Source organism: Salvia hispanica, chromosome 4 (genome assembly GCF_023119035.1).
Source record: "Salvia hispanica cultivar TCC Black 2014 chromosome 4, UniMelb_Shisp_WGS_1.0, whole genome shotgun sequence".
Classification (NCBI taxonomy): domain Eukaryota; kingdom Viridiplantae; phylum Streptophyta; class Magnoliopsida; order Lamiales; family Lamiaceae; genus Salvia; species Salvia hispanica.
The window spans coordinates 22591391-22659966 of NC_062968.1; the positions used below are offsets into that span (position 1 = coordinate 22591391).

The 68576-nt window shown below is 36.9% G+C and overlaps 10 protein-coding genes across 14 annotated transcripts; 4 read left to right on the forward strand and 6 right to left on the reverse strand.

Annotated features, from left to right (window-relative positions):
• Positions 1–9865: 9865 nt before the first annotated feature.
• Positions 9866–11224, forward strand: LOC125185271. Its single transcript, XM_048081781.1, has 3 exons — positions 9866–9987; positions 10095–10540; positions 10663–11224. Exons 1-3 carry the CDS (start codon positions 9885–9887, stop codon positions 10684–10686), a joined length of 573 nt encoding a protein of 190 aa, XP_047937738.1. The 5' UTR covers positions 9866–9884; the 3' UTR covers positions 10687–11224.
• Positions 11225–11347: 123 nt separating this feature from the next.
• Positions 11348–12474, reverse strand: LOC125220673. The gene is made up of 3 exons (XM_048122825.1): positions 12435–12474; positions 12046–12398; positions 11348–11948 (listed from the first exon to the last, which is right to left on the reverse strand). Exons 1-3 carry the CDS (start codon positions 12472–12474, stop codon positions 11460–11462), a joined length of 882 nt encoding a protein of 293 aa, XP_047978782.1. The 3' UTR covers positions 11348–11459.
• A 1383-nt stretch (positions 12475–13857) lies between these two features.
• LOC125222916 (histone-lysine N-methyltransferase ATX2-like) lies at positions 13858–26220 on the forward strand. 3 transcript variants are annotated; one of them, XM_048125804.1, is made up of 26 exons: positions 13858–14679; positions 14771–14822; positions 14970–15044; positions 15146–15368; positions 15935–16058; positions 16166–16270; positions 17094–17206; positions 17273–17299; positions 17585–17677; positions 17759–17856; positions 18695–18850; positions 20551–20688; positions 20896–20943; positions 21754–21868; positions 22015–22080; positions 22162–22223; positions 22361–22417; positions 23158–23226; positions 23328–23526; positions 23819–24094; positions 24252–24313; positions 24391–24468; positions 24720–24815; positions 24889–24992; positions 25063–25209; positions 25935–26220. In XM_048125804.1, the coding sequence occupies exons 1-25, from the start codon at positions 14111–14113 to the stop codon at positions 25202–25204; spliced, it is 3147 nt and encodes a 1048-aa protein (XP_047981761.1). In that variant the 5' UTR covers positions 13858–14110; the 3' UTR covers positions 25205–25209; positions 25935–26220. The 3 variants fall into 3 exon arrangements, with proteins under 3 accessions (XP_047981761.1, XP_047981760.1, XP_047981759.1); XM_048125803.1 differs by having other exon boundaries at positions 17103–17299; XM_048125802.1 differs by having other exon boundaries at positions 13859–14679; positions 17094–17299.
• Positions 26221–26827: 607 nt separating this feature from the next.
• Positions 26828–30073, forward strand: LOC125222918 (eukaryotic translation initiation factor 3 subunit H). Its single transcript, XM_048125808.1, has 12 exons — positions 26828–26898; positions 26977–27056; positions 27256–27372; positions 27470–27573; positions 28079–28145; positions 28326–28459; positions 28566–28614; positions 29108–29179; positions 29257–29358; positions 29429–29496; positions 29605–29757; positions 29866–30073. The coding sequence occupies exons 1-12, from the start codon at positions 26889–26891 to the stop codon at positions 29921–29923; spliced, it is 1014 nt and encodes a 337-aa protein (XP_047981765.1). The 5' UTR covers positions 26828–26888; the 3' UTR covers positions 29924–30073.
• Positions 30074–30279: 206 nt separating this feature from the next.
• Positions 30280–35886, reverse strand: LOC125222917 (aspartic proteinase 36-like). Of its 2 annotated transcripts, none has more exons than XM_048125807.1 (10): positions 35601–35886; positions 34295–34424; positions 33927–34171; positions 33202–33362; positions 32592–32671; positions 32426–32499; positions 32108–32195; positions 31364–31439; positions 30764–30835; positions 30280–30687 (listed from the first exon to the last, which is right to left on the reverse strand). In XM_048125807.1, exons 1-10 carry the CDS (start codon positions 35840–35842, stop codon positions 30542–30544), a joined length of 1314 nt encoding a protein of 437 aa, XP_047981764.1. In that variant the 5' UTR covers positions 35843–35886; the 3' UTR covers positions 30280–30541. The 2 variants fall into 2 exon arrangements, with proteins under 2 accessions (XP_047981764.1, XP_047981763.1); XM_048125806.1 differs by having other exon boundaries at positions 32592–32751; positions 33138–33362.
• An 810-nt stretch (positions 35887–36696) lies between these two features.
• LOC125222535 (tetratricopeptide repeat protein 27 homolog) lies at positions 36697–44681 on the reverse strand. Its single transcript, XM_048125203.1, has 10 exons — positions 44225–44681; positions 42819–42972; positions 41900–42222; positions 41228–41309; positions 40866–41148; positions 40601–40659; positions 39883–39972; positions 38870–38967; positions 37286–38725; positions 36697–37011 (listed from the first exon to the last, which is right to left on the reverse strand). The coding sequence occupies exons 1-9, from the start codon at positions 44626–44628 to the stop codon at positions 37483–37485; spliced, it is 2736 nt and encodes a 911-aa protein (XP_047981160.1). The 5' UTR covers positions 44629–44681; the 3' UTR covers positions 36697–37011; positions 37286–37482.
• Positions 44682–46178: 1497 nt separating this feature from the next.
• LOC125223591 (amino acid transporter AVT1H) lies at positions 46179–49373 on the forward strand. Its single transcript, XM_048126797.1, has 3 exons — positions 46179–46373; positions 47972–48573; positions 48658–49373. Exons 1-3 carry the CDS (start codon positions 46244–46246, stop codon positions 49195–49197), a joined length of 1272 nt encoding a protein of 423 aa, XP_047982754.1. The 5' UTR covers positions 46179–46243; the 3' UTR covers positions 49198–49373.
• On the reverse strand, positions 49313–52005 carry LOC125223593 (15-cis-zeta-carotene isomerase, chloroplastic). The gene is made up of 4 exons (XM_048126798.1): positions 51436–52005; positions 50828–50974; positions 50527–50736; positions 49313–49823 (listed from the first exon to the last, which is right to left on the reverse strand). Exons 1-4 carry the CDS (start codon positions 51841–51843, stop codon positions 49488–49490), a joined length of 1101 nt encoding a protein of 366 aa, XP_047982755.1. The 5' UTR covers positions 51844–52005; the 3' UTR covers positions 49313–49487.
• A 720-nt stretch (positions 52006–52725) lies between these two features.
• On the reverse strand, positions 52726–55394 carry LOC125219414. Its single transcript, XM_048121388.1, has 9 exons — positions 55238–55394; positions 54694–55035; positions 54520–54607; positions 54183–54268; positions 53716–53794; positions 53565–53624; positions 53211–53332; positions 53043–53114; positions 52726–52939 (listed from the first exon to the last, which is right to left on the reverse strand). The coding sequence occupies exons 2-9, from the start codon at positions 55014–55016 to the stop codon at positions 52837–52839; spliced, it is 933 nt and encodes a 310-aa protein (XP_047977345.1). The 5' UTR covers positions 55017–55035; positions 55238–55394; the 3' UTR covers positions 52726–52836.
• Positions 55395–58070: 2676 nt separating this feature from the next.
• On the reverse strand, positions 58071–66950 carry LOC125223842 (histone-lysine N-methyltransferase ATX2-like). Of its 2 annotated transcripts, XM_048127138.1 has the most exons (26): positions 66124–66950; positions 65980–66031; positions 65752–65826; positions 65428–65650; positions 64791–64914; positions 64583–64687; positions 63900–64105; positions 63571–63663; positions 63374–63471; positions 62890–63045; positions 62537–62668; positions 62259–62306; positions 61877–61991; positions 61696–61761; positions 61548–61609; positions 61264–61320; positions 61015–61083; positions 60715–60919; positions 60230–60376; positions 60101–60154; positions 59881–59942; positions 59727–59804; positions 59316–59411; positions 59137–59240; positions 58921–59067; positions 58071–58351 (listed from the first exon to the last, which is right to left on the reverse strand). In XM_048127138.1, exons 1-25 carry the CDS (start codon positions 66708–66710, stop codon positions 58926–58928), a joined length of 3156 nt encoding a protein of 1051 aa, XP_047983095.1. In that variant the 5' UTR covers positions 66711–66950; the 3' UTR covers positions 58071–58351; positions 58921–58925. The 2 variants fall into 2 exon arrangements, with proteins under 2 accessions (XP_047983095.1, XP_047983094.1); XM_048127137.1 differs by having other exon boundaries at positions 60101–60376.
• Between the last annotated feature and the right edge of the window lie 1626 nt (positions 66951–68576).

Here is a 68576-nt window from a genome sequence, read left to right on the forward strand (position 1 = left end):
ACCATGAAATACTTCACTCTATGCACGTTTTACTTCACTGAAATGAAAAAACAGTGCTCTATAAGCATGGATCACAAACACTTCACTCTAAGCACGTGTTTACTTCACTGAGATGAAAAAACAGTGCACTATAAGCATGCATCACAAACACTTCACTCTAATCATGAAATACTTCACTCTAAGCACGTTGTACTTCACTAAAATGAAAAAGCAGAGCACTATAAGCATGCATCACAAACACTTCACTCTAACCATGAAATACTTCACTCTAAGTACGTTTTACTTCTCTGAAATGAAAACAGAGCAATATAAGCATGGATCATAAACATAGCAATATATGTGTTTGTTTCACTGCTTACAAGTCTTTAGTTCACTTATTACATGTTTTGGTTCATTTATAGTGAATACATACTTACCGTGAAGTTGAAATACTATACATTGTAGTAACTCTAATGTAGAGTGATGTAAAACTGTCTTATAGTTGCAAACACGATCCTTAAAATTTTTTTGATAAACATTTGAATATGCTCTATAGGAAAGTAAATATGCTTTATAGTGAAGTAAATATTGATTATAGTGAATTGTTTTCCATATCATTGAAGTATATTGAGCGTGCAATGATGTATATTGTGGTATATAATGAAGTATATTATGCATATAGTAAAGTAAATATGTACAACAGTGAAGTAAATAGTGAACAAGATATTAAAAGTAAAATAAGAACTGGCTATTGAATTTAAATGAAGTTTTCTACAATAGTCCATGAACACTTGAAGTTTACAATCATTTTTTTCCACATCTATGTCCATGTTTTTCCCACATTCTTCATAATGCTTTGGTGTTGTTGCCAAGTTCTTCAATGACTCATGGTTTGTTTCCGACAACATTAATGCGCTGCAATACTTTGCTCTTAGACTTTGGAGTATTCCCTTGCTTCTTGTAGATAATCCACATTTCCAATCTTGTTCCCACCTACCATAATAACATTCCATATGTCTCATCAAAAAATTTCCATAAGCTTCTACATTTGATTTTGTTTTCCAAGACATTTTTAGCCTCTTTATGTTCACATCCTTTATTGATTTGCATTGCATGTGATAACCCATTTTTGACAAATAATGACAAAAATACATTTTCTGCAATACATTATCTTGAATATCTGAGGTAGTTCACTGTAAAGAGTACTCTAGTTCAATGTAAACCTAATAACATGCATAAACACTTCACTCCAACCATGAAATACTTTACTTTAAGCACATATTACTTCACTGAGATGAAAAAACAGATCACTAATAATATGCATCACAAACACTTCACTCTAACCATGATATACTTCACTCTAAGCACATTTTACTTCACTAAATTGATAAAACAGATCACTAATAACATGCATCACAAAAACTTCACTCGATACATAAAATACTTCACTCTAAGCATGTTTTACTTCACATAAATGAAAAAACAGTGTACTATAAGCATGGATCACAAACACTTCACTTTAACCATGGAATACTTCACTTTAAGCACATTTTACTTCACTGAGTTGAAAAAACAGATCACTAATAATATGCATCACAAACACTTCACTCTAACCATGAAATACTTCACTCTAAGCACATTTTACATCACTGAGATGAAAAAACAGATCACTCATAACATGGTTCAAATTGTTTACATCATTCCAACACTTCAACTTACGTCTTTCTTTTCCAAGTTAATTTCAGGCAAAATTGATGTGCCTTCAGCCACTAGTTTGCTCTTCTCATCATAGATTTCCATCATCTTTTTCCATTAGATCAATCCACTCTGGATTATCCTCTTGATCGACTTCCATAGCATGTGTCATATTATCAATTGGATTTGACACAGCTTGGTCGCCTTGAGCAACCTCGACACCCACCATCCTAAGGGCAGTTACAGCTACAACCTTGAAGCAATTGATGTCTTTGCCAGTTGCCGGAGCATTCTTTATAGAGTTCATCATTTTTTTAATAGAAGCTGCAGCCTCCCTTATTGAACTTTTTACTTCATCATTTGAAGGAGCTTCATCAGTTGAAGGAGCTTTGGTTGTTGGCAGAGTATTCCCAAGAGCTTCATTAGTTGGCAGAGTATTCCCAGGAGCTTCATCAGTTGGTGGAAGAGTATTCCCAGTGGTAGAAGGGACAGGGGCAGTGACAATGATTGAATCATTATTGACATATAAAGCTTCAATGGAGACCGGGTCAACAATGCTTTCTATGCTTCCTCGACCTATAACACCACCATTTTTGAATTCCAACTGACCTCTTTCCCTAAGAAGGGTGGTTGTCCAGTTCCGGACAGTGGGAAATCTTCGAACCACCATCCTCGTCCTGTAGACAACCCTATCAACATAGCAAGCCTGCAAAAAGGTTCAAACATGGATGATAAGCTGGGATGACAAACACTTCACTCTAACAGTAGAATACTTCACTCTAACCATGTTTTACTTCACTGAAATGGAAAAACAAAGCACTACAAACATAGATGACAGACACTTCACTCTAACACTGGAATACTTCACTCTAACCATGTTTTACTTCACTGAAATGGAATTACAAAGCACTACAAGCATAGATGATAGACACTTCACTCTAACACTGTAATACTTCACTCTAACCATGTTTTACTTCACTGAAAGGGAAAAACAAAGCACTACAAGCATAGATGGTAGACACTTCACTCTAACACTGTAATACTTCGCTCTAACCATGTTTTACTTCACTGAAAGGGAAAAACAAAGCACTACAAGCATAGATGATAGACACTTCACTCTAACATTGTAATACTTCACTCTAATTATGTTTTACTTCACTGAAATGGAAAAACAAAGCACTAAAAGCATAGATGATAGACACTTCACTCTAATACTGTAATACTTCACTCTAATCATGTTTTACTTCACTGAAATGAAAAAACAAAGCACTACAAGCATAGATGACAGACACTTCACTCTAACACTGGAATACTTCACTCTAACTATGTTTTACTTCACTGAAATGGAAAAACAGAGCACTACAAGCATCGATGACAAACACTTCACTCTAACACTGGAATACTTCACTCTAACCATGTTTTACTTCACTGAAATGGAAAAACAAAGCACTACAAGCATAGATGACAGACACTTCACTCTAACACGGTAATACTTCACTCTAACCATGTTTTACTTCACTGAAATGGAAAAACAAAGCACTACAAACATAGATGATAGACACTTCACTCTAACACTGGAATACTTCACTCTAACCATGTTTTACTTCACTGAAATGGAAAAACAAAACACTACAAGCATAGATGACAGACACTTCACTCTAACAATGGAATACTTCACTCTAACCATGTTTTACTTCACTGAAATGGAAAAACAAAGCAATACAAGCATGCTCAATACAAAGCACAATAAGCATAGATCACAAACACTTCACTCTAATAATGTAATACTTCACTAAATGAAAAACAGAGCAGGTAGTTGTTACTCACGATCGGAGTCTACGGTTGTTGTTTTTCTTTTTTTCTTTCGATCAAAACCTATACAAAAAACAGAAGTAGTTAACTGTAGTAATTAACTGTAAACTAACATCTGTTCTGTTCAATTTGGATTCCATAATAAACTACTGCATATCTCACTTATTAAAAACTCTCGTCGTTTGAATTTGCAGAATTCTCAAAACTAACTTTTATTCTAAAATTAAATCTAAATCAGAATGAGAAATCTAAATCAGAAACTAGTAGAACAACTTACATTTTGAAAAATCTTTCTCATTTGGATTCATTGTTTGACTATGGATGGAGGCGACGGCGATTGCAGCGACGATGGATGGAAGCGACGGCGACGATGGATGGAGGCGACGGGATGAGCAGGGATGGAGGCGACGGGATGAGCAGGGATGGCGGGAGATGAATTCTGCAAATGAGAAATTAATTCAATTGTTAACCCTAATTTTATTAGTGAAATATCCATTATACCCCCGCCTTGTATAGTGAAGTAAATCTGTGATAGAGTGAACTGATTTCTCCTTCAAATTCGAAAATCACATGTGTTAAAACTAGCCCTTGATTTTCTTGATTTTGTGGCTGTGATTTGTTCTCTAGTTATATACTTAATGAGCACTTTCCCAATATCACTACTCTAATAAAGTATGTACATAAATCATTAAATAACTAAAGTAGCGTGAATAATAAGATTTGGCAATTCCAAATTCCAAACCTCCACAAATTTCAATAAAAAAATCACATAAAAAAAACTAGACAAAAATAAAATACAACGTCACTTCTCCCAGCATCCAAAACATCCGACAACACGAGAACAAACTCCTTCTCAGCAAAATCATCCTCCTCCTTCGCCATCATCCTCCGGTGCTCCGCCGCCACCGCCTCCGGCACCACCTCCGCCCGGCAGAGCGGGCACGTCGAGTCGTGCCCCTCCAGCCACCTCTCCACGCACCCCCGGTGGAACTTGTGGCCGCACGCCGCCAGCTCGCAGCACTCCGCCGCCGCCAATTCCGACAAGCAAATAACGCACTCGTCGGAACCCGGCAGCGGCCGCGGCAGGCTCCTCCTGCTGCCCTTCACCGCGGCGGCATATCGACGCCGCGCCGTGAAAATTTGAAAGTGTTTGACAAGAATGCATATGGCTAATATGCCTAAATGGATTAATTTCACTATAATTATGAAGAAGAAACACGAAATACATATGCCACGATAAAAAGTAAAAGGTTTCGCTATAGCTTCCATAACTCGACGATCGATTAGAAATTTAGAACCGTGTGTGTAAAAATAATTTGTGGAATCTATATTTATTGAGGTTTTTAATCCAAGTTCTAATCTAGTTCGAATTAAAACGATTAATTAATTTAAACAACTCAAGTCTTGTGCTACTAAGTACTAACGGCCTCCGAAAAATACGTAGAAAAGGCGCTAATCACAATACATTTAAATAAAAAATAATTATGAATTAAAATAAATACTCCCACCGTCCACAAAAAACAAGGCACATTTATCATTTTTGACTGTCCAAAACAAATAGAGCACATTCATTTATGAAAAGTTTTCAACAAATAATAACCCTACACATCATTCCACTAACACTACTTCTCACTTACTTTTTCTCCTTTCATCTCTTACTCTTTTCCCTTCTCTTTTATTTTACCAATTCTACATTAAAACATGTGACATACACCAATTGCCCTATTTTCTGTGGACGGAGGGGGAGGGAGTAATAAGCTTTCTCAACAATATTGGCTTATCTCAATTCTCAAGTCCCAACTCCAAACTGGCCCCCAAAAAATTTATAGTGCAATTTAGATTAAAATAGAGTTATTTCCCTATAAATATACAAACTTTCAACTATTCTTGTTTTTCTCCAAACTTTTATTTTTGAATAAAAATACATGAATTATGAGTTTTTCTTATTTTTTCCTCCAAATTTATATTTCGTGTTTATAATAGAAATAAGTGGCAAGCATTAGAACGACGTTGTTTTAATAGAAATAATTTGCCTCAAACTACATCAACTTTTGGGGTTTTCTATAATCTCCCCCAAATTTTTAGAATTTTTTAATTTTTTTTCCTAGAATAGTTTTTGTCCTAAATAATTTAGTAATATCCAACACTTTTTTAAAAAAAATTCAGACATTAACTTATAAACTAGTACTAGTACTTTTTAAAGTTGTTAGAAACACATTATTTAAAAAAAAAAAAAAGAAGTTATATAATCAATATAAAACTTATGTGCAATGAGTTTCCATGAGTATCAATGGTAATGATGATTAAATTTGGTAACAATTTCAATTTCGTGAACAAAAATTCACCTTCAAAAATATGCGTTGTTACATCTCCCAACATTCAAAGCATTCAACAAAACGAGAGCAAACTCCTTCTCAACAAAATCATCCTCCTCTTTCGCCACCAGCCGCCGGTACTCCGCCGCCACCGCCTCTGGAACCACCTCCGCCCGGCAGAGCGGGCACGTCGAGACGTAGCCCTTCAGCCACATCTCCACGCACCCCCGGTGGAACATGTGGCCGCACGCCGCCAGCTCGCAGCACTCCTCGGTCGCCAATTCCGACAAGCAGACGCTGCACTCGTCGGAATCCGGCGGCCGGATGCTCTTCACCGCCGCGGCGTAGCTACGCCGCGTGGTGAAAATTTGATAGTATTTGACAAAAATGCATAGGCCTAATATGCCTAAATGGATTAATTCCGGCATAATTTCGAATAAAAAAATCGAAATTAATTTGTCGGGATATGAAACAAGTTTTGCTATAGCTCCCATTGTGTGTCTGTGTGAAAATGATACGGTGGAATCTATATATGTTTGTTGATGTTTATAAAGTAGTCATGATAAGCAGGTTTTTATTATTTAAAAAAGGCAAAACACATTCTTAGGTCCTTATACTTTAGTCAAAATGTTCATTAGGTCCTTGTACAATTTTTTCGTTTTAATAAGTCCTTATACTTTTCACAATATTTTTATCAAGTCCTCGTACAATTTTTCGTTTTAGTAGGTCCTTATACTTTTATCATTACTTTCATTAGGTCCTTGTACAATCTTTTATTTTATGGACTTTTTTACATTTATCTTGGATAATAATCTAAATTTAATTAAACTTAATGAACTTTTTAATATTCCATTATTTAACTTAGCATAGTCTATAAAGATAATATCATCTTGTTATCCAATAATCTCAATAATTGTAGAGAATAATAAAAAAATTAACCGTGATGATTGAAGATTAAAATCTAAGTTTTTTTTAGAATAACTATCTGAATTTTCAATTGATTATTTATATTTATATTGAAAGATACGTTTCCCTGAATATTTTTAATCATAAGATAAGTTAAATAATAAAATTAAAAGATTCATTAAATTTAATTAAATATAAATTATTATCTAAGATAAAAGTAAAAGATATTTTAAAATAAAAAATTGTATAAGGACCTAATAAAAGTTATAATCAAAGTATAAGGACTTACTAAAACGAAAAAATTGTACGAGGATGTGATGAAATTTATGAGAAAGGTATAAGGACCTATTAAAACCAAAAAATTGTACGAGGACCTAATGAACATTTTGATTAAAGTATAAGGACCTAAGAATGTGTTTTGCCTTTAAAAAATAATAATCACATACGTAAAGTGATTTATTAATTTACAGTGGTACTATAACTCAATTCTTACGTTATTAACCGCATTATATATATTAACGTTTCTCAATAATATTGTAGCTAGCATATCTCAAGTCGTCCCAACTTCAAATCGTCCCATATCTTTGAATATCTTTGCCACACATGTAATAATCATTACTACTATTATGTTCTTTAAAATAGAAAAATTGTGTTGTGAGTATTTTGATTTCGACTCGATTTGATTAATTAGGCTTCGTGCAGTTACATAAATTAAGATCATTAGGTCATGTTGCATAGGGTAGATAAAACTCATATATAGATTTTATCTTGATTCAAACATGTGTTTGGCAAGATGATTATGTTGTATAGCTAAAAAAAACATAACATGTGTTTGGTATCTCATAGTACTATTAAGTCAAAAGTCAGTGTTTGAGTCAATGTGTGTTAAAGTCAACATTTTACATAGAGAAGACCTCAGTGGAGGATAATGTGAATCAAGTATGCAATGTTTTCTTCAATTAAATGAGTGCATTCTATAATGTTTTGTGAGTCACGTGGAGATATTTTTCATAAATGGGTCAAGAGTTGGTACTCACACGAGAGTCGGAGAATAAGGATGAAGTCGCTTGTTCCACAGAGAAATATCCGATCGGGTGAGGCATAAAATTTTATTTAGAGAAAGGTCCCCGATCGAGTAATATTGTGTAGGAATTGGCACCCGGCCGGATGTTTCATGAAACTTTTATCCATTTGGGTTGTTTAATTGAGAACAAATATCAACTGACGAGGTGATTTGCATTGGTGAAGAAAAGTGAGTCATAAACTTTTATCCGACCGCCGATCGGATAATTTATCTCACTCAGACAATGTTACCCATCCGGATGATAATACAAGTCTCATCATATATATTGTCCTAACTTGTAAAGATCTTACACCGGAAGTTACAACATAGACCTAGTAACTAGTGTATTATAGATTTTTACTAAACTGGGTTTATAATATAACTTCATTAGAAATTAAAGAAGACAATATAGCTATACTAGTATACATGAGATTTGCAATTACTAGAAAGAATGAATCAAATATTTGTGGTTTAGATGTCGCATAGTCATATACTCTTTCGTCCGCCATTAAGAGTCTCATTCCTAGGCGGTACGGGTTTTAAGAAATGTTAAGAAAAGTGGATGGAAAAAGGTTAGTGAAATAGGGGTCTCACTTGTATATATTAGTTTTAAATGAAATGTGAGTGAAATGAGTTAGGTGAAGGCGAGACCCTATTATCATTTAGGAGTCGTTTGGTTAATAACTTATCTCAGGTTTATAATATTTATCTGAACAAATCATGTCATTTGGTTACTTTTGGTGGCCCGTTTTTATAATAGCGGCCCGCACGAGGCCCGCACTATTCATTAAGTTTTCGGCATTTTATTATCAGGACATCTTGGGCTGTTTATTATCTTGCATCGACTTGCGCTCCAGATAAGGCCATTGTTTCTCCCAAATACCCTTCCTCACTTCATCATTTTGAATTTCAGAATGAGATAAGGAAAGCCCCAAATCGCTGAGATAAGGAAAACTGCCCAAAGCCTTGAACTCCAATTTGCCGTTTGAGCACTCATTGTGTTTCACAAGGTGAGTTCTTGAATTTAAACTAAATTCTTCAAATTTTTGACCGTATTTAATGGATCTTGGTGGATTCATTTTCTAGATCTAGTTTCTGAATATGAAATTCTTATGTGGGTTTTTCTTTTGCAATTTCACAAATTAATACGATTTCAAACTAGAGGACTTGGCTTCATTTTGTGCCAAATTAATCTTGGGTTTATTTATTTTATTTGTCGTCGTGGGTCACTGCATTCACGTTTGCTTGTTGTCCGCTTGAATTTTAAACCGTGTACAAATTTCATTTCTTCACCCCCTTGAGACATTTGTTAAACATTTTGTTTGTGCAGTCAACTGATCACACTTATTCTAATCCCCTTTGCGGCGATGGCCCCTCAATTTCGCTTATCCCACGCCGTGTACCATATGATTGAAGAATTAGTGAATCTGTTAAAATTACAAGCGATTGTCATTACTTACTTACAATTGAAAAATAGAACGAGATTTAGACGTCGTCCGAGACAACGTCTAATTAGGTATTCATTGAAAGAGAGGATACCGCCGCAAGTGAATCATATGAATAGGCTCTTGAAAGTCAGTGATGTAGACTGTTTTGATAACCTACGTATGGATAAGAACGCATTTGGTCGTTTGTGTATTCTTTTAAGAGACGTTGGTGGGCTGCGAGATGGTAGGTATGTGTTACTAGAGGAACAAGTTGCTATTTTCCTAGGCATTCTAGCCCACCACAAGAAAATTCGTATATCTGGCTTTGAATTTAGGCGATCCGGAGAAACAATTTCCCATTATGTTCATCTTGTTTTGAGAGCGATCCTCCGGCTTCATGGCATTCTACTGCCTCAACTAGAGCCAGTGACTGACAATTGTGTTGATTCTCGTTGGAAACATTTTAAGGTAATCTATTACGTGTGTATTCCATTGTTTGACCTTGAACTAATTTTCACTGTGATGGTGTGTATTTTTTTACAAAATTTTTGTGATTCACATTAGGGGTGTATTGGCGCCTTGGACGGGACCTATATAAATGTCCTCGTTAGTAATGCGGATAAGCCGCATTATCGAACGCGGAAGGGCCAAATCTCGACCAACACTCTTGCAGCCTGTGACCGCAGAATGAGATTCATATATTTTCTTCCCGGCTGGGAGGGTTCAGCCGGTGATTCCCGGGTGCTTAGAGATGCTGTTAGTAGAGAAGGGGGATTGAGGGTTCCCAAAGGTTTAATAAAACCTTAATCCTTGCTACTTGCTGAATTTTAAAAAAAAATGATTCTGTTTGTTTAATACCTCATAACATCACTAAAAACTGCATTTGGTTTTTTTTAGGAAATTACTTTTTGTGCGATAATGGGTATGCAAACTCTGAAGGTTTCTTGACCCCATACAAGAATGTTCGTTATCATTTGAAAGAATGGGGTGATGGCAATCAAAGACCGCAAAATGCGCGGGAATTTTTCAATCTGCGTCATAGTAAAGCTCGTAATATTATCGAGCGAGCCTTTGCCGTTCTTAAGATGAGATGGGGCATTCTTCGCAGCGCGAGTTTTTATCCGATTAAGATCCAAATTCGGATGATTATGGCATGCTTCTTAATCCATAATTTCATACGTGGTGAGATGCTGAACGACCCAATCGAACAAGAACTTGATGGTGCACCCCATAATCTAGTCAATGAGGAGGCTGATGGTGATGTTGAATACGTTGATCAAGTCAAAACAAGTCTAGCGTGGACTCAAATGAGGGATGATCTGGCTAATTCTATGTGGACTAATGTGTGTATTTTCATATATATCAGATTGATCTTGATTTATTTGTATATGCATTTTGATTTAATGTTTGAACCTATCCTACTTACTGACCTTTCACACTATTTTTCTTTTGCCATGATTTACAGCAGCCACATGGCGACCTCCGCTGACGGAGGAGATATGATACCCGAGTGTCTTTGTGGCGGGGGCAAGATGTCGTTGTTCTGTGCTGGACCAGATGCAAAGCACAACGGCAGATGGTACTACAAATGCCCCATCAATTCAAAACATTCGGGCTATTTCTTATGGTGTGACGACTATCACAGTAGACATGGAGATGGGAAGATGCCAAATTACGTATTGAATCAAGTTTATCGTCCAGCTAAAGCAGAAGACATCAGTGTTTCTGAGGCCAAAATAAGCACGCCTGTAACTACAGAAGTCAGCAGTGCTTCTGATACCAAAAGAAGCGCGTCTGTAACTGCAGCTGTTTGTAGTGGTTTTGCCCGATGTGAAGCTGAACTCCGGATGAACTATGTGTTGTGTTTCATTGGTCTAATGTTGTTATTGCTAGGAATTGTGTTAGGAAAATTGTTCTAGGGTAACTGACTTGTTATTTTCATTTTCGACTATGTCTCGGCATTTTTGTCGCCTATGTATGGTTGTTGTTAGAAACTGTATTTTGTCAATGGTAGACACTTATGTGGATGAACTTGAATAGTGGCAGCAGGTTATATTCGCTTGTATTATCTATTTTGTCACCTCATTTTCAAGCTATGGAAATTTAATTTGAATTAATATTATCTCTTCTCTTATTGTTTGCCAACAGTAAATGAACTAACTCTGTATTTTCTTTTCAGCTATCATACACAGTGTTGTTGGTGATGAATCATCTAATCAAGTAATGACATCCTCTTTCACAGAAGTAGTGGCATCATAATGTCTACGAAGAGTTCATTACCTTTCCTAGGCACAAGTAACGAAAGATTTCTTTTCTTGCTTTCCCGAGATCCATTTTGTAGCCAATCCGCGCTGCCAGAGTGTCCAAACGCGCGTTCGTCTCAGTGTGCATATTTCCTAGCATGTCGATGAAGCCAGAATCATCATCGCTAACTTTGCGTTTGCGCTTCGGTTTTGGAGGAGCCTGTGAGGGACCGCTTGTGTTCTGTCCACTGTGAGCACTACTATCATCCACAACATTGTTCCCAAACATTTCTTGAACTTGCTCTTCACCTATGAAATCATCAAAACTTGGGAGGTAATCAGTACTCTCTCCGATCTCAGTCACAGGCTCATTTGGAGAGCTATTATTCGCAGCCTCGACTACTCCTTCAGCATTACGTCCATTTGCCCTATCTTTCCCGAAGATAAGCTTCCAGTCATCCCAGAATGGCCAAGACCTTGTGCGCATTCCACGGTATTCTTTGTCTTGCTATTAATCAGATTCAAAATATGCACATAGTTAGATGAATTGACAATGCACAAAGGCAATAGAATCAATTTTGAAGAGTCTGAGATGGACCACAAACCTTCACGATTTGATCCCATTGATCATCAGAGCAGTCAATCTTGAAATCTCCGTGCACATTGAAACCAACTCCACTCCGATCCAGGATGTTTGGCAACAGGTTGTAGTGCTTTTTCAACGCAGTTAACTTAGATTGAATATGTGGATTGGCCTTTATATCAGTTCTCGGAAATTCGGTCTGCATCCATTCTTCAATCTTGCTCAAGTAGCCACCTCGGAACCCATTGTCCGATTTCCACCCCTGCGCCACCAGATCCTTCAATGCAGAGATGAGGACCGCTTCTTCGCGGTCAGTCCAAGAACGACGCCCTCTGTCATTCCTCTGATAACTGTGCCTGCGGATTTGGCTACTCCCTGGGACACATTAGACAAACAGTAAATCAAAGTTACAACCCTTGTTGTGCCACAAGACGTTCTCGTATACAGACATGAGTATGGTCACTACTACCCTAACCTTGAGTTCCTCGAGTGCCTTGGTTGCAGTTAGCATTGGGGCCAACTCTTCGAGAATCGGCCATAGCTTCAAAGCATGGAAGAAATAGTAGGATTCACAGTCAAGATTTGGCATAGTCACAGTTTGTAAAACTCAAAATCCAGCAAAAACAAGTAGAGAACTTGCTAAACAAGTGATTAAATAGTTGCAGTACCAACAAATTAAGCCACCACCACCAAACAATCAAACTACAAATTGACGTTGAATTTCTATTAAACCACACAATGAATGACATTTGCATCTCTTAAACCATTACAAACCAAAGATGTTTTGGTCTTCACAAATTTAACAGATGAATAAAGTCACCATTACAGAAAATCAAAATTGAAATTTCAAGTCGAAAGAAACACAAAATTGAAATTTAACAGATGAATCGTGTCCTTCAACGTGCAAAAAAACGAAAGAAACACAAAAATATCGACAACCAGGTAATTTCTAACCTCGGAGAGACTTGCTAAGTCGCCGCTTTTGGAGAAAATCTTTACGGCCAAATAACTTTCCCGCTGCTGCTGCTGAAAAATAAGGAGGGAGCTGCGTTTATATTGCTCCAAATTTGAGTGAAGAATACAACCCTAGGGACATAAAAGTCATTTCAACATATGTGTCTCCTAAACAAATGAAACCAAACACCTGAATAAGTATTCATTAAATAATTCCATGATGTAACCAAACAAATGTTATCATATGCATAATTGCACATCCCGATTAAAAACCAATTTGAAGCCCGAACATATTATAAACCCATGACTAGAACCAACCGACTCCTTAGTGTTTGAAAGTAACATGCACGTTAAAAAACTCGTCGACGACATCTAAATTACAAACCTATTTCCGTTTTGACGCACAAACAACTACTCCGTATCATCATCCTTTTGCATGGATCTACGCTGATGATAGTACTACTAATTGTGACCCGACAAGGTCTAAAACACAGTCCGTTGCTAAACTATCTCCATTTTATAACTCGCACAAATGGTTGATTCGACTTGTGTTAAGATCTTGTTCCATGAATCCGACCCGACAATATCTAAAACATAGCTCATCGGTAACTCGCACAAAACTGCACGTGTAAATGTTAGTACTACAATATCTGGCCATATTTGAAAATTAATACTAGTAGTATTATTCTAATTGATGAAAATCTTTTGAAAAAATCATCACAAGTTGGTTATTTTATTTGAAACTCGCACACATTAACTGAATTCTGTAGATTTGCCCAATTCTCGAGAAAAACAGGGACGATTATCGAATTTGTTACTAATATTGTTTAACTAAAGATAATCACAGATGGAAATACAGAAAATATAAGTGTGTAAAGAAATCGAAATAACGAAAAGAATGGGAATTGAAGAAGGATTTGTTGGAGAGAAGAAGAAGAAGAAGAAGTGTTTATTTGTCTCTGCAATTCACACATGTCAAAGGAGAAGCACTATATATATAGCCGCAGAAACAGAAGCCCCTCTCACTCTCCAGCTGCCAACGGCGGGAAATCAATTTTTCGCTCCACCATTGAAAAACCCTAATAAAAAATTACCCAATTATTCCCCACAGCCAGAGGGATTGAAGAAGAGCCATGGCATTACCCGAAAACGGCGGTGCGAAGCTCAGCGACGATGATGAATTTCCCAGGGGCGGAGCGCCCCTCAAGTACATCCCGCTCTGCGACTTGTACTCCGCTACATCTCCCTGCGTCACCGCCTCCGGATCGAAGAAGGTCAAGGCTGCAGCGCGGAAGCCTCCGCAAACCAACGGCAATGGTCAATTGACGAAGCCCCCTATCACGCTGGAGTCTCAGTTCGGTATAGTTTACTCGAGGCGCCGGAAGAGGGAGGAGAGCACCAATTTTATGAAGGGGCTGCTTTTGGATGCGGAATTGGAGGCTGACGGAAGGGGGGAGGGGGCTGTCATGAAGCGGAGGAGGGTTCGGAATGTGGAATTGGGGAGTGATTGTAAGTCGTCGGGAGAATCAGATGATCCAACGTCGTTGAGTGATGATCTTGACAAAACTGATTGTGAAAATGTTCGGGAACCTAGGAATGCGGGTAGGATTGTTAATAATAGCAAGACGAAAAAACGAAAAATTGATTCTTCGGAGACGGTTGTAAAGAATTCAGGAGCTCGACGGATGAAGAAATGGGTCCGGTATGTGTCGGTCCCTTTTCTAGCCTTTTGTGCTCAAGTTCACAGGTTGATGATGTTTTCATGGTGTCTGTACTTTGTTGTTTGGGTGCAGGCTGAGTTTCGAGGGAGTTGATCCAGACAAGTTCATTGAGTTACAATGCAAGGTCAGAACTTCAATAACCAATAACAGTGATAATTACATTTCTTCAGTTACTGATCTGCTGTGGAAATAATCGGACAATCTGTATAACTTTTACATGTAATTAATCTCTCCTCCCATTTCATGTTCAAATTGTTGCTGAATGGAACAGGTGTACTGGCCACTGGATGCAAGCTGGTATTCTGGCCATATAACAGGGTACAATTATGAGACTCGTCGGCACCATGTAAATTCTCTTTTACCTCACACTAATTTATTAACGTGTATCTATATCATGCGACTAAGTTAATCCTGGCACATTGGTAATATGTGGGGGGAACTATGCAGTTGAAGTATGAGGATGGAGAGCAAGAAGATCTGGTTTTATCTAAAGAACGTATAAAGTTTCATATCTCTTTAAAGGAGATGCAAAGTATGGGGTTGAAGTTATGTGAGAAGAGCCCGGAAGCTGATGAACTTGATGCTAATGAGATGATGGTTTTGGCCGCCACTTTAGATGATGATTGCCAAGAGATAGAAACTGGTGATCTGATTTGGGCCAAACTTACTGGTTTGTCTCTTATCTGCTTCTGGCTTTACATTAAGTTAAAATGCCGGTCTATCCAGTGGACTGCACTACCTGATCATTATAGTTCAGTAGTTTAGTTCATTTCATCTAAGAGTTTTATATCTGATGGGTTCCAATAAGTAAAGATAGAAAGGTTTCATAAACTTTGATATCATTAAGATAGTAAGACGATACAGAAAGGGTTTTTTGCCTTTTCTCACATCACCAGGAGCTTAGAATTTTAAATTTAGTCCCAATTAAATATTATGAACAAATTAAAAGCGCATGTCATTGTTTCACTCCGTGTACATACATTGCAAGCTCATCTTTTTCAGCCCCTGCACATAATCTGATTATTTATAATATGATTACTCTCTGTAGCATATTTTCTGATTTTGTGGGATCAGGGAATTTGTGTTCTCCCATGTACTGTTTCTTTCTGTTGTTATATATGCTGGCTGCCTGAGCTTCCTCTTTTGTTAGTTTGTAATTGTCGGTCTGTCACATTACTTTCTAATTTATGCAAGTTTTCTAAGTATATGCTGTTACCTCTATTTTCTCTGATGTAGGACATGCTGTGTGGCCGGCAATTGTTTTAGACGAATCTCATGTGGGTAAACACAAGGGATTGAACAAACTTTCTGGAGAAAAGTCTGTGATTGTACAATTCTTTGGCACCTATGATTTTGCTAGGTATTATTTATGACTTAAAGTTGAAGATTCTTTGGAGAGTGATTGTTTTGCTAAAAATTTGTCACCATTCAGTCTACTTCATTTATATCTGCTTTTTTTTTTATCAGGGTTCCGCGCAAACAAGTTATCCAATTCCTCAAGGGCCTTCTTTCCTCATGTCATTCAAAGTGCAAGAAACCAACTTTTGCTCGAGGATTGGAGGAGGCAAAAGTGTGAGTTTTTTTAATCGGAATTCTTAGATTTTCATGCTATATTTTATGTTCAGTACAAATGCTGTCAGATATTCTCAAGCGACATGGATGTGCTTAGGATGGTCGTGAATTCGTAATTCATGTCTGCTTCTTTTAGTCGTATTTTCTTAATTTTTCTGTTTCTTGTGTCTATTCTGTAAAAAAAATATTACTCCTCATAGCCAAAGTGATTTGACCTTAAACCTTAGCACTGCCTACCTTCTGTGTTTGGATTTCGGGGTAAATGAGATGCCTTTGGTACCAGTTGAGCCTCAATATGAAGAAGTGCATCAGCAAACTGGGTGTTCAGTTGTGTTGGATGATTTGGAGACGGAACCTGGCAAACTCTAAGTATGACGTTTGCATGTTTTGAATTTTGCTTGGCTTTTCATGTTTTCCATAGGCATGCTTACTCACAATACTTGAAACATTATTTTGCTGATTAGAGCCTAGACACCTAATTCTTAAGATTTGTGCTTGTTGAAAGTTGAAACATTTGTGGTTATTCAATCCCCAGTGAAAATAATTGGGACACGGATAATGGCTGAATAATACTGCACCAATGTATTTCTGGCAATCCTGGCATTGTAGTTGTTGTACTTCTTGGATCAAAATCACCATGTGGAAGACATTCAATGTTTATACATTTCAATTTTCTGGTGAAAATATTATAGGTGTTTATGTTAAAATTCTAGGTTAGGAATAAAAATGAGATGTCTGTTTATCACTTGCAATTAAAATTCTTTTGTCATTTATTTCACTAGTACAATTCCTTGGAATTCTCTGAATTAGCTGTTGTGATCAGATATCTTAGTGAACAGAGGCTACCGGTAAAAATGCAACAGCTGCGAGATGGTGTTGACCGTGATGTAAAGGATAATAGAAGTGGGGTGAATGAAGATGGTGCTCACTCGGATGGTGAGTCTTTGAGTTATGATGAGATACTTAAGAAACTTGATGATCTCACAAGCTGTAAATTGGAAGGTGGAGAGTTACAAATAGTAAGCCTTGGTAAGTCATGTTAATTTCTCATATTGATAATATGTGGCTGCATTTGTTGCTTTCTCTTTACATATTAGGCCCTGTTAGTTTTGGTCTGGGCACAACATTGTATTTTCGAATAGTTTGTAAGGACCTTCAAGGCTGCAACTTACTGTTAATGGTCATTAGTTCTCAGGACCTTTATTAGTTAATTTCTTGACCATGTCGTGGTATCAATTAATCCAGCATATTTAACGAGGCAGGAGCTCACATCATAATTGACAATTCAGTGTGTGCATGTGAATCATTATGCAGGAAAGATTGTCAGAGACTCCAGTAATTTCCAAAATGAGAAATACATATGGCCTGAGGGATACACTGCTGTAAGGAAGTTTATATCTTTAACAGGTAAATTAATAATTTAAAATTATGTGTTACTTCTTACTCCCTCATCACTGCTACCATTTTACATTTCACTTTCTACTTCAGATCCAACGTTGCATACTATGTATGAGATGGAAGTACTAAGAGATGTCGACTCGAGGACCAAACCTCTATTTAAAGTTAAAGGAGATAATGGAGAAGAGGTATCAGATAAAGCTATCTTATCAAATTTGCATGGCACCTTTTACCTTTCCCTATATGTCCTCCTTTTTATTTGCCATTCTATTTTCATTCCGTGAAGTCATGCCTTCCCTGCCTGAGGTTTGTATCTGGTGTTTCATATTTAAAATAAACTGGTAAATTTGTGAATTTCTGTCGAAGAGTAATCCTGCCAATGCCTGATTTTAAAGCTGGCTGTCCTCTTGTTTTTCTGAGAGAGAATGGCATATAAAATATAATCTTGTATGAAGGAACCTTAATAATGGATATGGTGGCAGGAGCCTTACTTTGTAATCTTGGTCATTAAATAAATAATAGGGTGAATAACATAATTTGATCCAACATCTTGCCGTTTTTAAACAAATGTCCAAGCATTTCCGGCAACACATTTCCAGTATAAGAACATTGACGTGTCTCGTCGCAGAAATACATGGAATTGAGCACTTGCCCACCTCATTCAGCACAGAGACTTTTATTGAGAAAATAAAATCCCAAACTCTAGTTCCCACTCCCGAACTGTCCTCTGTCGCATTCTACTGTTCACCCAATTACAACATTTGCATTCCACTCCCAAAACCGCTCCACCTTGTCTCATGTGTTGGAATACTATAATCTTCCAATTAGGTATGGTTTGGGAGCTTATATCGGTCAACTGGCTGTATTTAACTTTTACCCAAGGCAAAGCGGCGCCTAGGCAGCCCTTGTAGATTATTGAGACATAGTTGTTTCATTATAAGTCTGGACTTGTTACAGTTAGTTACTGCCTACTCATGAGCCTGCTCACTCAAGCTTTGTCTTGTTTTTATTGTCTTTATTTTGCAGTTCAATGGACCAACACCATCAGCTTGCTGGAATAAAATTTATAAAAAGATCAGGATCATGCAAATCAGAAATAAAGACTGTAAAGCTGATCAGAAGTTTTCCTCTGGTTCTTATATGTTTGGTTTTTCCCACCCAAAGGTTTCCAGACTCATAAAGGTACTTATTTACCAAACACCATTTTAACCTTGTCAAAGTAGGTTATTTACTAGTCTATACTATGTTACTATCTACTTTGGTTGTCATATATCTTGTATAAATAAATTCGTATCCTATAGAGTGTTCATTATTTTGGTCTAGTGGTCTACAACTTTCCATATTGAGTATCTTTTAGAACTTTACATGGGTAATTATGTGATGCTTAAAATGAGTATTATTTTTCAAGTGCTTCAATGAACAGAAATGAGTTGGACTCTCATGTACCGGTACATCCAATTTCATTCTACTTTCTTATATATAAAAAAGGAATTGCCTTGAATTTTTTGTGTACCTGGATACAACTAGATTCTATTTTCTTCTTAGTTTTTCTCGCTCAAATATGCAACTCACTGTTTCTCTAACTATAAGAGAAATTAATATTTTGAAATATTTCGGGTAATTATAGCCCATTTGGTATGCAGAGTTGTTTTCCCATTTCTTAACTTCGGCGAATATTAATGTGACAAGTCATTGCATTAAGACCTCTTGTACCAAAAAGGTTGGTGAGCATTGATTTCAAAACCCTAAATCTTAAAAATACCTCATTTAGCTAAACGGCGGCGGTCTATGGAGAAACTCATCTCAACCATTTACTTTAATCTTTTGTAATCAGCCATTTTATTCTGCAAGTTGATTTCCTGCTTTATCTCCATTTTCTTTATAACCTCTGGCTCTTGTTCTGCTTCTTTCTTTCCTCTTGACGTCTTGAGCTTTTGTTGTCACCTCGTTTCTCTTACTGGCTTTGTCTTCTTCATTGCACTTTCCTCCGTCCCTCCCTGCTTGCCTTTTGAGTTTTACCTTCTTTGTCTGCACAACTTTTGCTATTCCATTTACACTCTTATTAAAAGCTTCACCACCTTTTCTCATCGAATCTGTCAACATTGCAAAAACATCTCTTTTCCTTCAGATCTACGCACCCATCAACCATCAAGCTTACCATGATGAAGCAGAAGACCAATAAGCTGAGAAAGGGAAACGAAGAGCAAGTTACCAGAGCAAAGCGGAAAATGAACAAGCAAAGGGAGGGAAATGACCCGGTCTCATTCCAACGCAGGAGTGGCCTCCGGCCCCGACATCGCCATGGCCATGGGCCGGATGTGAGGGGGGCTGAAGAGGTGAGGAGGAGAAGAAGGGAATATTTTGACGAGAATGGATGGTGAAATGTGAAGAAAAAGATAAAAAGAACTTAGCAAATTTTATTTCTTTAGATAACCAAATTTGAAGATCTTGAAATCGCAACATCTCACTGTAGAATATTGGGAAGATCACATAAGTAGTGTTTCAAATGATGATCAGTAGTGCAATTTACCATCCCCCAGATTTTCATGCGACGTCAATTTTTTGTTTTGGGTTTCAGTAATTTAATCAAGCAGGCTCTATTACTTAAGTATGCAGTATAGCTGCTTATCATTTAATAATTTGTAATGTGTGAAATCTTTTATCTCAGTTGACTGATTTATACACACCGGGTACTACCTTATTGAGGCTTGTAGAGTGTCTGAGTGAATGCTCATAGTATTATTTTTTATTATATTAGGGATGGATGAATTGCTGTTACCTTTTAACTTACTCTGGAGCATGACTCATTTGATTTGTTGTGGCGGATCGAAACTGTACATGGCATCACATATGCTTTCATATTAATGTATTATATTTTACAGGAGATGTCCAATTCCCGATCAGCTGCGAAGGGTTCCCAGTTGGCCTGTAAGAAAATGAAAAACTCGTCTGCTGGTTACCGACCTGTTACAGTTACATGGATGGACCTTGACAAGTGCAATGTTTGCCATATGGATGAGGTAGTTTTTTTTGTGGAAAAGGATTGACTCCTAACTCAGGTTTCAGTTGGATTCTGTCATTTCATGATTTCTTCTGCTCTAGATTGCATGAGTTAACAGAAAGTGTGGTTCTCTTCATCTTTTTCTAATATATTTAAACATAATTTCATTACCAGTCAAACTATATTTCATGTGTTGAATAATAATGATTTTGAATATATAATTCAGGAGTACGAGAACAACTTATTTCTTCAGTGTGACAAATGCAGGATGATGGTAAGTCCGTATCTTGGATTCTTGGGACATTTATTATCTGATTTGTCATTAAATGAACTGCATTGATCCGTTATATACATTAATACAGCGAGTTGGTCCTCCTTTCTGTCAAGGAACCATTGTTATAAATAGCTTTCCTATTTTATTTTCTTTATTCTCAGTGTTATGCACTTATGTTACAGAAACTTGCTACTTAATTAATACCTTTTTAACTGATTTCAATTTTTTATTTTATGGAACTCCAAAATGTTTTTTGCAAAAATCGTGTTGCTTGATTTGTTGGCAAGACTCTTGTATTGAGATTCAATGGTTTTACCATGACCATGCTGCGTGCCGTTCTTATGTCTATTAGTTCTAAATCTATTCTCAATTGCTTGAACTTTTTGCTGGTTGCATTGATTTTCTTATTCCCCTTCCCTTTCCTGATAACCCACCCACACAAGTTATAGAAGCTTGCAAAAAATCTTTATGGCCTGATTTCTGATATCGCGCAGCTTCACAATTTCTTAAAATCTTTTCTTATACTGAACAGTGAAGTTATGCAATTGATGTTCCTTAAACTGCTCTACCGTGAGTGTTCTCTGTTGTAAATTGATTTTACAGAGGAAGGTAGCCTGACTTTGCATCAGCTAACTTTGTTGTCGAAAACACTTTTAGACTGATATCCTGCCATCTGTATGTTATGCTACTAATTATTTGTACTCCAGAAATTTTGCTTGCTTTTAATTTTCTGTTTCAAGAATATGGCAACTTCACTGTTTTGGATTTTTATTGGCTTCTCTCATTTTTTTGTCCTGTTTACCTGCTCAGGTGCATGCTAGATGCTATGGTGAACTAGAGCCCAGTGGTGGAGTGCTTTGGTTATGCAACTTATGTCGTCCTGGAGCACCTGTATCTCCTCAATGCTACCTTTGTCCTGTAGTAGGTACTTTAAGATTGATACCACGTTTAATTTTACTACTTTAAGATTATACCACCTTTAAGTTTTCAACTTCTTCATTCGACCATTTGTTTGTATTCGATAATCAATAAATTAAACCAGCTTAATGTTCTGAATGAATTTAACTTCAGGAGGTGCTATGAAACCCACTGCAGATGGCCATTGGGCTCATCTGGCTTGTGCCATATGGATTCCAGGTTTCTATTTTTCCCCTACAACTTCATAGCTAATTCCTTTTGGAACTAAAATTCTTAGCTTAATTGTCTATTTTCATGCAGAAACGTGTTTATCAGATATTAAAAAAATGGAACCTATTGATGGGATTGATCGGATCAATAAGGTATCTCCCCTCTTTCTAGGTTTGGCTCTTTTAATATTAATTTTGTGTGTCCCAGTTGATTACCAATCACAGAGATGGCATTGGTTAAGAACTCTACATGATTGAACATTAGTTGATAGTTCTTATTTTCTGTGAAGGATCGGTGGAAGCTAATTTGCAGCATCTGTCACGTTTCTTATGGAGCGTGCATACAGGTAGATCCTTTTTTTGTGCTTAGCTGATTGTTTGGCAATTTGTGTTAAATATGCATTCTTTGATATGTGTGTTTTTGGTCTGGTGACGTTGCTTAGTTTTGTTACTCTTGTACACTATCCTTCTTCAACTTTGGATCCCAAACTTTAACAGAATTCATTATCTGAGTTTAATAATGTGTTTTATACAAGTACATATTGTCGTTTGACACAAAGGGTCCATCTGTGATTCTGCATCAAATTCTACTGATGGCTGTCACACATCTTGCAGCGTATTTTTGGGATCAGTAATCCTGAAAAATAATTTATGCTCCTCTTAAGGGTGGTGTTTACTTTTGAGGATCAGCTTAGATTATAGTATAGGTTAGTCCCTTGTTTACTTAGATGGATTGGAGTTTTAGGATATCACAAGGCCCTTGATAATTCCTACTGTGTGATCTAGTTTTGCTTAATTCATATTCCATGGAAAATGTTGGATTGAGGAATCCTAGTAATGAGGATAAAAATACTTATCACCTATCTAATTAATCATGAAAAGTAAAGGCCCAGTGTGGAACAAATCTATTAACTTTACTGACGGGATGTATTGGTGATTGGTTTGGTTAGTTGACATTTATGTTAGTTCATATTCTTTTGACTATGCTTCTATAGAAACTTTTCCATGTTCATCTTTATTTTCTTCTTCTGAAAATTTGAAATTATGAATCTATTCCATTATATTTATATATATCATGTCTCTTCAGTGCACCGACTTTAATTGCTGTGTGGCATTCCATCCCCTCTGTGCACGTGCTGCCGGCTTTTGCCTTGAGGTATTATGTTTGTGTATTTATATTTTATACGATGTGCTTAAGCATACTCCATTAGTTGTGGAAACTCCTTTCCTTACTTGGTTCGTGTATGGTATATGTAGCCTGAGGATATGGATAGAGTCCATGCAGCTCCTCTTGATGAGGATGAAGAGGATCAGTCCATTCAGCTTCTTTCTTTCTGTCAGAAACACAGGCCAAAGTCTACTGAAAATATGCTTTCTGACAAACGAGTTGTTCAAAAGGAAGATGAACATGCTGAATATATTCCACCTATAAACCCTAGCGGTTGCGCTCGTACTGGTATATTCTTATCTACCATTCTCCCAAGTTTTGATGAGAATTCCAGTTTTCGTCTGATAGAAAATATCTTCTCCTCTTATCGTGTTATATAGCTATTAATTTTCTATTGTGGAATTTAGTAAGGGAGAGACATAAAATCTGGTTAGCTTGACAAATAGGTGTAAGCTAGTTCACTAAATACTCCATAACTAAGATTGGAAGTAGGATTGTTCTATGTTTAAGAGGATCTCTTTGGAAATACAGTAGCACTGTCTGCATGGGTATCTGATTTCTCTTTTTCCTTGTCTGTTAGAAATTTATGATTACCGGAAGAAGCGGGCAAAAAATGGACAAGATGGTCCTTCATCAAAGCGCTTGTATGTGGAGAATGTGCCACATATACCAGGTGGGTTTAGCCATCATATGCCCTTGTGGAACAAAACGTCATCCAGTGAACCTGGTGGTTCCAAGCACTCTGTAGACCTTCTGGAGTTAAGAAGCTTGCAACTAAAGTCATCTCGCGAGTTTCTTTCAGTTGCTGATAAGTACAACCACATGAAGGAGACCTATAGGAGGAGACTGGCATATGGTAATATTTCTTATACTAGTGGTTTAGTTTTGATTCCTAATTGTGGTTAAGGTTTCTCTTTCATGACCACGAGTTCCATAATCTTGTCTTTTGATCCAATAGATCATTTGGAAGTGCTCTATTTAATCATTTACCTTTGAAAATAATTTGGCCACAGGGAAGTCTCGTATACATGGTTTTGGTGTGTTCACTAAACTTCCGTATAAAGCTGGGGACATGGTAAATTGCTACGACAAACCATTTCTTTCTAGTTTCTGAAGTTCTGCATATTAAGTTGGCATTTTGTTGCATTTAAGGTGATTGAGTATACTGGGGAAATTATTCGGGGTTCAGTAGCCGACAGAAGAGAACACTTATCTTACGATAAATTAGTGGTAAGTTTCTACTTTTAATCCAATTTTCCTATTAGAATTGCATTTTCTCTTTAGTTTATTAAAATGCCATTTGTTTGTGATATTCTTTTTACTCCTTATGTTTGCAATTTATTCAACTCTCACATATTGAATGACCTTCAGCTGTAAATCTGCATCATTATTGAGTGTCGGTATTTCATCTCACATAAGACTGCTTATAAAGTGCCAGTAAATACCTATTTTTGGATTATCCTAACGTTTCTCCGGTGCAGGGAGCTGGAACCTATATTTTTCGGGTTGATGATAATCGTGTTTTAGATGCCACCAAAGCGGGAAGCATAGCACAGTTGATTAACCACTCATGTGAAGTATGTGTTGAATTTAGCAGCTTTATCGTTTATTTTTAAGTTCCTGCAGAAGACTAACTGTTTCCTCTTTCAGTCAAACTGTTATTCAAGAGTAATTACTGTCAATGACAACAACCACATAATTATATTCGCGAAGCGAGATATCAATTATGGCGAAGAACTAACATATGATTACAGGTTTTCTACCTCATCCAGCTATTATACTTTTTTTTATCAACAAGTGTACTCATGTTTTCTTGTGTGGCAGATTTTCTTCAATTGGTGAACGACTAGCTTGTCATTGTGGATCTTCTAGATGCCGGGGTACAGTGAATGACATCGAGTCTGAAGAAAGACTAAAAAAGCTACATGTACCCAGCAGTGAATTGACAGATTGGAAAGGAGAATAAAAGAGGTCAGTTATTCCATATAGTCTTCTATAATATCTATAATATAATAATGAATACTTCAAGAGCCTTTTGCTTGACAATGGTGGAGTCTGTAATAAAATGAAGAATTTTATTTGCAATTTTTGTTTGCATCTGTTGTTGAAAATTCAGTGTCTACGTGATACACTGCTGCCTTACTGAATTCCTTCCTTGTCTAAACCCGTATATGCAACACTGTTTCTCACGCAGATTCTTATGCCGCCACTGCTTATCAATAAAATCACTAATTTGAAAATCAATAAACCATGTTTGGTATGATGGAATGGAATGAGGGTGGAATAAAATGTTAATTTCTTTGGATTTCCTTTGCATTCCATTCCCTCATTCATTCCATCACACCAAACAAATGAATAGAATGGAAGTAGGAATCAGAGTTTACTAGCCTGGAATGCTTAAGGTCTACTTTCCGCATCTTTTTATTCTAATGCACGATGCATCATCCGATTCAGAAAGTTCCACATTCGTTACTCATCTTAAAACCTTTCAATCTCCGTGTTCCTTCTCTCTCTCACTATTTTTAAAATTATAAGTCTGATCAAATTGGTTAGTGATACAACAACTTGTGCTTCTTAATATCTCTTCATATGGGTTGTGCGTCCGTCCATTTTCTTGGACTGTAATACTTGCAAGATGAGAGTTACACTTGTATTTCTGGCACTGATGGGTGTTTGCATATATTTATATCGTGCAGAAGCTCTTTTTGGCGCACCATGGAATCGGGGAAGAGTACAAAAGATGTTGCCGTGGCGGCCATGGCGGAGCTAGAGATGTTGTACCTTAGTATTTTTCCCAAAAACTACAGTATATTGATACATATGACCAATAAGGATCCCCAATTCTTATATAATTCTCATGTCTGTAAAAAAGAAAAGGTTTTGCCTCTGATTGAGAGGTGATGCCTTTTATCAGTTGGCAGAAGCCCACAATGCTTGCATCATTCTTCTTTAATTAAAAAAAAAAAACCACAGTTTAGTTAATATCTGTTTGTCCCTTTCGTTATTTTGAGGTTGAGTTTTTGGGTAAATTTTGATTCTATGCTATATTATTTCGATTCGACCAGTAGACCTCGAATCATGATAACAGTGAAAATGTATTTAAATGAATTTTTTTTAGAAGAATCTAGTGAAACAAAGGCAAAATCACAGTGATTTGTATCTGTGAATTAGTCTATTTATATTACTACTAAGAGCATGTGCAATAGCGGACGAACGCACACCCTAGCGACCGGCTAGCTGCTCGGACGTCGCGTTCGTCTGCTATCGGAGTCGGCGAAAGCGGGACGGACGAGCGGTCGTCCGCGGTGGGATGGTGTTAGCCGATGGTCTCATTTTTGGTATATGATTGGAGATGGTCTAATACAAATTTGCATACGTTGAAATGTCCGAAAAATCACAACCTAATTGATAAGAAGACGGTTCGGCTCCAATTAATACCTAAGGTAGATAACGAACCATTATTGATTCTATGGGCCTATTCAAAAACAAAGGAAGCCCACTATCCATTATCGATAATATGGGCCTATTCAATAACAAAAAAGCCCACTATCCAAAGGCTACACAAAAAACCTCGGAGATTCTGAAATTAGGGTTGTGTTGATTTGTGTTGATTTCATTTTTCCAAATCATCTCTCACATCTCTTGGAATCATGGCTAACAGTGCGTATGCTCTTCTTCTTCTTCTCTTTCTGTTCATCAATTTTTGTTTGGGATTTTGATGGATTTATTGCTATGCAGCTGCAACGAGGTCTTTCCTGCAAGTGGCGGTCACGGAGGAGGCCACGCCGCCGCTCAGAGTCGTCCAGATCGAAGGACTGGTATGTTTATTGTTAGGAAACAGTTATCGGTGTGAAGTAAAAAATTTTACATTGTTTGATTTTGATTTTTTTGTTATTTATAAGATATAGTCTTATGTTTTGGACCTATCAATTGCATTTGAGCTTGATTGCTACCCGACGATTGCTACAGTTATCGAATTGCGTTTCTAATACGTTATGCTTGTAAAATATGGTTCAGGTTATTCTGAAGATAATTAAGCACTGCAAGGAGTTCTCGCCGGCTCTGGTTACTGGGCAGCTGCTTGGTTTGGACGTTGGTAGTGTTCTCGAAGTCACTAATTGCTTCCCGTTTCCGGTGTGTAAATTGCTTCAGCTTATCATATTTATTGGACGACTGCGTATTTTGATAATTATATTGTTTTCATACTACATATTTGTGTATAATGTTGCAGATCCGTGAGGAAGATGAGGAGGTTGAAGCTGAAGGTGCTAATTATCAGCTGGAGATGATGAGATGCCTAAGGGAGGTTAATGTAGACAACAATACTGTTGGTTGGTAAGTATTCTCCTTGCTTAAGTCCTCCAAAACATCCAATTCTTGTATTTTGTGAAGAAAAGGAAAAGAATAAGAAAAGAAGAGAAGATAGGAGAAAAATGCAAAAAACCTCTAAACTGAAAAGGTCGCAGTTCACGTGCCCTGACCCTATATTCTGAAAGAATTGCGAAGTTAATCCCAAAAACTGAAAGGCTGTCCAATTTGATCCCGAATTTGGAAATCTCTCACTATCAGCTAAGCTGCAATATTTCGGGGTCTACTAAGATGTCTAGTCTAGGTTTTAGTGGCCTTATCAAGCGAGTCAGAAAACTAAGTTCCAGGATTAGAATGTCTGATGTGCATTAATAGTTGGCTGTTAGGATTTTCTAGGCTTTATCCGTGAACAATGTCTACAAGCATTCAGTGGGATATAGTCTCATGGCATTTTCAATGAAAGAAAACTGGTAATCATACAATGTTAACATACTGTTATTTTCTTTACATTCTCATGTGATAATCCTTCCAGGTATCAATCAACTATGTTTGGCTCTTTCCAGACAGTGGAATTGATAGAGACTTTTATGAATTACCAGGTAGTCTCTCACCTATTGCTAGATCATGTTGTGCTTTGGTTGTTCGTCTCCAGACTGCCACTCGCATTGGCTATAGTTGATGTGATCACATCCTAATATTTCTGCTTGATATGCATTTTTGGCGTATTCGCTAATAGTGTTTAGTCTTGCTTGTCTAACATGTTACTAAATTGATGACAGGAAAATATAAGAAGATGTGTATGCATCATTTATGACCCTTCAAGAGCTAATCAAGGTGTCCTAGCGTTGAAGGCACTGAAGCTTTCTGATACATTCATGGAGCTTTATCGCACAAATAACTTCAAAGGAGAGAAGTATGTGCTTATTTTCTATTGCCCTTAAAAAATGTGAAACTCATCCTTTTCATGAATTCAAATGCAGTAATGCACAGTCTGTATCTTACATTTGCTTTCCTCACAGGTTGAGGGAGAAAAATCTTTCCTTTGTGGATATTTTTGAAGAGATTCCTGTAAGTGATCTATTTTTTATTTCTGAGTTTGACTAAAATTGCCAAATTATTCTTCTAAAACATTTTTTTGTTCTATTTCGGGATAAGAAGCAAGAGTTTATTAAGAATCTAAATGGATCTTAATTTAGTATAGAATAAGTTTTCGATGATCTAGTTGAGGGTCCAATAGAGAGAAAGCTTAATCCATGGCATAAGTGATGAATACCTAATTTTGATATTCCAGACTCCTTCATAAAATATGATTTTGCAATATGAATATTTAGAAGCTTCTATCTATGATTTTGTTGATAGCCAATCAAAAACTTGGAATTGATTCGTCGTTGGGGTTGACATATGTATCTTGTGTTGAAGGTTAAGTTGGGTAGATTTGTGTTTCTATTCTTTTCATGGAACAAAAAATTGCATTTTGATTGCTGGTTGTAAACAACTTTTGATTTCAAACTGACACTCTAAGCAATATGTTAAACTATTAACTGGTCCTTTCATTTTCCAGATCAAGGTTTCAAACTCTGCTCTAATCAGCGCATTTATGACTGAGCTCGAGGCAGATACTCCAGTCACACAGGTAATCTAGTTTCGACGTAGTTGATCCTTTTACTTTTCCTTAGTGTGCAATAATTAATTCTTAGTCTATTTGGTCAGTGTGATTATGATAGACTGCATCTCTCAACCAGTCCCATTTTAGAGAGAAATGTGGAGTTTCTAATTGAATGCATGGATGACTTGTCAATGGAACAACAAAAGGTCAGTATCTATCTTTGCAAATGGGTGTGTATGCTTGGCCAATGACATGATATGACCCTTCTTTCTCCAGTTCCAATTCTACTACAGGAATCTGTCTCGTCAAGAAGCACAGAAGCAGGCCTGGCTTCAGAAGAGAAGGTAATGTTATGCTGTACACCCAAGTTAATTATCTGAGCATGCTCTTCCCTACTAAGATTACAGGTGTTGTGGGTTCTGTCAAAAATGCATTAACTTTTTTCCTTGTAGGGCTGAAAATGTTGCGCGGAAGAATGCAGGGGAAGAGCCATTACCTGAGGAGGATCCCACAAACCCTATCTTCAAGCCTATTCCCGAGCCATCAAGATTGGATAGTTTCCTCGTAACAAATCAAATTGCAAACTATTGCAACCAAATCAATGGGTATAGTGTAAACCTTCTGCAAGTTTGTTTTCAGTTTGCTTTATGGATTGCTTATTCGCTGTTTATAGCTCTTGTACTTGATATTTCATCTTAATGCATGGTTTGCAGAGTGGCTGGACAAAGCTTTAGCAGACTGTATCTGATGAAGGCTCTTCATGAGAAGTAAACGCGGTCTTCTATCGCCACTCGTGGTTTTGTAACTTAGCAGACGAGTTTACCTATTTTTAAGGGACGGAGAGAGATTATCATTTCTGTGAACGTGGACAATCATAACATACACTTGATGATTTTAGTTAAATTGAATATTCTCACTCTAGTCTATTGTAGTTTCCTATATTCATACAAACAGGTATACATCCAATAATAGGCAATTTCATGAAAATCACTACAAATACTTGGGCATAACAGAGTAATCTAATCTAAAAGGTTTCACTCTAAAGATGGACTTGTAGCTAAATATTTCATCTTAAAATCACTATACGTTTTGGCAATTCCATGAAAATTAGTACAAATAGCAACAAATTTTCAATTGAAACCAAAGTGGATCTAATATGAAAGGTTTCACTTGGGAGTTTTACATCACAATATTATAGGATGCACATATTATAACCACCACAAGTTGTGGAAACAATCAATCTGTGTACTTATATCTATACAAACAGCTATTTACACCATCTAATGTAATGCTACAAAACACAAAAGTCACAGCCAACTTCTGAGATTTTATGGTCATTTTTCAGTGTTTCCTATACTGAGTTGTTTTTGGTGAGAATGGTAGTAGTAGTCATTGTATCAAACCATGCAACACAGCCATCATCTGTAAGAGGAATACGACACGGAGGCTGAATCTCGAACCATGGGACAGAGTGTGAGCTCCCACGAGATGTACTGAACCAGTGATTTCATCCTTTATTTGGATACTCGAGGAGCCTGACAAACATTGATACCGATAATGAGGTCAAACCGAAGGCTAAAAGTGATAATAACGAATGCTTATAACACTTACAGTTATATTCAGTCCATCCAATTGCTTGCTTTTCGAGGTCATAAAGGACCAGCTTGTTGGCAAGAACCAGATCTGCCAAAATTAGACCGAGCTAAATACAAAACTGAGAACATTACCAGAGAATAATATAGTACTTAACACACTTAAAAATGTGAATAATTTTGCAAATAAGCTTAAATTTCTTATAACATGCTGCTTGCTACCTCAGAAATTAAAAATAATGACAATCAGGGTAAAAGAATAGAAACTACTGGAAAAATAAGAGCATTGGTGCATTCAATCCAGTAAACTTCATATTTCACACGGGATGCAAAAGGTTTCAGATCATGGCGTCAAAGTAACAGATGTAACAACAAATGAAAATCGAATGGGATCTGGAGTTAGAAAAATTGTGGCTCAGAAATTCTAAGGTACATTGAGCAGCTCTTGTTTAAAAAATGTTAGCAACATGTTCATGAGCTACATGAACCTACTAATGACAACACGGGGAGACAGATTTATCTATAGATGAAAGATTGAACTGCTCCTTCAAGGGAGATGAATTAAATAAATCTTTTATTAATCTAAATAGATTGATGATAAGAGATTGCAAGGTCTTACCTCCTAAAAGTGTAATATTCTGTTTATCCGGGGATTCCAAGCCACTGTTTTGCCACCCAATGCACATCAAGTCTTCCTGCCCAGAAATAACAAGACAAGGGGAGGGCAAAAAACATATTACAGTGGGCAAGAACTAGTTGCAAATTTCAGAGCAATGATGATATATTGTTGCTGTGGTAAATGTATACAGATCATTTTAGTGGAAACACAAAAGTTTGAAGAAATTACTCTATATCTAATCCAATCACTTATAAAGTAGTAAGAAACTATAACCTAGTTACCCTATCCATTAAAACGTTTGTCTACGGAAATTCAAGCGCTGGTGCATTTAAGAATTCGCTTGCCTTCTAGGACCAACCTCTCTAGAGTAATTGTTAATCCGACATTTACCAGAAACAATTTTCATATACTTTTTCGGCTGTAAATTTAAATGAAGGGCAAAGATATTTACATGCAGTAAAGAAATTAATGCAAACGTAAGATGCAATCTACCCCTAGTAAATTTCTGCAAGTTCTCGTTTGCTATGATATAAAATGACAGCAGTAACATTTACGTGAAATATCAGTTATAAACTGCAACCTTAAAAAACAAAAATAAGAAATAATAACCATAGAGCTTCACAGCCTATCAAACAATTTATGACACAAAATATCGCTACAGATACACTAACAAATATTTTGTTGAAGTAAATAAAAGATAATAGGCATGTTGTTCTTATATAACATATAACATAATGTACTTACAAATGGGAATAGATACTCGTGAGGATAAACCATCAGAGAAAGTGAATTTTGAAAATGGAGGGTCACTGTTGGAAATCCATCATCGACACTACAACAAGTGAATTTAAGTTATAAGGAGGTATTAACTACAAGTGTAAAGAATATGATAAGATCATACAATATGCCAGTGACTTGTGAACAAGTAGAAATGTAAGATCAAATCAGAAAGGAAATTATGAATTTGAGAGGTATAAGACAGGTGACTTCACTACCAAATAATGACTGCTAGCATCAAACAAGATTTGGCTTATTCAAGAGAGTGTTAACAATGGATACTACCTGCCAGAAAAATCAAAGCAAGTATATAGGTCGTGAAGCAATTGCAGTTTTAGATCCATCTGCCAGGAGAGTATCTAGCAATTATATAAGACATAAAAGGTAAGTTCATATCCATTCAATTTGGCAATCAAAATGCGTATCATGCAAACTGTTGCAAGTGAGATACCTTTTTCACTAGTGGTTCATAAATCATTTGTGGCAGATATGCCAACGTGGTACCACTGTCAATTATTGCTCCCCTCTTGTCTGCCATATAGATATCTGTAGTCAGATTCAGGAAAACATGACCGACTTGGATTCCAGTCATATTGACATTGTAATGTGGCCTACAATTTCATAAAATAATTGCTTTAAGATAATGGAGTAAAGAACTACACAATTGGCAGACATTAACATTATAAAGATAACAATAACAGCAGATTTTTGTAAATCAGGAAACAACAGAAGACAATCAAGTACCAACGCCGAGATCTTTTAACTTGAAAAGTGCAGACCAGTGCAGAGTGAATCGCTGTTAGAGTTGTTTCAAAAGGAAAGTTCAAAGTATTGCAACAAGATCATTACAAACAATCTTTCAGAACGAACCACTTCCCTATATTGTGTGTAATCTTGCAGAATGCGCTGCTCTATATTGTCCCTAGACCTAGTTTAATACTATGTTGAGGATGCATGAAGTTGTAAAATAATATGTATGCCAAGGGATCTGACATACTGGTTTGGCACCAAGGGTGTTGTATTTACTAGAGGTTGAACCACATGCCCAATAGCAAAGATACCTCCACCATTTACACCATCTAAGCAATGAGCAAACATCTTTTTCACTCTTCCAGACGAAGCCAGCTGTGAAAGCATTGACGAGTTAGATTTTCCAAAACCCAATATGCCATTAAGTGCCTCGTCCGATGACCCCAGATCTCCAGATTGTTGGGCACCACATCTGCCCAAAAAGGTTTCACTTATTATTGCATAAAGTGAGAACACAATAATTCCTAAATACAAGAAAACTTCAAAAATTAACACAGGAAACAGTTTATTGTATAGCATTTGCATGTAATGAAATCAGATGGGATTATTACAAAATCCTCGACTTATTTTCAGACATAACTGTGACAGATGAAGCTATCATATGCATATCAGTTCGAGCAAGAACCACAAATACGCAGAGAGAATCAAGAGATGAAGGGATTAGCATTCAAAGTAGAGCTATAATAGATGGAATAAGCATTTATAAAATCTTATACCATCAAGCAGCAAGTTTACCAGGTAAAAGAATAGTTTTAAACCTTCTGTATTCCGAAAGCACCTAACCTTTTATGTGGCATCACCTCTCTAATTTCTGTTATGGTGACAAACCTCTACTAAACAACATAGGCGACATCCCAAAGCTAGTATAATTGCTAAGCGTCAAAACAAATCTTGCTATTGCAATGCACACCAAATGCTTGAGTTTCTATAGTCACTTCAAAAATCAGAAACATACAGTATTAGAACAATAACATACCCAAAAATAACACTTCCATTGGCTGATTTTGTTTCCAAATCTCCAGAGATTCGATCATACTGGACAACATCCTCAACAAAGTATCCTATGGTATAGCTCCCATCTCCATACACCTCAGTATACAAGCATGACGAATTAGCATTGCAGCCTGATAAGCCTCCACCGATCTCTTTACAAAATTTTTCCTCACATGACACTAGTTTTCCAGTAAGAGAATCTTTTGGACTGTAAAGAGGAAGTTCTATCTGCCAAAACATAAAATCAATCACAATATAACCAGAGAAGAAGGAATTCTACTGCAGTAAGACCACTAGAACTTTTATCATGAACCAAAAGTACATAGGAAACAGATGAGGATCGGATCATACACCATGGTAGCCTCGTCGGGGGCATTGATGGCACTGAATGCAGTTAACCCAAGTTATATCAGTTCCAGTGTCAACCTGCACATAATAATCTTCCGACGGTGTTCCAATGCCTATTTTAGCATAGTAGAGCCTGTGCCATAAGCAAGAGAGTGCTGTGAGATTTGACACTCATGTGCTGAACTTAAAATTTATAACCAATTGCTTGTCATTTTTCTCTTTCTGAAGGATAAAGTTCAAAAATAACCACATATCCATTGTTTGATGTTTCAAGTAGCAGTTCAAAAGTCATATTCCATGAATAAATATTAAATAACAACGATTCAAGTAACTTGCAGAACTAGATAATGCTTTTGCAACCTGGTTAATAACAAACATTAATTATTTAGTTAGCACGTTATTATTGCAAAGCTGACTACTTGAACATGCATGCCTGTACAAGACCAAACATTATTAACAGATAAAGTGATACATGAGCAACTGAGGGGTATTTTAGGACCAAAAATCAATAACCAGTCCCATGATATAGAAAACTCTTGAACGACCCATCATGTTTAGGGAATTAGGGCACTATGAATAAGATATGAATAACTTATAAAGCAAAAACAGAAATCAGTCATAGAATTGATCTTAAGGTAGCAGAAGCCTATCGTACCATAATAACTTATTAAGCAGTGTAGTAAACCTTGGTAGAATCCATCAAATGTTATGCATCATTCTATGGTATGATTAGTAACTTAAACATGGAAGCATGATAATGCGTACTAAGAAAACAGTATGACATTCCATCCAGGATCCCCTTTACAACCCAATTATTCCTCAGATTCAGCCAGGAAACCAAACACAGTTTCAAAAACTCACATCAATCGCAAAGTCACAAATTCACCTCATGTATATAACAATATCCAACACTGAATTGAGTAAATTGCTATACAAATATTTGACACTACAAAAGTGAAGAACACACTTCTCAATTTCTAAAGAGGAAAAGTAAACCATAGAAAACTAAAAACTTCAGAAAATAAATTAAAACCAGAATTTCGCCCAGCGTAGCTTGGAAATAAGCATCAATTCACGATGAGAAACCAACAGATGACCAGAATTCCCCATTCTAATTATAAATCAGACTTAGCAAACCGCGCAATACTAAAATGCAAAATCTCCAAACAATTCTCTGTATAGAACTGGAAGCAAAAAACCACCAATCATCACCAAATTCAAATAACAGCACCGCATCCTCTATTCAACAGCGAAAACGAACAAGGAAATCAAAAAAATCAAAAGGAGTAAAGTAGAGTAAACAGCGCACCCGGCGGCGTCAGGACGACCGGTGCCTCCGAGGGGGAGGTCTACGCCGGCGAGAATGGAGAGATGGCGGATATCATCGTGAGCTCTGAGGGCGCTGAGACTGGCGTCGGAGCCGGCGAATTTGTAATTCACTTTGATAACACCGGCAGCGCCGCCGCCGATTCCGGCGACTGGATTCAGAGAGAGAAAATTGAGCAGCGGCGGGAGAAGGAGGAGAAGGAGAGAGCGGAAGCGCCGCTCCATCTCACTGGTTTCTGCTGCACAAGTCGTTCTTCGTCTGAGAATGATTTTCGTATTCCAATTTATTTATTTTATTTTATTTCATTACATTTATAATTTAAATTATTTAATTTTAATTTGTCTCGTGATTAATTTAAAGCAGGCTTGTCATATATTGAAACCTTTATTAGAATCTGAAATGGATACTCGAATTTGTTACCCGAGATAAGTTCTAGGCCTAATACTCGAACCGGGTCGTTTATAAGTTCAAATTATGAACGATCCAAAATGAAAAAGGAAAAAAAAATCTTGGGCAAAGGAAACAATAATAACTAATTTTATGATTTTTGTCTATCTTTTCTGGTCCGTGTCGTTTCAAAAGTCATTTTACTAAGGTAATAACTTGCACACATTTGAAGATACCAATTATGTGATTCAACTTATCTATTTATGTGATTCGACTCATCGATTATCTTTTTCCATGTCAATACATGCCATCGCGTGTATATTTACGGAGTGACAATGAAATCTAAAATGAAAGGAAGGATTCCATATTCCTTAAAAGTTTGGCTCAAGTTGAAACTATGCCACAAAATCAAATGTGTAGGGACAGATTCCTTTGTCCAAAGATTTGGTGTCAATTTTTAGAAGATCGTTTAGAGTATTTGATTCCTATATATCTTAAATTTTTGGTCAATCTCTGATCTTCAACAATCAGTGGAGCATCTGCATTTTTCTCCTTCCTCCAACCTTTTTGTACATAAACATGTAATATTTTGGTGAACGAACCTAGCAAGTACACACATTTAGACACCGGAAAAGATCGTGCGAGGCTTGGTAGGGCTTTTCATAAAAGATGAGCCAGGGTCGAGCCAGCCTGAAGCAATAATTATGAATTGTCATACGCATAATTCATAAGCATGGTCAAGGTATAAACACATGAGAGAGAAGCCCCTACATGTAAATATAAAGGATACAAAAGAAAGATGTGCAGACACAATTGACATGAAAGGCAACAAAATATAGGATAGTATACAACAATTTTGGAGCTCAAAGTTGACTTCTTTCTGATGATAACGACAGGGTATCGTGTATACATGCCAGATGTTGGAGGGAATTCGTTGTTAACAGGCTCGCACACGGGTGTCTGAAGCAGCTTCAGAAAGAAAGTCTCTTGCCCAGAGGGCTTCAAACTGCGTTAACCAGAGTGACAGATTAGAATGGCATAGCAGTACAGGATATTTCAATGTATATAATTTTGTTTTTTCTAGTGAACTAACTTGATCAGGAAGACATCAAAATCATAAGATATTCATGAATCATGAGATGCCATAACCATGTCTAAAATCTCAATTATGAATCTACAAGAGATAATTCTACAATCTCCTCCTATAATTGGTGCATTTGAACAATCCGAGTACAACATATTAATTTCACGTCCGATTAAGTGCCAAGTTCTATGTGTACCTGGTTGATCCCAAGCTCGACCCAATGAGCACCCCTTTCAATCATGACATCCTACTCATAAGATTCCATGAGCATTGCAAAACCTTAACTTAAATGGACTTAGCTACACCATCTTACTCCTCCAATCACACTTGACCATATATAGTCAGAGAGAATCAACCAGAAAAGGCCGAGTAGAAGCTTCATGCACCAGGCAATCATGTAGCTTTCAGCACCCGTTGTACGTCTTCAAGGCAAGCTACAAGATCTCCATATTCTTTAGTGTTAGAAAGATCTATAGCTTGTTTTATTGTACTCTTCAAATGCATCTCAGCAGCAAACAGTTCTCTACGGCTGTTGCCACGCAAAGCAAGTTCCTGATACACCTTGCACAGTTCCAAGGAAGCATTTGCAAATTTCACAAATCGATCCTTGTCCTTCCACAAATCTGATCCTTGATATGATCTAACTTGCTTAAGTAGAGCCTCGGAGCACATTGCGAGATCTCCTTTCAGTTTGTGCCACCTAGCATATAATCCCCATATGTCAGCATTTCCACCACTTTGAACAATCTGTCTTAAGATTTTGCCAATCAATTCAATTAGGTGCTCAGCTTCCCTGCTTCTGGCAGAGTCAATTTGCAAACCATGTGCTCCTCCATTGGCATTAGCAACATTTGAGCTAACATTGGCAGGGTCAGTATGACTACTATCACTATTTGCCACATTAGACTCTGACTGACTATTCAATGTGCGTTCTTCAATTTCGAGCATGATTCTTTCTAACAACCCAGAGTCGCATCGTTTCTTATTAGTCAAGTCCAGCACCTTTTGTACAGCTTCCATCGCCTGGCTTAAGTTTCCAATATCAACAGCAACTTGGCTATAGTTCTCCCACATTTGCCAGCTCTCTCGCTTCAGCTTTAGTGCTTCTTTAAATGCAATGAAAGCCTCCTTACTTCTCTTCTTCACCATATGTAAACAAGCAATATTATTCCAAGCCTCTCCGTTTTCAGGATCAAGTTGAACTGCACGTGTAAAAGCATCCAGTGCTTTATCAACATCCTTAGACTTTAAGGCAGCAGCACCAAGCGCAAACCAGCCATCTGGATACAAAGAATTCAAACCCATAGCAGACTCCCATAAGATTTTTGACTTCTCATACTCTCCTCGGTTGTAGGCAGAGCGAGCAAGAGAACGATATGCTCGCGCAGAACGTCGTCCCGAGACTTCAAGAGCCTTCTCATAGGAAGCATCGTCATTTGTAACATCACCAAGAGAGCACCATAACCTTGGGTCAGATGGCTTTTCACATAGGCGTTTCTTGATGAGTTCAACAGCTGCTGCTTTCTTATCCATTAGCTGGTAACAGTATATCAGATTATCCCATAGCTCAAGATCCTCATAAATCTTAAGAGCTTCCCCAATCAAGCCACAACTTACCAAAAGATCACCATATTCCCTGAGAAGAGCATTTAACACCAGTCATATAGCAATAAATATTTAAAAATGGACACTACAATGTGGTAGGAAGAATTCACATAATCCTTTCCATTTAGCTAAAAGAGGAAAGGATTGACCATAACAATGTGAGAAAGCAGCATACTTGCGTAGTGCAGGAATCGGAGGCATATTCATTCCAAAGCAGTAATATAATCTTTCAGCAACTCCAGGACCAGGAGAATGATTGTATACACCTTCCACCTGTCATAGGACAATAGTAAATTGATGATATTAGGCAATCTTAGTCCAGGACTGAAATATTTTCCACAGGTAAAAAGCATGCGCTGATCGCAAGCAGGGGGTATCCACAACAATGATCTTGCAACAAATAACCCTTATTATGCAAAAAAAATGGGCAGAGCCTTACACATAAATTCATGTTGATAAACTTACATTAAAATTTTCATCCATTAAGAATTAAAATGAAAACACTGTTTTAGTCAGGTTCCTCATAAGTTTCTAAGCCCATAAATGACAGGCTCCATCTTCCTAAATAGGACATTACTCGTATAACCCAGCCTGGAGTTCAAGATCAAACTTGAATAATGAAATGATGTTAGCAATTTAGCATATTTATTATTTACAAACTTCAGTTTCAACAAAATTTGGCTCAAAGAAGAGAGACTTTTTTTAATTGAAAGTGCAGTTTTTTACTTCAAACACACGGGTGGAAGTATAGTGCAAGAAACTGAACAATAGAGAATTCCCTTCACTAATAGTTTAGTTCTCATAATATTTTCTTGATGGCTACATTCCTAATAAAAAAACTCAGGTTTGTGTTTATATTGGCCGGCTACTCAATACACATCTCATCTTTCAGTTAAAATTCATGGCACATGCTTTCTGCTTTGAAGTCCAAATCGTACAGCACAAAACTATACCACCAGACACCAACCAATAGAAAATTAAAGCAGGAAAGTTTGACTTTCCACTAAATGATTAATAGGACTGATAGGCATAGCAAAAATCCTTTCAAATGTTCAAGAAAACTCCAAAAATTAAATTAAATAAAAATTCGGTAAACACACATTGTTCTCAAAATTTATTTGTTATTGATGATAACATGAAGGATACTTGAGATATTGGCTAGAAAAGAAAGAGAGAGAGAGATTATACCAGTTGTTCCATCATCATCAATGATCGCTGTTTTGTTCTACTACGACTTGATTCCCATCGGACACGCAATAAGTTGCAAAAACACCGAAGCTGGGAAATGAAAAATAGTCGGATCGTGATTAGCAAGTCGAGAACCAATCAATATAGAAATCTCATTGTTGACAGTTATGACAAAGACATGTGGTCCTCAAAGTCACGAAAAAAAAAATAAAAAGCAAAAATAGTCACATACACACACTTATATAGGGGGCGGGGGGTTAGTACCCAAGCCTTAGGTAGTACTTTATTGCACCCAATCTTAACCATTGATGGTGAAAATTTAGACAAACCAATTGCATTTTACATAGATCAAGTTTTTTTGTCATAATAAAAGCACATGCTCAGTGAATTCACTTTATGCATATTTGTTTTCAACATTATGTATACTTCTGTTTAATAGTAGCATGCAATTTTTTGTTTTAACATTAAGCATAAAACTATGGATATACTCTTACTGCATGATGTAATCCCATTAAAATAGAAAGAGATGATTCCAAAAAATTTTAAAATTTGCGTATGATTATTTCTGTTAAAAAATAGTACTAGCATTTTCAGTGTAACAATGTGCATCTATGTGTTTAACAGCATGCATTTTTGTGTAGGGACCAAATCCAGAAGAAGATACTTATCCTAACCAAGAATAGAGATGAATTTCAAGAATCAATAAAAATTTCCTTACCATGAATGGAGATGGACTCTGAGAATCAATAGCCTCTATATATGGAGCCATTTCCCACTCTGAAACACAAGATCAAGATTAGGATCCCATATCTTGACAATTGACATTAGTTGAAAACGCGCAATCACAGACCTCTCCACCATCATCTGATTTAGTTCATCATAGGATAGTGGAGGTTACCAGTTATGACAATTGTGAAGACAAAATCAGAATAGAGTTATCAAAAACAAAGATCTCAAACAGCTTTAGAGAAAGAACAGCATACTTTGCATTTCATCATTGCGCGCTTTTTTTTCAACCAAAAGACATTGTGCCAGAATTAACGCCTGCTGTGTTGCAGTCAATGAAGTGGCTGCAACAGAATGCTGTTTAGCATCCTGCTCAACACTTTCAGAGTTTTTCTCATCTACTGCGAATCTGGGGGTCATTAATATATCAGAAGCTTCATTTTCAGAAGATTGTGCAGGTGGGGAATTGGTATTACTGCTGGACTTGGCACTTCCATTATTCGTTCCAGTAACAAGAAGAAGCTGTGCTTTTGGCTCCACCTGTATACCCAGTAACCATCAGTGAATAAGAAAAAAAAAAGAATCTCCATCTAACTTTATGTGATGTGTGAAAGATAACCTGATGCACAGTCCGAAATCCCAGAGCACCAGTCAGATAAAAGTTAAAGTTGGACACCTCTGCAGCCAATTCAAAGTGCCGCCTGAAATACCATTTTTAATCATGGAAAAATGTCACTAAGCAGATAAGGAAAGGCCGACAACCCGAGATTATAAAACTGGAGTAATATATAGCTCTAAAATACATGGAGAAAAAATAAAACTAGCCATAGACATTACTAGAGGTTTCTCATTAAAAAAGATTATAGATTTCTTATTGCAAGTAAGAAAAGGCCGACAGCCCAAGCGGTAAGGGGTACAAATATATGATGCTGATGTCATCAACAAGCTCATGCTTATGAGTATCAACTATCAAATAGCAAATAACCAATATACTAGTCCATGAAGTTGCTTCAATCTATTGGAACATATAACAATGCTTTGGAATTCGTTTATATGCATTTTGAAAATCTGCCAGCATTTCAAATCATCCACTTTCTAGTTTCTACAGATGACCATGTTTTACAACCAGAATAAGATATGCAAATATGTTTTGGCCTACATCCTTCACTTATAACCTCCTGGCCTACTGCATTGTAATATTGTTACTTTGTTATCAATAATACTAACATTTACCAAACAAGTATGAATAAATGTTGATTAAAATACATATAAAACAAGTATGCTGACTCACTTGGAAGTATCTACACGCCCATAATAAAGTTCCACCATCCCTGCTTCTAGCTGGAGGAGAGACAGGATAGTAGAACAGTCTTCATTCGGACACCAATACTCTTCAATCTTCTCTAAGGTGCCCAAATACGAGAAACTTTCATTTTTACAGACTTGTAACAGATCAAAAAGAGAAGATGAACGTTCATCCAACAACTTTTGATGCAAGAACAAAGCTCTGGCCAGCCACCAGGATGTGCTTCTTATTCCATCTATGGAAGAAAGACTTTCTTCAAATAGGGCATCTTTCATCTTGAGCAGAAGAGTCTTTCCGAAAATTAAGTACTGCAAGCAAAATATATAAAGCTAAACATTTAACAAAGAGATTAAAAAACTAAGATGACAAAAAAAAAGCGAGAGATAGAACTTTTACACGACATTGTATAGTGATGCAGATAATATTCAGTTTTAGACATATTATGCTCATAAATAATTGTGAATAAATAAACCACTAGAGAATATAGAGTGGAGGTATGTAATAAGCATGTTCTACTATGTTCAACTTTTGGCTGCCATATTTTGTAGAAAATTTGTTTGAACCTTGAAGACAATTTAAACTTTAAAAAGTATACATTTTTGTAACAACTTATTGATTCTCTTACTTGTATGGACTAAAATGAAAATAATACAGGATATGGGGAAATTTTTCTAACAGAAGCAAATTGACTAATTCACTCATTAAATGAGCATGACCATTGCAGATTCACCATACGCTTCACAATGGAAGTTGGAACTATTTGCCCAAGTAGGAATGACATTTACTCAAGACTCAAAAAGAAAACACAATGCACCTCAACATTGAAGAAAAGTATATAGGATCAGTGAACAATACAGATGTGATTACTTAATTCAAAAGAGTAAATCAATTTGAGTACATATACCTGCAAGTTAGAGAATTTGGCACAAAGGTCAGAACCAACAGACATGAGTTCCTTGTGTGCCCATGCTTCCCACTCCATCCATTCATCACCAACTTTTTTATACTCAGTGATCGACAATTTTGCAAGTGGCATCAAAGGAACACTAACCGATGGCCTGTTACAAAATCGCACAAAAAGCAAATGAAACCCACTCTGGTCATCATTTCAAAACTTATGCCTTAAAATTAAAAAATCAAACTAATTGTTATATTTGTATATGGTTTTTTCTTGTTAAAAGAACAGGAAACAAACCCACACGCAATATCCATAAAGTACTATTTGTCACGCCCTATGCTTATAAGGTTCTCATGGGCTGCAGCAGAGTCCAAATGTTGCATAAATGCTTTGGTACAAAATCAAATTTGGGTTTTAGCCAAGAAGACACGTGATTGAAGTTTACGATATTTCTGTCTAAATCACCCACCAGCTAAATTACAGAATTATGACTTCCAAGATTTATTTTTATGCATCAGGGGGTCTACCGAACAAAATTATACTCCCTCTGCCTACGAAAAATAGTCTCATTTTGCCATTTTGGGATGTCCACGAAAAATAGTCTCATTTTGCCAATTTGGGATGTCCACGAAAAATAGTCTCATTTCAAAAATAGAAACTTTCTCACCTACTTTATTCACTTTTTTCTCTTCTCTTTCTTACTTTTTCTCTTTTTCCTCTCCTACTTTATCTACTTTTTCTCTCATCTCTCTTATTTTACCAATTTCTCATTAAAACCAGTGCCGTCCACAAATGGGACTATTTTTTGTGGGCAGAGGGAGTATAAATTTGTTTATAACATAAATTGATTGACGGGTCTCAATCTCCCTAATCATCTCCATTCATTATCATGGTTTTCACTTTCCAGACTTCTGAAGTCTGTCACCTGTTATGCTTTGATAGCTCATGAGTCAAAATATGAGGATCTCAATCATGCTATATCAAGCTCAGCAGACAACAGTAGAAAGAGTATCGCATGCATCAAATAAGCAAACAGGTTCTCGTGTATTTATCAGCAGGATCAATTAACCTTATGATCCTCATCTGACATCAATCACAAATATTACACAGATCTCTGTTTTCAATGACCATTTACACATTATATCCCACAGCAGGCATTTTACACTTCTAAGTTCCCAACTACCGTTTAATACCAAGAACTAAATATATGAGATTCAGAATTATGGTTAATTTCTAAGTATTGTACCATCTACCAGACTACTATTATAAGCTTAACAAGCCTCAATCTTTCTCTACAAGCAGGCATATCAATAAAACTCCAAAATTAAAACAGCAAGACAATAGAATCAAGACCACAAAATCAATTTAAACGAACAAAGCTGCGACTGCACGAGAAATCACGAGTGACTGACCCTGTAAGGTTACACTGATTGAAGGCAAGCAAAGAAGCAACCGCGATAGCCATCACAATCAACGCTTTATAACCCAATTCCACTGAATCCTCGCTGCCGCTGACATTCAAAAACGAGCTGACGCACTCGGGGAGCAGCTCGGAGTAGAAGCGTTGAGCGGAATCGAGCGAGTCGAGATGGAGACTGGAAAATAAGGCTTCAGAAGCGGATGAGGAGGCGAGGGCTTGACGATACTCGCCTGATTCTATTAGAAGCACGACGTCGTTTAGGAGAGAGTGTAGGTGAGGAAATTCAGGCGAGGGTTCGATTGGCGATTGCAGCAATTCCACGGCGTCGGAGGGTATAGAGCAGCGGAGGAGGCGGAGCTCCAGAGAGCGGAGGAGAACGGCGTCGTTTGCTGCCATGCTTGCTCGAGTTAACGCAGAGAAAGAGGGTTTTTGCTGGCGGCAAAATGGAAGGGTTTATTAACGAATCTTAACTTTTTTATTTATTTTTTACTCTCCAAATTCTTTATGTTTTAATTTTTCACTCTGGCATTTGTCTATTTATATTGATGTTTGTTATTTAGTTTTTTAAACTAAATTTTTATTCATGAAAAATTACTAATAGTTTAAAATAAAATACTTAGTTCTAATGCATCAATTGTCATGTTCTATTACACCAGTTATTTATAGGAATAGTGTCTGAAATACAAATCAAATACAATCAAGTGGAAGATATCGTATTGATTCTTGACTTAGTTTTTTCATTGATTCCTTTCTGCTCTATTTTAATTGAAACTATATCCAATTTGACAAATAATTTATTTATATTATGGAATTTTTTTAATTTTTTAGTAATAAAGTAGACGCATATCAATAAATTGCTTCATTTTTTATTATGTTTATGCTAGTTTCAAGAAGTTGTTCATCATTCACTTAAGTGTAGCTGTGTAGGTACATTTAATTTATAATTTTATGAATATGGATTGAATCTTGACAACAAAAGTGAAAGGACTTAATGATATGCTAGTATTTTATAGGAGGAAGACATGTTAATCAAAATTCCAACTTGATTGAATATTTCTTCTATTCGGTGGGAGAGATGTTCGATATTTTGGCATCGGATTATTAATGATGCGAATTTCCAACACATGCATTATACATGTAGTATCAAATGGGAATGAATCACTTCTATCTTAAAGTTTCATGAGCGAATTGCTAGATAAATCACAATATTTAGTCAACTTTTAGTCTATCTCACATTTCTTTCAAAAATCGAATTATAAATCTTGAAGTTTACAACTTTTGCAATGATTTCATCCATCACTTTCTTGCAAAATACGTCACTCACTATATAAACATGTGTATCATCCTTAAGAGGGGAGTTAACATTCCTAACATAGGCATAACATTTTCGCATGTTTAAAATCGGTGGCCACGTCATCACATATTTTATTGGAAAGGAGACAGATAATTGCAAAATTATAAACTTGGTGATTATAATTCATGTTTTAAAAAGTGTAGTAGAGTATTAAGGACATTATATAGATAAACAAAACAAGTGTTTATGAACGAAAAAATGAAAGGAACAAATATACTCCAAAAACCAATATATATTGGCCACCTTAAGCTTAGTGGCAGGCACGAATCAGGTGCAATCGAATCTCTATTTGATGCCCATTTATTTGGTGCTGATTCTTGTCTATGTAAATCTCCAATATCATAATCATAACTTATGTAAAATTATTCCTACTTTTGATTAATCATAATAAAGATTATAATACGCGAACATCCAACACTTGAATTTTCTCACGTCATGAAATAGAATTTGCACTCCAAGAAGATTGGACTTTGGAAGATACGATATTCCTAAATAAATATTGTACGTCATGCATGGAGAATAATTGAACTGGGAGTTAGTATATAAAATACACTGCATGCATTATTTCCCAATCCATATACGCACATGCACAAATTTACTTAACTTTCAACCCATACAATAACCACTGCATTTTTTCTCTCTGCTTGAACAAAAACTATGACGGAGCGGCAGCGTGAAGTCGGCGATAAGGAAAGTTGTTTCGCAGAAGACGAGAAGGCCCAAGCCGATGATCGAACCACCAGCTCTTTTCTTCATGCGGTCATCAACATGGTTGGAATGCTCATTGGTAAGTTCACTGGATCTCAGATTAGCGATTTAGCCCACCACTAAATAAAAACAGTATTTACCGATCACAAATAATATTCGGTATAAGCAGGGATGGACGAAGAAAAAATGTTTGTAGGAACTTTATTGGACCTAATTAATTTCTTGTAGGAGTACATATTAAAATTAATTTTTATGCAAAAATTTATACCATTCATATATTTACTTATATTTTCAAATTAGTACTAGTACAATATATTAGTCCAACATAGACTATTTTTTAAATTTAGTTTCTCTTCGGTATTTTAACATTTTCTCCCTCTCTCTTTTTTTTCTCTCTCAAACTAATCTTTTTGCAGCAACTTTTCTTTGGTTTTTTTTTTTATCAAATTTATGTCCTTCAAATGATTCCAAACAGTTTCGATTAGGGGTGGGTAGGTACGGTATACCATACCGAAACCATCATGCCGTATACCTTGCCTAAAAGTCGGTATGAGAAAAAATCATACCTTTACCTTGCCAAAATTTTCGGTATACCTTATTTTCGGTATGACAAATTTCAATACCGATACCATACCTTATTTTCAGTATGTCATACCTAAATTCGATATACCGTACTTTTGCGGTATACCAGAGTTTTACTGTATATCGGACTATGGTAATACATACCAAAATCTCATTATTTTGTAAATAATTCTAAATACAAAAACAATGAAAATAATGTTCCAAAATACTTAGAAAACTTGAAATTTAATCAAACTCAAACATATTTAAGTAATGTTGAAAAAACTGCAACAATTAAACTTCACGCAATCACACAATCGTTCAATGATATTTGTTTGAAACTAATTTAACTAAAATCTTTAATTTGTTTGAAACTAATTGATTCAACGATATCAAGTTTTCCTAATTGAGTTTATTTATTTATATTTACATGATTAGCCGACAACTATAGTGAGGCAAGATTTGATTTCTACAAATATTTATTTGTTTGGTAAAAGTATGAAATTGCTTGATATAATTTGGCATACATTGATATCGGTATATACTGAAAATTACGGTATATACCATATTTTCGGTATATCCAGGTATACCTCGGTATATGAAAATTCATATGTTATCATACCGAAATTAATCGGTAAGGTATGATACCTTACCAAAAATTGCGGTATACCAAAAATCCGATATTTTCGGTATTTTTTCGATACGATAAGGGCGGTATTTCAGTATTTTTACCCAGCCTAGTTTCGACAATAATAACAACAGAAAAAATGAATAATGAACTACTCCTAGTAACCCTTGAGGCTCCCCTCCACCCTATTAGTGTGTGTCTGGCAAAAGTGCTCGGTAAAAACGAAATACCGAGCCCTTTCCAAGCACTAAAGTGCTTCATTTTAGCCTCGTCGGTAAGTTTCCAATTATTTTCGAGCCCAACCCAATGGGATTGCGATCACATGGCGGTGCCCGGTGAATAGTCAACGCTACACCGAGTTGTCTTTATTTGCGCCTAGTACTTTGACTATGCTCGGAAACTACTCACTAATCACAGCTTTTTCCGATGATACAAACTACACTTTACACGCTCGAAAACCGCCCGATATTTTCGTTTATTTGTGGCAGGTTTGGGACAACTATCAACTCCCTATGCATTGGAAAATGGAGGGTGGGCATCAACATTCCTACTAGTAGGACTTGGATCGGTGTGTGCCTACACTTCCTGCCTACTTGGGAAATGCATGCACAAAAACCCTAAATCAAGAGACTACAAAGACATAGGGTATGATGCATTTGGATCAAAAGGAAGAATCATAGCAACTACTTTCATCTACCTAGAGATTTTCATGGCCCTTGTCTCCTACACCATCTCACTCCACGACAACCTCGCCAACGTCTTCACTACCTTCACTCTGAGCTCGAGCCATCTCTCCTCATCTCAGCTGTTGGCGCTGATCGCTGTCCTGGTCGCACTTCCGAGCTTGTGGCTAAGGGATCTTTCCTATATCTCTTTCCTCTCGAGTGCAGGCATCCTCCTCTCTCTTCTGATCTTCACGAGCGTGGCCTACACCGCGGTTTCTGGAGCCATCCGAGCTCACCGCTACATTCCAGTTCTGCACATAAGCAAAATTCCTGCAATTTCAGGGCTCTATATGTTCAGCTTTGCTGGTCACATAGTTTTCCCCAATCTGTACAATTCCATGAATGATCCTTCCAAATTCACTAAGGTAGATTCGTGCAGCTTTGCACCTTCCATATAATTATCAAAATGTGTAAATATATGAGTACTATATTTCTGCAATAATGTATAGGTATCCATTGTGAGCTTCTCAATGGTGACAGTGCTGTACACAGCATTAGGGTTCATGGGAGCCAAGATGTTTGGCCCTCAAGTGAGTTCACAGATCACCCTGAGCATGCCTCGCAATCTCGTTGTCACGAAGATTGCTCTGTGGGCGACCGTGCTAACGCCCATGACAAAATATGCACTTGAATTTGCGCCATTTGCCATGCAGCTGGAGCAAAGCCTCCCTCCCTCGTTCAAATCCAGAACGAGGATGATCATACGGGGGACAGTGGGCTCGATTCTACTGCTCATCATACTTGTGCTCGCACTCACCGTGCCATACTTCGAGCACGTCCTCAGCCTCACGGGCTCCCTAGTCAGTGTCGGAATTTGTATAATTTTTCCATGTGCTTTCTATACCAGGATATTCTGGAGACAGATTTCGACACGTCTGCTGCTGCTTAATCTCGTGCTCATAACATTTGGTGCAACTTTGGGAGCATTCGGAACCTTTTCATCTTCAAGATCTCTCATCATAAGTTTGCAGAGAGGGCATACTTCCTAGAATATGTGTGTATTTTTCTTGAATTTTAAAGCTTCTCTTATGCTCAACTGTTGCATAAAGGTTGAATGTAATGAGGAAATATGCATGTATTACACAAACAAACACAAACGAACAGTTGCAAGCAATGTAATTTTGTATTAGGCTAAAGCATTTTAGTTTCTTACTACACATTTGAATAATCTATGTTTCATTTGTTGTGAAATGCCCCAACTGAAAACAAACGCGCTGCTTTCATTCTTCAAGTGAACAGCACCATAAAACCGAGACTTGCTCCTATACAGCAGGCGATTCTACCAATGTAGACCAAAGCTGGCAGCCTGCATCAGTGGGTGAGCAAAGTACGCCCCTAATGTCAAGGCTGTTATTGAGATATACGGCAACCGGAGGAATTCCTTGTAGTAGTCCTCTGGTAGCTTCTGACGCCCATCGAGAATAGCTGCAAAAGGAATCACACTAGTCCTACTCTTAACAGCTTCAAAAGCTTCACCGTATCGTATGGCCAATCTCCGGTCTCCGTTCCAAACACCAAAGAGATGGTGCGCAATCAAACCCACAGAAGCTGCGGCTGTAACTGAATTCCCTATCCAAATTGTGTGAGCAAGGCACCAGATTACTTGCCCTACCATCTGAAGGAAGCAATCAGGATTAGAAAACAGTAAAGGGCTATCAGCTCTATGTGAACTCATGAATGATGCACCGGTCTTTAAATGTCTACTGGATGTATAATAAGTGATAGATGACATGAATATATCTGTGTTCAAATTTACATAAGAATCAAGTCAGATGTTTTTATCATCAAGAATCTGTAAATACAAGGTAAGGTATAAACCAGAAAACAACAGTAGATTCAATCTTACAAATTGGTTGTCAAACTTCAATCCCTATCATGGTTAATGATTTTGACTCCAACGACTAAAATACTTTTCAAATTTTGAATACTAGAAAAACTTGTAAGCTTAAAACTTTGTGTCAAGATACTCATTGTATGTTCATTTTGGAGAAGAAAAATGTGGATCAGCAGCAATTGTGAATTATTTGAAAAAAAAACAACACAACCTTTACCCAAATTTGCAAATTCCACATGACTTTCAAAACATCCCATTTACCATACCATATTCTAATTTTTGTAATGAGAAGGTTCCCCAAAATTTTCAGTGGTTTAGTAGTACATGTGGGACAAACTTCCCTACAAAACTGGAGATATTGTTATTGCAAATAGGTTAAATGGTGATGCTGTTCATTAGTATAATGTTTGTTAGTCAAGTGAAATTTGCAAGTTCGGTTAGCTCTCAAGTCATATTACGAAAACTTCTGTGATGAATAAACTACCTGTGGGTGCCTAGTTATTCTCATTATTCCAGTTTCCCAGAGATGCATCTTGGGCTTGTCAACTGCTGCAACCTCTAACAGGTTGAAGGTCGAAGGATAAAGGAATAAGAAGGAAACGAAGTTGGCGAACCAAACAAGCTCGTGTAGCCCAGGAGTACCCTGAAGTTGCCACAACTGCACACCATCATATCTGTGGTTGATGAAATAAACCTGTAACAAGATCAAGATTGTCAAAAAAACATTTCTATGAGTTCCCGAAATGCAGAATCTATAAGTAGAATGTGTGTAGGTAGGAACTCACAACAGTAGTAACAGCTAACGGAAGAGACACGCCTGCGAATAAAACACGGAAAGCTCGTTCTCCAATGAGTTTCTCACCCACGTCCCTCAGGCTAGCTAAGCCACTGTGGACCAATGCAAATATCGAAACAAGAGCCAACATCACAACCTACACAGAAACAGCAATCAATATTGTTGGATACATGTCAACGCATTGGAGTAAAGGCAAGACATTTGGTCTTTCATCTATGGTTTGAGGATATAACACACAACAAAACACGCAAATACGAGAACACTAGCCGGCAGTTCGGTTTATTATGTTGTTTTCAGTCTTACTATTCTTTTTCCTTCGATTGTAATAGTTAGAATGCTGCCTCTATATGGCTCAGGATTTATCATATATATTTAAAAAATATAACTAAATAGTGCAAACATGTAAGCCACACAAAGGGGCCAATTTTCCTATAAGGAAAAATCCCTAATTCAAACAGAGTATCCAATATTGAAGCCCCACCAGCATAAAAATCACGAAAACCAACACTCCAAGCAAGATAATCAACATTAAAATTTCAGAACCAATTCGTACAATCAATCTACATCCAAAAACCCAAAATTGACTCATTATCGAACCTCGGGGCTGCCGGAAACGCTCGAAACAGCGTCGACGAATGCTTTACCGAAGCCGGTGGAGTTGTCGATCCAAACCACGTCGAGAATGTACAGCACGACGCCCAAAACTAGCGTGAAATAAACCCAGGAAGAAATCTTCTGCTCAGACAACACGAATTCCGCAGAATCCTCGCCAATCAGGGAGGAAGAGGCTTCACTTCTCTCGGCCTCAGTTTCCGCCACTCGCGCTAGCACGAGATTCCTGAGCTTGCGAGGGGCATCGGTGGAGCTGGAATTCAAGGGGCGGCGCAGGGAAACATTTTTGAGCTCGAAATTGGAGGGCTTTGAGGCTATTGAGGGACAGAATTTGGGTTTTGGGAGATGAAGGTGTGGGGAGAGAGGGTGGGAGAGCAAGATGGAGCTCGACATCTTGGCTGTGATCGAATTCGAGCCCTCTGCTCTCAAAATTGTTGGTGAATGTTAATTGGGAATTGCATATGAAGAGTGGAGGAGAGAGAGAGAGAGAGAGAGAGAGAGAATCAAAGCGAGAGGATTGGTGGTTTTGGAGGTTTGTGCAGTGCTGATGCAGCGTTGCCGGGAAATTCGATGCCTTTGTATTTATAAAAACGATTTTTAAAAATTATAAAAATGAGTGAAAATGATAGAATTCGGTATATTTACTCCTTTAATAAATCTAAATAATAATAAAATTGTATACCAACAAAACAAAAAATGGCGTAGATGCTAATCTGTAGTATTTAGATTCCCGGTGAGCTAAAATGTAGTTGGATTAGCATTAAATATTCATTTATTACATTTTCGATCGTAGAGTTACTTAAATAATTATCTCTAACATTAGAATTAGTTTAGATTCATTGAATTCAATAATCAATTGTATAAAATTTTATGTAAAATTATTTAACTTTAACATTAACATTAACATATTATTGATTTCATTTGTATATTAATTATAGTGATTAATACGTTGTCTCATATGGTTCACACGATATGATGTGGTGGAATCAAGACCACCTCTAGAGTCTAACCTGAGGATTGAAATCTTTGTATTGTAATTAGTAAATATATTTCCCTCTCGTAGTTTCACTAAGTTAGGTAGTCAGCAAATATATTCCTAACATTATGAATTTCAACTAAGAATTAAACTCTATTTAAAATAGTTAGTGAAATGGAAACTTTTCGTATCCCACTAATTTTCCTCAAAGGAAATAATCCTACAACCTAGAAACAAAAAGTCAGAGTGTTAGGAAATACTACTATGAACTTGAGAGAGAGAGAGAGAGAGAGAGAGAGTGAGAGAAGAGATCATCACATTCAAATCAACAACTACAACGGTTTTTACACAAGAAGATGATAAACCTTAGCTATAAAACATCAGTCTTACTTTGTAGCAAACGAAAATGTTCATATTTTGAAGGATTTATACCCAAATTCAGTGCTTGTCATCCCTTCTTCCCAGTCTCCGAGTTTCCTACCCCCGAAAACCACCTGTTGTATGCCCAAATATCTACAGAGACACACAGCCCCCATCAGTTTCAACCATATCAAACCGCAGCAGAACTGACTAAAAAATACTCACACGACGTTGTATGACAACAACCAATACTTACTCTGAGCTCAATACAGTCAAGCAGTTAAGAAGCACGTCGATTGAAAAGATATCAGCCGTGCCAAGGTCCACCCTGCTCGAGGCACACAGAGTTCTTATGAGGAGGAGCACGGGGAACTGAAACAATTATGCAACACAACGGATAAAATGGCAATCAAGAATCACGTACCAGACTCTGCCCCAGTTATCTTGGAATTCAACATCGCTTATATCATGGAACGATGAAGGCATCACCTTGAATCCCTTGTCCGCGTCATAGAGGGGGTCGTGCTCCATCGATGAGTTAGCTAACTGCATTGTTGAGGATCACATTTTGAGATTTCAAAGGGATTTAATTGCTGGATATAACAGACCTCTGCAAAAATTGGTAATTTACGACACCCCATTTTAATATTAACAATCAAAACATCCCCGATTTTTTCAACAATAAAACTATGTTGTTTCATGGTAAAACAATGTCATTTTAGGGTACATATTGAACAAATTTTGCTATTGGAAATGTGAGTCGACAGAAGGGATGAACCTGTAAGTTGGCTGTATTAAACGCACCTAAACGGCCCATCACATACCATGATTGAATCACCTGTGTCATATACATATAAGAGGCTCGAGTTTCCAAATAGTTCAGCAAAAAGTTGTTATAAGAGGAAGCAAAGATAAGAGAATCTGCGTACACTGCCAAGAAGGTCAACATCTCGATCAGAAGGGGATCCGTATAACTCAAACCATATGTATGAATCAAGAGGATTAAAACTGAAATCGCAACAACAAAATCTATTAGAAGCATCATATGCATTACCAATTCAAACAAGGAGAATATGGAAGCTTGATAATAATCTTTTTTACAAACAAGCACATGTCAGAATTATATTTACAATAAGGCAAAAAAATGTTGTGCCTAATAATTAGAAAAACCACTTATCGGCTATGACAGAAATTCTACTCGTTATACATCTAGAAAAGCATATTCGAGAAAAAGGAAAATTAACTGAAGTAATAACATAAATAACATATTGAGTTGTGAGACCACGCACACAGTGAGAGAAAAGAAGGCATACAAAATGGTGAAATGCTCAAAGAATTCCCATAAATACACACACACACACACACACAGGAGCATCCAAAAGCAAAAGTGCATTACTCTCTAAAGCTAACTTTGAATGCAAGGACAGATCCGGATTTAGATTTTGTGATATTTCTGCCCCTCGTCCGAACCCTTTCTTCAACCTATCAGATATAGAAAACAAAAGGCCAAGTCACAACTACTTTAATACGTATATAACAAATCGTGAAAACACCTAAAGAACGAATATTGTGCATCCCATGAGAATATGTACTTCAATTATGCTCAATGGAAAAATAATGCATGTAGGCGATTCCAAAGGTCGGACACATAAACACACGGCCAACTCGATAGCTCGATTCAGCGAAACCCTCCACATCTCGAAGTAAACTAAACAAGCACTAACTCAACTCACTCGTTTTCTCATGAGGTCAGGATTACCAATACTATCTCCCAGAACAGCTCTAAGCTCGGAATCATTTCTACACGCATCTTCCAGTACCCTGCACAACAACCAGAGGAATGTGATATTCACAATTACACCTATATATGCAAGCAGAAAAGTAAGAAAAGCAACAGCAAAAATTACTTTGCCCAAGCAGGATAATTGTGGAGCCGCTCCTGATCACGCTTCCGCTTTTCCTCCCGAACTTTCAACAAACGGCGCCCTCTTGCCGTCGTCCCTGACCCTTTGGCAGACTTTCCACCACCATCATCGCTCGTACTCGGCTCTGTGTCATTGACACTCCCTCTAAGATCCTTCTTCGCCACTGCTACTACAGGAAGCAGCATATGCTGCCGCAGCTTCCTACTAGTAGGAAGAGGAAGGAATACATTATATTGAGGTACCACAGAAAACTGAGCCGCTGACAGTGAGCATGAACATCGTGCATATGCACAGGACGTCTCCATTTTATTTCCTCTGTAATATCTGCAAACACACACCTCTTCTCATTAATCCAGCAAAAAAAAGTTCTTCAACTACAAAATTATTCTTGCATTTCATATTTAAAAATTAGTTGAGCAAATTCAATTCACATCCGACCTATAACAAATTCAAATAAAAAATGCCCTAGCAATTGATTACAATTCATCCTTGTGAACTTGCCGCGACTAAGGTAATGAAATCATACCTTCAATTTTGAAATTGCCGCGAATTATACGGCGGCGATGGCGGAGGTTGCAGGTGGTGGTTTTCTGGGGTTTAAGGAAGTGAACAGGTGATAAAGGGCAAAATTGACAAAAATGAATATTGGAGACTGAAGTTGCTGTGGGCAATTCACAAAAAGTAATTCATCAAACGGCAGTTGGCTGTTTTGGAGATATACTACTGATATAATAATGCAACAAAATTCGATACTTAATCCTGGAAATTGGCACCCAATAATTTTTAAGATATTTTTAAAGTTTAAAGAAAATATTAAAATTCAACTAATATTTATAATTTTAAGCCCAATATTCTTTTATTTAAAAGGAAAATTGCCATAAGATATAGTGAATTTTTATCAAATTATGATGGTCTCACAATTTTAATCAATTTATGACTGTTATGACGATTTACCCTTTTTAAATTCATTATACTATACTAATTAGAGCATCCTCATCCATAAGAGCATGGATGTAAGCTCGAACCCACTTTTATTCATTTTTTACTCTCTGCTCTTAGGCAAGAGTACAACACTCACATTCATACTCTTCCGCAAGGACAAGTTCAAGGGTCTCACTATTCTATTATTCAATTTAAATACTTCAATTACTAAAACCATTTCTACAATATAAAAATACATTAAAATATAAAAATACATTAAAATATAAAAATTACGTAATTAAACCCTAAAAAATAAAAATTACATAATTAAAATCCTCGAAAATAAAAAAATACATAATTAAAATCCTACAAATTAAAAATTACATAATTAAAGGCTAAAAAATACCCCCGTGAAAGACTAGGGAATGGTAGTGCGCCGAACCATTCGTGGTTCCAACCACGGGAGTCGGAGGGGTGATCGCCGGAGTCGGACATATTTTTTGTAAGAGTAAAAGATTGAGGATTGATGAGAATTGTGTAGTGTTGTGGGAAATTTTTTATGTTGTGGTGGGGGTATTTATAGATGAAAATGTGAATTTTGGAAAAAAAAATTGAAAAATAAATTAAAGTGTGTAGAAAACGGAAATAATTTATTGGGAAGTAGGAAAATATTTTTTTAATTTTAAAAAGATTTTTAAATTAAATTCGAATTTTAAAAAAAAACTAAAAAAAAAAACTAAATTGCCAACTGCTCCACGTCAGCCTGCTCAGCGGCACGGACGTGCTCTTATTATCGAGTAGTGTCGTGTCGTCGGCACGGACGGGCAGCTGCGTGTCGCGCCGTCGGCACGGACGGCATCCATCCGCAAGGACACCGTTGTGGATGCTCTTAAACAGCTATTAAATCATTTTCTTCAATATCAGAATCTTCTTTAATATTTCATATTTAATTTTATTTGATTAAGTGAATACGGCATAGTAATACATAATCTTCTGACCCTAATATTCTTGGCTTATGAGAGCATCCACAATAGCGGCTAGCCGACCGACTAACCGATTCGCGTCACTAGCCGAACTATTGCATCAGCCAGCCGAGAATCAGCGAGAAAATCGGCGTGGGCTAGCCGATTTGAGGGCGCTGGCCGCCATTGTGGCGTGCCGATCGGCCAGCGATCTGCCAGCGCCATTGGTTTTTTTTTAAAATTTTTTTTTGGAAAACCTATATATACGCGATTTTAGTTTCATTTTCATTTGCACCACTTGTTTTAACGAGTTTTCTCTCTCTAAATTTCTATACAAGAGCAATATCAAGCGATGGACAACAACAACTAGTCCACGGGTAGCGAGGGGAGGATCTCCCCTATCGCCCCAGGAGGTCATCTCGGCACCCCGCCCCCCCACGCGCGTACACCTTATTCTCGCGTGCAAAGACGGAGGAAACGGATGTACAAGGTCTTCCAAGAGTGAAAGGCCGCAACTGACCCCACGGAGAAGAGGTTTCTCCACTCGATGCTCGAGAACATGCGGGTGGATTTGGATGCCTCGAGGGCATTGGTGGGGGGTTCGGACGCGGGCTCAGATACCCCGGGTGGTGGCGGCGAGGACGGCGGCGGCGGCGACGACGAGGAGTAGAGAGTGGCGGGGCTCGTGTGTGGAAGCCCATTTTTTTTTCAAAAAAATCATGTATTTTTTTTTTATCTATGTATCTTTTTTTTTAATGAAATGAATGGATTTTCCCGTATATGTCTCCTAAATTTAATTCCGTAATTTAATCGTAAATTTAATTCCGTAAATGTAGTTATTTTTGAATTATTTTTATTGCTGCTGGCCTATTACTGACCTATTTGAGGAAATGCTGACGTGGCAGGGAGAGAGGGTGACTGGCCTATTCTTATTGTGGATGCTCTGAATTTTGGCTTTTTTTAGATATTAAAATTAATATTGAATCATTTAAATATTGAGCACTACTAAGTTAATTTAATTTCTAATAATCAAATAACCAAAAAATGATACAGTAAAAAACTTTAGTTCAATTGATCCAAGTCTACCTTTAATTTAAACATTAGAGTGATAATTTATAATCTGAAAAATTATAGTATGACCCATATATCTTAACAACCTAATAAGAAGATATGCCCGAACATGAGTGAGTTGCCCCAGTTTACATTTCTATTTAAACATACACAAACTGTTTCTTTCAAGAAGAGATACAAATTGACTCAATTGATATCCTTATTTATGTATACACAACTACTATTTTTTTCAATAAAACAAGGAACAAAATAGATTGTGTAAATTAGCCTAGTGATAGAGTGGTTAAATGCCCTAAGTCTAAAAGTCTTGGGTTTGGGTCTACCATTACGCGGCCTTTAAATTTCTGCTTATTTGGCAATTTGAAAAAAAGAACAAAATAAAATAATGAAAGGGACAAACAGGTGTTACCGAAACTGTGGTTTTTCTTTCAATAAAAGAAGAAAAAATAGCTCCCAACTGATAAAGGAATCACCTCTCAATCAGAGGCAAAACCTTTTCTTTTTACAGACATGAGAAATAAATTAAGAATTGAGAATCCTTATTGGTCTTATCCTATGTAGCAATATACTGTAGTTTCTGGGCAAAATAAAATAAGGAGGTACAGACATCTCTTGCTCAGCAATGGCCATCCACGGCAACATCTTCCATGCTCTTCCCCGATTCCATGGTGCGCCAAAACAAGCTTCTGCACAATGTATATATATGCAAACATCCATCAGTGCTAGAAATATGAGTGTAACTCTCATCTTGCAAGTATCACAGTAAAAAGAAAATGGGTGGATGCACAACCCATACGAAGAGATTGAGAAATTAAGAAGCACAATATGATGCAACACTAACCAAATCGATCAGACATGTAATGTTAGAAATATTGAGAAAGATGGATGGAACACATGGAGATTCAGCAAGGTTTTAGATGACTCTCGAATGTGGAGCTTTCTGAATCGGATGAATGCATCGTGTATTAGAGTAACACGATGTTGAAATAAACCTTAAGAATGCAAGCTAGTACACTCTTCATGGTTAATGAGAAACAGAGTGGCATATTCAGTTTTAGACAAGGAAAGAATTCGGTAAGACAACAGCAATTCATGTAGACATAGAATCTTCAACAGCATAAACAAAAAAATAAGAAAGAGATTGCAAATAAAACTCTTCATTTCATTACAGACTCCGCCATTGTCAAGCAAAAGGCTCTTAAGTATTCATTTATTATATTATGGAAATTATTGAGGACTATATGGAATAACTGACCTCTTTTATTCTCCTTTCCAATCTGTCAATTCACTGCTGGGTACATGTAGTTTTTTAACTCTTTCTTCAGACTCAACGTCATTCACTACACCCCGGCATTTAGATGATCCACAATAACAGGCTAGTCGTTCACCAATTGAAGAAAATCTGCCACACAAGAAAACATGAGTACACTTACTGAAAAAAAAAGTACAATAGCTGGACAAGGTAGAAAACCTGTAATCATATGTTAGTTCTTCACCATAATTGATGTCTCGCTTCGCGAATATAATTATGTGGTTCTGGTCATTGACAGTAATGACTCTTGAATAACAGTTTGACTGTAAGAGGAAACAGTTAGTCTTCTGGAGGTCAACTTAAAACTAAACAGTAAAGCTGCTAATATCGATACATACTTCACATGAGTGGTTAATCAAATGTGCTATGCTTCCTGACTTGGTGGCATCTAAAACACGGTTATCATCAATCCGGAACATATAAGTTCCAGCACCCTGCACGGAAGAAATGTTAGGATGATCCAAAAACGGATATCTACTGGCACTTTATAAGCAGTTTTAAGTGAGATGAGCTACCAACACTCAATACTGATGCAGACTTACAGCTGAAGGTCATTCAATATGGAATCGATGAATATATTACAAACAAAGGGATAAAAAGAATAACACAAACAAATGGCATTTTGATAAGCTAAAGAGGCTAGAGATAATACGAAGCAAATAACGACACTCGGCAGATATATATATCATAGGAAGCTACAGGAGAAAATACATTTTAATAGGAAAATTAGATTATAAGTAGGCACTTACCACAAGTTTGTTGTAAGACAAGTGTTCTCTTCTGTCGGCTACTGAACCCCGAATAATGTCCCCAGTATACTCAATCACCTTAAATGCAACAGAATGGTAACTTAATATATAGAACCCCAAAAATTAGAAAGAGATTTCTGTCATAGCAATTTACCATGTCTCCAGCTTTATATGGAAGTTTAGTGAAGACACCAAAACCATGTATACGAGACTTCCCTGTGGCCAAATCATTTTCAAAAGGTAAACAATTAAATAGAGTACTCACAGCTAATCTATTGAATCAAAAGGCAAGATTATGGAACCCACGTCCATGAAAGAGAAACCTTAACAACAATAAGAATTTAAAACTAAACCACTAGTATAAGAAAGATTACCATATGCCAGTCTCCTCCTATAGGTCTCCCTCATGTGGTTGTACTTATCAGCAACTGAAAGAAACTCACGAGATGACTTTAGTTGCAAGCTTCTTAACTCCAGAAGGTCTACAGAGTGCTTGGAACTACCAGGTTCATTTGAGGACGTTTTGTTCCACAAGGGCATATGATGGCTGAACCCACCTGGTATATGTGGCACGTTCTCCACATACAAGCGCTTTGATGACGGACCATCTTGTCCATTTTTTTCCCGCTTCTTCCGGTAATCATAAATTTCTAACAGACATGGAAAAAGGAAAATTAGATGTCCATGAATATAATGCTCCTTTATATCCAAAGAGATCCTCTTAAACATAGAGCAATCCTACTTACAACTTTAGTTATTATAGTAGACTAGCTTAGAGCAGAACATAGACCCAAGCAGAGTGATTTAGCTAATCACCTATTTTGTCAAGCTAAACAGAGTTTAAGCCTCTCCCTTATTGAATTCCAAAATAGAAAATTAATAGCTATATAACATGATTAGAGAAAATGATATATTCCATCAGACAAAAACAAAATCATGAAACTGAAAATCTTATCAAAAGTTGGGAGCACAGTAGATATGACTATACCAGTGCGAGCGCAACCGCTAGGGTTTATAGGTGGAATATATTCAGCATGTTCATCTTCAGTAGCCTTTTGAACAATTTGTTTGTCAGAAGCCACATTTTCATTAGACTTGGGCCTGTGTCTCTCACAGAAAGAAAGAAGCTGAATGGACCGATACTCGTCATCCTCATCGAGAGGAGCTGTGTGGACTCTATCCATGTCCTCAGTCTACATATGCAATAGACGATCCCAGGTAAGAAGAGAAGTTTCCACAACTAATGGAGTATGCTTAAGCACATGGTTTAAATACCCAAACATCATACCTCGAGGCAAAAGCCGGCAGCACGTGCACACAGGGGATGGTATGACACACGACAATTAATGTTGGAGCACTGAAGAGACATGATATATATAAATATAATGGAATACACAGATAATTTTAGATTTTCAAAAGAAGAAAATAAGATGAACACGCCAAAGTTTCTAGAGAAGGCATTTGTCAGGAAAATATGAACTATCAGCTAAAATTCAATCCATATTTTAATTTCATAAGGGCAAAAAACAATATCTACCTGTATGCACGCTCCATGAGAAACGTGACAGATGCTGCAAAGTAGCTTCCACCGATCCTTCACAGAAAAAAAGAACTATCAGCTAATGTTCAATCATGTAGAGTACATAACCAATGCCATGTAAAGATAGTGCAGAATAACACATTCCCCCACAAGGAAATATCTGCAAAGTAGATCAGGAAAGATTGTAGGGCAAATATGCTTCTCCATGATTGGTGATCAACTGGGACACACACAAAAAGTTAAATTAGGCAGAGTTAGAAAGAGATAGGAGACCGAGATACCTTGTTGATTCGATCAATCCCATCAATAGGTTCCATTTTTTTAACATCTAATAAACATGTTTCTGCATGAAAATAGATGAGTAAGCTAAGAATTTTAATTCAAAAGAATAAGGCATGAACTTGTATAATGTAGGGGGAAAATATAAACCTGGAATCCAAATGGCGCAAGCCAGATGAGCCCAACTGTCATTGGTGGTGGGTTTCATAGCACCTCCTGAAATTAAATTTATTCAGACCATCAAGCTGGTTTTATTTATTGATTATTGAATACACCAAATGGACCCTATGAAGAAGTTGAAATATCAAAGTAGTATTAATCTTTTAAGTACCTACTACAGGACAGAGGCAGCATAGAGGAGATTCGGGTGCTCCAGGACGGCATAAGTTGCATAACCAAAGCACTCCATCACTGGGCTCTAGTTCTCCGTAGCATCTAGCATGAACCTGAATAGGTATACAGGACAACACTTGAGTTGCATAAATCATTCTGGGGTTGCTAAAACTAACAATTGAAATCAGTAAAAAAATTAATTGAGTGAGCAAGCCTCTCTAACATAACACAGAATAATTTTAGAAAACAAAAAAGGAAAGCTATTTATAACAATGACTCCTTGACAGCAAGGAGGGCCAGCGCTGAATTAATGTAAATAATGGATCAATGCTTCATTTGAAGACAAAGCAGATAATAAATGTCGCAAGATATAGACTTACCATCATTCTGCATTTGTCACACTGAAGAAATAAATTGTTCTCGTACTCCTGAATTATATATCGAAATCATTATTATTCAACAAATATGCAATATAGTTTTGCTGGTAATGAAATGATGTTTAAATATATTAGAAAAAATGCAGCAAACCACACTTCCTGGTAACTCAGGCAATCTAGACTTAATCAAACCAGAAGAAAACATGAAATGAGTCAATGACAGAAGCAAATTGAAACCTGAGTTAGGAGTCAATCCTTTTCCACAAAAATAAAAAACAAACCTCATCCATATGGCAAACATTGCACTTGTCAAGGTCCATCCATGTAACTGTAACAGGTCTGTAACCAACAGATGAGTTTTTCATTTTCCTAGAGGCCAACAGGGAAGACTTCGCCGCTGATCGCGACATCTCCTGTAAAATATAATACTACATTAATATAAAGGCTATAAAGGCATAAGTGAGCCAAGTACAGTTCCACCAAAAACAAATCAAATGAGCCTAATGTGTCACAATTCACAAGATATTTTGACAACCAAACTAGGTAGACTGGTAAATAAATTAAGGTACATAGATGACTATAAAAAAGATTACTATGATTTTAGAATAAATAATCAGGTTTAGTGAATAAGTACCTTTATGATTCTGAAAACTTTTGGGTGGGAAAAACCAAACATATAAGAACCAGAGGAAAATTTCTGATCAGCTTTATTGTCTTTATTTCTGATTTGCACGTTCCTGATCTTTTTGTAAATTTTATTCCAGCAAGCTGATGGAGTTGGTCCATTGAACTGCAAAAGAAAGACAAAGACAACATGACAAATCTTAAGTATGCCGCCTCATGAGTAGGCAGTAACTAAGTGTGCGGAACCAAAGCAAGCATCACAAAAGGTGTGCTTTTTGCTACTTTTACTAAGCCGTCTGGCATTGGCATGATCACTCTTCCAGAGAAATTTACAAGTTTACCAATTTATTTTAAATATGAAACACTAAATACAAACCTCAGGCAGGGAAGGCATAACTACACGGAAGGAAAATAGAACGGCAAATAAAAAGGAAAACATACTGAGAAAGGTAAAAGCTGTCAAACAAATTTGATAAGATAGCTTTATCTGATACCTCTTCTCCATTATCTCCTGTAACTTTAAATAGAGGTCTTGTCCTCGAGTCAACATCTCGCAGTACTTCCATCTTATACATAGTATGCACAGTTGGATCTGAAGCAGAAAGTGCAATGTAAAGTGATATAAGTGATGAGTATAAATCATAATGAGCAAAGTGAAATAACAGAAACACCTTAGCAATTAATAATTCACCTGAAAAAGATGTGAACTTCCTTACAGCACTATAACCCTCGGGCCATATGTATTTCTCATTTTGGAAATTGCTGGAGTCTCTGACAATCTTTCCTGCATAATGATTCACATGCACAAACTGATTTGTCAATTACCGTGGAGCTCCTGCCTCGTAAAAGGTACTAAGCACCAAGGACCACCAACAGAAAGTTGCAGCATTGAAGGTCCTTACTACATATTCAATAACACAATGTAGTGCCCAGAGAAAACAAACAAGGACTAATTTATAAACTAGAGAAAGCAACAAATGCAGCCATATATTATGAATATGATAAATTAACATGACTTACCGAGGCTTACTATTTGCAGCTCTCCATCTTCCAATTTAGAGCTTTTGAGATCATCAAGTTTCTTAAGTATCTCATCATGGCTTATAGACTCACCATCCGAGTCAGCACCATCTTCATTCTCCCTGCTTCTATTATCCTCAACATCACCTTCAACACCATCTCGCAGCTGCTGCATACTTTCAGGTAGCCGCTGTTCACTAAGATATCTGAATACATCTTAAGAATTAGGTGTATGGCAACAATCAGTCAAATAAGGTTTCAAGAGAGTAACATTGTGAGTAAGATGCCTATGGAAGAGAAAATCCAAAAGAAATTCTAAACATGCAAACATGAAACGTCATATTTAGAGTTTGCCAGGTTGTGTCTCCAACTCATCCAACACAATTGAACACCCAGTTTAATGAGGCACTTCTTCATTTTGAGGCTCAGCTAGTACCATAGCCATCTCATTTACCCCAAAATCCAAAGTCCAGACAAAGAAAGCTAGTGTGCTAAGGTTTAAGGTCAAATCACTTTGCCTATGGAAACAGAAAACTGAAGAAAAGATGACTAAAAAGAAGCAGACATGAATTACAAATTCGCAACCATCCTAAGAATACTTTGTGTCTCTTGTCTGACAGCATTAGTACTGAACAAAAAATATAGCATGATAATCTAACAATGCAGATTAATTAATGACTCACACTTTTGCCTCCTCCAATCCTCGAACAAAACTAGGTTTCTTGCACTTTGAATGACAGGACGAAAGAAGGCCCTTGAGGAATTGGATAACTTGTTTGCGCGGAACCCTGATAAAAAAGCAAATATAAATGGAGAAGACTGAATGGTGACCAATTTTTAGCAAAACAATCACTCTCCAAAGAATCTTCAACTTTAAGTCATTAATAATACCTAGCAAAATCATAGGTGCCAAAGAATTGTACAATCACGGACTTCTCTCCAGAAATTTTGTTCAATCCCTTGTGTTTACCCACATGAGATTCGTCTAAAACAATTGCTGGCCATGCAGCATGTCCTACATCAGAGCAAAATACAGGTAACAGCATATGTTTAGAAAACTTGTAAAAATGAGAAAGTAATGTGTACAAAATAACAAAAGAGGAGCCTCAGGCAGCCAGCATATATTGCAACAGAAAGAAACAGAACATGGGAGAACACAAATTCCCTGATACCACAAAAACAGAAAATATGCTGCAAAGGGCAATCATATTAGAAAAAAAAAAAAGATTAGGTGCAGGGGCTGGAAAGGATGAGCGAAATACTTATGCACACAGAATGAAACAATAGTGCGTGCTTTTAATATGCTCCTGGTGATGTGAGAAAAGGCAAAGGAAACCATTTCTGTATTGTCTTACTGTCTTACTGATATCAAAGTTCTTGAAACCTTTCTATCTTTACTTATCTGAACCCATCAGATATCAGAACTCTTAAATGAAAATGAACTAAACTGCAATGATCAGGTAGTGCAGTCCACCAGATAGACCAGCTTTTAAACTTAATGCAAAACCAGAAGGAGATAGTGACAAACCAGTAAGTTTAGCCCAAATTAGATCACCAGTCTCAATCTCTTCGCAATCATCATCTAAAGTGGCGGCCAAAACCATCATCTCGTTAGCATCAAGTTCATCAGCTTCAGAGCTCTTCTCACATAACTTCAACTCCATAATTTGCATCTCCTTGGAAGAGATATAAAACTTTATACGTTCATCAGATAAAACCAGCTCTTCTTGCTCTCCATCCTCATACTTCAACTGCATAGTTCCCCCCACATATTACCAATGTGCCAGCATTAACTAAGGCGCATAATATAGATATACGTTAATTAAATTAGTGTTAAGTAAAAGAGCATTACATGGTGCTGACCAGTCTCAGAATTGTACCCTGTTATATGGGCACAATACCAGCTTGCATCCAGTGGCCAGTAGACCTGTTCCATTCAGCAATAATTTGAACATGAAATACAAGAGATCAATTACATGTGAAAGTTATACAGATTGTCCTATTGTTTCCAGCAGATCAATAAACTGAAGTCCATATGTGAAATGTAATTATTACTGTTATTGGCTATCAAAGTTCTGACCTTGCATTGTAACTCAATGAACTTCTCAGGATCAACTCCATCGAAACTCAGCCTGCACCAAAAAAACAAAGTACATACACCATGAAAACATCATCAACCTGTGAACTTGAGCACAAAAAGGCTAGAAAATGGACCAACACATACCGGACCCATCTCCTCATCCGTCCAGCTCCTGAATTCTTTTCAGCAGTCTCCGAAGAATCATTTTTTTGTTTTTTCGTCTTGCTACTACTATCAATTTTACACACATTCCTGTTTTCCCGAACAATTTTACAGTTAGTTTTGTCAAGATCATCACTCAACGGCGCCGGAGCATCGGATTCCCCCGACAACTTACAATCACTCCCCACTTCCACATCCCGAAACCTCCTCCGCTTCATGACAGCCCCCTCCGCCCTACCGTCAACCTCCGATTCCGCATTCACACTCTCCGGAAGCAGCCCCTTCATGAAATTGGTGCTCTCCGCCCTCCTCCGGCGCCTCGAGTAGACGACAGCGAACTGAGACTCCGGCGTGATCGGGTGCTCCGTCAATTGACCATGGCCGTTGGTTTGCGGCGGCTTCCTGGCTGCAGCCTTGACCTTCTTCGATCCGGATGCGGTGACGCGGGGAGATGTAGCGGAGTACACCTCGCAGAGCGGGATGTACTTGAGCGGCGCGCCGCTCGTGTGAAATTCATCGTTGTCGCTGAGCTTCGCACCGCCGTTTTCAGGTAATGCGTCGGCAGCCATGGCTCTTCTTCTCCCCCTGTGGCTGTGGGGGATAATGAGGTGATTTTTTGTTAGGGTTTTTCAATGGCGGAAACGAAAAATTGATTTCCCGCCGTTGGCAGCTGAAGAATGAGAGGGGCTTCTGCTTCTGCCGCTCTATATATAGTGCTTCCTCCTTTGACAGGTGTGAATTACACACACAAATCTCTCTTCGATTCTCTCTCTTTTCATTTTTCGCTTTTCTTTTTCGGAATTACATTTTTCTGGATTTGTGCAAAAATATCTCCCGCTCTTTTCCATATATGATTATCTTCAATTATAGATTCAACTATCTTTGACTTATCATCACATGAATTATGTAGACTTTACAGATTTCAGGTTTTTTGTTGAAAAATACTACTACTACTTACTATGATTAAGTAACGAACATGCCCAATTCAAAAGTTTTTTCAGTCTTGTGTTCATCATCGAGCATGAGACGAGTGTATGTTGCTAGCGTGAATACATGCAACGTAAGACTGTGATAATTAATTGTGTGCATTTTTTTTAAATATATATCGACTACTGGATATGGGACAACGGTCAGTTACGTAGCAACATTAACGTGAATCCATGCAACGCAGGACAATAATAATTGGTTGTGTGGGTTTTGCCTTTTTTAATAAATAATTGTATCGAATGTCTAATATGGGACGAAATTCAGTTACTAGTAACGGTAACAATAATCCATGCAGCACAATACGTAATAATTGTTCGCGCGAGTTATATGTGTTTTCAATCCGTATTGACTATCAAGCATGGGAATATTGTTAGTTACTAGTAATGTTTAACGTGGACCCATGCAACACAAGACGTGATGATTGAATGTGCGAGTTATATATTTGTAGAAATTTGTATCGGTTGTCAATTATGGGATGAAGGTTAGTTACTAGTAACGGTAACGTGAATTCATGCAAAACAAGACGTGATAAATGTTCGCGCGAGTTTTATGTGAACCCATGCATATTTAGAATCTTGCTCCTTTTTGTCCCTAAGTTCGAATCTCGGCGGCAAATCCATTCCTTTTACCTATTTTATTTGCACTATTATGTCCATTTCTTATTTTAGTTTCTTAACACTTTTATATCTAAAAATTGACCCTATCGCTATTTTATTTATATATATCCGAATTTTAGTGTTATTTCATCTTATTTTCTAATGTATTTAGCACAATTATTTTCGCCTATTTTTATATTTAAATTTTACTTATATGCACAATTTTCACCTTTAAGTTTCATTTTTTAAGTATTTTTACGTTTATTTTCTGATTTACTTATTCACGTGATTTTTATTTTTCACTAAGATCGAGTTTTTATTTTTGTTTACTCATTATAAATAAAAAAATTTAAAATATGAATTTAACGATAACTCTATATACTTATAGTTCCAATCAAATTTTTATTATTCTTTTCTTGTTATTCATCATTATCTCTTACTACATTTTATGCCACAGGCCTATTACTATTTACGATGATGTCGATTCCGAAAAAATTATTCCACAAATGACCTGGGTCCCCAACGTCAAAATCTTATCTTCATATGTTATCATTGACAGAGTGATTAATATCCGGAACTAAATAACTCATATTTGAATGCAACCGCAACCTTTCAATTGATCCTCATTTATCAATAAAAAATTTGCAAAGGTGATATACCCACTCTCAAGCCTGTAAAATTATAAAACCACAATTTCGTAGCATTAATACTTATTCTCAACAAATATACAACTTTTATAGATGTATTCCACCAGTATGTATTACATTTTTTCATATATTTAAAAAAAGGAATATACTCCTATAAGTCAAAAGTAGCATACTTATCTGCACATATCTTCACATCCTATCTTTA

Excerpts from the sequence above, each read along its gene's own strand:
- LOC125222918 (XM_048125808.1), top strand. Across the intron at positions 27,574-28,078 it reads GACAACAATACTGTTGGTTG|GTATCAATCAACTATGTTTG; the intron begins GTAAGTATTCTC and ends TAATCCTTCCAG. Across the intron at positions 29,359-29,428 it reads TGTCAATGGAACAACAAAAG|TTCCAATTCTACTACAGGAA; the intron begins GTCAGTATCTAT and ends TTCTTTCTCCAG.
- LOC125223591 (XM_048126797.1), top strand. The coding sequence starts at position 46,244 with ATGACGGAGCGGCAGCGTGAAGTCGGCGATAAGGAAAGTTGTTTCGCA. Across the intron at positions 46,374-47,971 it reads CATGGTTGGAATGCTCATTG|GTTTGGGACAACTATCAACT; the intron begins GTAAGTTCACTG and ends TATTTGTGGCAG. Across the intron at positions 48,574-48,657 it reads ATCCTTCCAAATTCACTAAG|GTATCCATTGTGAGCTTCTC; the intron begins GTAGATTCGTGC and ends AATAATGTATAG.
- LOC125220673 (XM_048122825.1), bottom strand. The coding sequence starts at position 12,474 with ATGTCTGTATACGAGAACGTCTTGTGGCACAACAAGGGTT. Across the intron at positions 12,399-12,434 it reads CTTGTGGCACAACAAGGGTT|GGAGTAGCCAAATCCGCAGG; the intron begins GTAACTTTGATT and ends AATGTGTCCCAG. Across the intron at positions 11,949-12,045 it reads AATGGGATCAAATCGTGAAG|CAAGACAAAGAATACCGTGG; the intron begins GTTTGTGGTCCA and ends TCTGATTAATAG.
- LOC125219414 (XM_048121388.1), bottom strand. The coding sequence starts at position 55,016 with ATGGAGACGTCCTGTGCATATGCACGATGTTCATGCTCACTGTCAGCG. Across the intron at positions 54,269-54,519 it reads CTGACCTCATGAGAAAACGA|GTTGAAGAAAGGGTTCGGAC; the intron begins GTGAGTTGAGTT and ends TATATCTGATAG. Across the intron at positions 53,333-53,564 it reads TTAATACAGCCAACTTACAG|TTAGCTAACTCATCGATGGA; the intron begins GTTCATCCCTTC and ends TCAACAATGCAG.
- LOC125223842 (XM_048127137.1), bottom strand. The coding sequence starts at position 66,710 with ATGGCTGCCGACGCATTACCTGAAAACGGCGGTGCGAAGCTCAGCGAC. Across the intron at positions 64,915-65,427 it reads AATTTGGGCTAAACTTACTG|GACATGCTGCATGGCCAGCA; the intron begins GTTTGTCACTAT and ends GCTCTGATGTAG. Across the intron at positions 62,307-62,536 it reads ATGTTTGCCATATGGATGAG|GAGTACGAGAACAATTTATT; the intron begins GTTTGTTTTTTA and ends TATATAATTCAG.
- LOC125222916 (XM_048125802.1), top strand. The coding sequence starts at position 14,111 with ATGGCATTACCCGAAAACGGCGGTGCGAAGCTCAGCGACGATGATGAA. Across the intron at positions 15,369-15,934 it reads GATTTGGGCCAAACTTACTG|GACATGCTGTGTGGCCGGCA; the intron begins GTTTGTCTCTTA and ends TCTCTGATGTAG. Across the intron at positions 22,224-22,360 it reads GGATTGATCGGATCAATAAG|GATCGGTGGAAGCTAATTTG; the intron begins GTATCTCCCCTC and ends TTTTCTGTGAAG.
- LOC125185271 (XM_048081781.1), top strand. The coding sequence starts at position 9,885 with ATGAGATTCATATATTTTCTTCCCGGCTGGGAGGGTTCAGCCGGTGAT. Across the intron at positions 9,988-10,094 it reads GGGATTGAGGGTTCCCAAAG|GAAATTACTTTTTGTGCGAT; the intron begins GTTTAATAAAAC and ends GGTTTTTTTTAG. Across the intron at positions 10,541-10,662 it reads CTAATTCTATGTGGACTAAT|CAGCCACATGGCGACCTCCG; the intron begins GTGTGTATTTTC and ends CATGATTTACAG.
- LOC125223593 (XM_048126798.1), bottom strand. The coding sequence starts at position 51,843 with ATGTCGAGCTCCATCTTGCTCTCCCACCCTCTCTCCCCACACCTTCAT. Across the intron at positions 50,737-50,827 it reads CGTTAGCTGTTACTACTGTT|GTTTATTTCATCAACCACAG; the intron begins GTGAGTTCCTAC and ends ATCTTGTTACAG. Across the intron at positions 49,824-50,526 it reads GAATAACTAGGCACCCACAG|ATGGTAGGGCAAGTAATCTG; the intron begins GTAGTTTATTCA and ends TGCTTCCTTCAG.
- LOC125222917 (XM_048125806.1), bottom strand. The coding sequence starts at position 35,842 with ATGGAGCGGCGCTTCCGCTCTCTCCTTCTCCTCCTTCTCCCGCCGCTG. Across the intron at positions 34,172-34,294 it reads CCCGACGAGGCTACCATGGT|ATAGAACTTCCTCTTTACAG; the intron begins GTATGATCCGAT and ends ATGTTTTGGCAG. Across the intron at positions 33,363-33,926 it reads AATGGAAGTGTTATTTTTGG|ATGTGGTGCCCAACAATCTG; the intron begins GTATGTTATTGT and ends CTTTTTGGGCAG.
- LOC125222535 (XM_048125203.1), bottom strand. The coding sequence starts at position 44,628 with ATGGCAGCAAACGACGCCGTTCTCCTCCGCTCTCTGGAGCTCCGCCTC. Across the intron at positions 42,973-44,224 it reads AATCAGTGTAACCTTACAGG|GCCATCGGTTAGTGTTCCTT; the intron begins GTCAGTCACTCG and ends ATTTTGTAACAG. Across the intron at positions 40,660-40,865 it reads GCGCAATGATGAAATGCAAA|AGTGGGAAATGGCTCCATAT; the intron begins GTATGCTGTTCT and ends CTTGTGTTTCAG.